We start from the raw sequence: 72,089 nt of genomic DNA, 5'->3' as shown, positions 1-72,089 counted from the left end.
TCGACCCATTTAACCTGTCCCAGGCTGACCTGGCCCTGATTCCGGCTCGTTGATCTGGAGCCGCGGGCATCTAGTGGCGCTCTGCTGGTTACTAAGTGCCTTTAGGGACATTGCCATGCCTTCCAGCCCCTGATCTGCGAAAGTGCAAGAGGGCAGCTTCCCATTGGAGACACTCACGAGGGACCTGGAAAACCGATAATGAAGCTAAGGCCCATTTATAGGAACCAGGCGTCTGCAGGAGCAGTGATGCCTCGGCGGTAACGCCTGAGCAGTTCCTCCTCCAAAATTGCCTAACGGGCAGGCTTTCCTTCATCCCTCTTTGCTCTTCTTCTTTTTTTTTTTTTTAATATTTTATTTATTTATTTGTCAGAGAGAGAGAGAGCACAAGCTGGGGAGCAGCAGATGGAGGGAGAAGCAGGCTCCCCGCTGGGCAAGGAGCCTGATGCAAGACTCAAACCCAGGGCTCTGAGATCATGACCTGAACCGAAGGCAAATGCTTAACCAACTGAGCCACCCAGGCGCCCCCTTCTTTGCTCCTTTGGTTTTTGTACTGTTCTTCCACTTCTGGGGCTCCAGCCCCTCAGACTGTTCAGTGGCTACCCATCCCCAACTTGACCTTGGTGTTAGCTTCTTATCGCTACATTTCCCTCCTTCCCAGAGCTCCCTGTTACGCACAGGGCCATGTCGGAGCCAGGCCCATGGTCGCCCTGATGCTCTTCCCACGGCCTCTCCGTCTCCCACCTCTCCCCACCCCCCTCCCTGTTCCAGCAACACTGCTCAGAACGGGTGGTGCCCTCGCCTTGGGCTTCTGCCTTGGACTAAAGGCTGCCACGCTTGCACTCTCAAGGGCCAGATACTAAATATTAGAGGCTTTGCAGGCCGCACAATTTCTGTGGCAGTTACTCAAGTTATGAAAACAACCACAGCTAATACACAAACAAATGAAAATGGCTGGATTCCAATAAAATTTGATTTATAGACACGGAGAATTAGAATTCCATATCATTTTCTTGTGGTCGTGAATTAGTATTGTTCTGTTGATTTTTTCCAATCATTTAAATACGGAAAGGGGCACCTGGGTGGCTCAGTCGGCTAAGCGTCTGCCTTCAGCTCAGGTTATGATCTCAGGGTCCTGGGAACAAGCCCCATGTCGGGCTCCCTGCTCAGTGGGGAGTCTGCTTCTCCCCTTCCTTCTGCCCACTTCCCCTGCCCCCACTCAAGCGCGCTCTCTCTCTCAAATAAATTTTTTAAAAAAATATTTTTAAAAAATGAAAAACTATTCTTGTCCATGGATTGTATAAAATCTCCAATTGCCTGGATGTGGCCCGTGGGATGAAGTTTGCCAGTTCCCGACCTAGGCTGATCCTAGCTCTTCACAGCCATGTCAGATATTGCCTGCCTCAGGAACCTTCTCCACATGGTGGGCATGTAGGGCAAAAGGCCCTTCATCTGTGTTCCCATGGGACCCATTTCATTCTTCTTTTTCAGCTTGTTTCATAGGATATTGAAATAATCTGCTTCTGTGTCTGACTTCCTACTAACAACTAAGTACCCCTGGGATAGAGCTGGTGTCTCCCTGTTCCCGGGCTCCAGGGCCTGGCCTGGGGCTGCCGGCTGAATCAGAGCCCACAGGCTTTGAGTGGCCCTGAGTGGAGGTGGGTGTTGTCTGAGCTTTCTCCCCTGGTTTGCCTGGGCCCTGAGGAAAAGAGACCACTGTAAGTGAGAAAGGGTGTGAGAATTACACTGTGGGCCAGAGGGCCACGTGATGTGGAGAGAAGGAAGCAGTAATTGTGGCAAGCACGAGAGGTACCTGGAACACGTGAGTGCTCTGGGAAGGAGAGCAGCCCCTCAGAAGATGGGGCATGTGTAAGGGAGGGTGCTTCTCTGCTACAAGGTTCTTCCAGGGCCAGGGATACCCTTGTGCGTCAGAATCACCAGCCTCACCCCAAGCCTATAGCTCAGAATCTCCTGTGGAGCTGGGGAGCTGAATGTTAAACAGGTGCCCCAAGTGATCCGCCCCACCTTGTCGCTGGACCACCATGTCGCTCTGCTTAAACACAGACTCCTTGGTCATCTCTGACGACTGATTCGGGCTGTGTCAAAGTTGGCACGTGCCTGAGTCAGTAGGAGCTGCTGTAACAAAATACCCCAAGCTGGATGGCGTATAAAGAACAGACCTTTATTTCTCAGGGCCTGGGTGCTAACAGTCTAAGATCGGGGATCTGCTGGAGTCAAGTTCCGGTGAGATCCCTCTCTTGGGTTACAGACTGCCAACTTCTCATGGCATCCTCACATGGCAGAGAGCAGACAGGGGAGGCAAGCTCTCTCATGACCCTTAAAAGGTCTCTGTCCTCATGACCTCGTCTAAACCGAATTACTTCCCAAAGGCCCTATACTATCCTAATACTATCACATTGTGAGGGTAAGACTTCAACATGAATTTGGGGGTGGGAGACACATTTGGTCCATAACAGAAACAGTAGGAGAAACAACAGTCTAGAAGCCATAGAGCTCTGGCAAGGAGCATGGCCACCACGTGGGCATCAGCAGCTGGCAGACCACGGGCATGAACACAAGGGAGCTGAGCAACAGGGGCGGTGGCTGGAGTGGGAGTTGACATGGAGAAGAAGACAGAAGAGGGTGTGGCCAGGAGAGCGGAGGCCAGAGGGGGAGAGCGGGGAGGGGTGTTTTAGTTTCCTAGGGCTGACATAACAAAATACCACAGACTCAGTGGCTTCAACTGCAGACATTTATCTTCTCACAGTTCTGGAGCCTGGAAGTCCAAGATCCAGGTGTGGTTTGGTTGGGTTGGGTGCCTTTTGAGGCCTCTCTCCTTGGCTTGCAAATGGCCACCTTCTTGTTGTGTCCTTACATGGTCCTTCCTTGGTGGGCATGTGCCCCTCATGTCTCTTTGTGCATCCAGAATTTCTCTTATGAGGATGCCAGTCAGATTCAATTAGGTCCCACTCTAATGGCTTCCTCGTGACTTCATCACCTCTTTAAAGGCCCTCTCTCCAGTACCATCACATTCTGAAATACTGGGGGTTAGCACCTCAGCACATGAATTTTGGAGAGACACAATTCAGCCCACCACAGGGGGTGAGTAGGCCAGCAGATATAGCACAAGCCTAATCTCATCAATTAAACAGCCTGGAAAGGCACACAGTCCAGTTAAACACACAGACTCTGCAGTCAGCCTCTCGGGCCTGGGGTCCCAGCTCCGCCACTTACTCCACCTCAAGTGACCTTGAGGGGGTTACCTCACCTTTCTTTGCTCATCAGTCAAATAGCATGAACAACAGTTCCTACCATAGGTGGGTTGTGAGGAGAAAATAATGAGTTAGGATAGTGTGTGACATACGGTGAGCACCACGCTGTCATTACCGTCGTTATTATGACCATCAAGAATCCACAGGCCTGTAGGAGCTCAGGGCACAATTTACTAAGTTGGAGCTTAGCAGTTATTGAACTGCTCCAACTGACTTCAGAATGAACCCTCTGTCCCTCACTGCCCAGCAGGTACCATGCCCCAAAACTGACTCTGCCCCCCTGCCCCGGGGTCTCTTTCTCAAGGCCAGATGTCGCTCCTGCCTGACTGGGTGTGGCATGAGTGGCCTGGGTCTGTTGGAGGAGTACATGAAGAAACGAAACATGACATTTCTTACAAATAGTTTTGTATCTCACCAAACTCCATATTGCTGGTGTATAGATGTGGTAAATACCAGAATATTTTATGCCAAATGTCCAGCTTCTCTTCTTCCTGGCGTGGGTTCCTGAGAACAGTGCTCAACAGTGGAGTGCCAGCAGACGTGATGGTTGTCACCTCCAGACTGAAGTGGAGGATGATTCTTCCATTCTTCTCTTCTTTCCCTGGCTGACAGGATGCAAAGCATCGGCGGAGGAAATGAAAGCCCCCGAAGATGGCAGAGCCACCAGCGGGAAAGAGCCTGGATCCCTGAATGAGGGTGTGGATCCCAAGAGACCCATGGCCAACTGTGACAAGTGTGACAAATCAACATGTGTAGTGTCCGAGCCCCTGAAATGTTCAGCGTTTTGTTACTGCGGCCCGCATGTCCTGTTACAACTAATGCCGGCTATAAATCATACGTAAAACTTTGCCATTCCAGAACACAATTTAATTCTCCCAAAGCTGAATCCGGGCCTACTTTCTTTAATATTTGTGCTTTCTCATAGGACATATCGTTTTTTAAATGACAAGAGCACCCAGACTCTAGAGCATGGTTCCAAGTTACAAATGTATAATGCCACATCTTATTCCATGATATCTGGATCCAAAGGACAGGAAGATAGGATTTAAAAAGAAAAAGGAAATAAGGATTATTAAAAATGCAATTGTATATATAAAAATTGACCCGGAGTATTCAAAACTTAGAAGAACTCTACTTCTTAGCAACTGTCAAAGTGCCACAAGGTTCTGTTTATATCCCAAGAACAGAGCCAGTAAAAAAAGAGAAAAATCTTTACTCATATGCTTCTAGAATTGAAGGTCATCCCTGGAGACCTCAGTCACGTACTTATAAATAGGTCCTAAAATCTTGTCGACACAATTGAGAGCTGTTTCTTCTTGCTTTTCTCTTTAAAAAACTAGATCACATCCTTGTTTTGTAATATAGACATTTCTAATTTTATATTTAGAAAATAGAAAATTAAATTTTTATTTTCCTCCTGTGGAAAATGAGCACCATAAGGAAATTGAGGAAAGCATACCAATGTGTGTATTCTTACCCCATACACCTTCCACTATCTTGGGTCGGGTCTGCTGCCCTTTCCTCAACACCTCCTACTCCAGGGGAGCCTCTTCTTCAGATTCCGTGAGATCCCAAACTCAAGAATTTCTCGAGACAGCCACAGGGACGCAGCCAAGAGGTGGAACTCCCAGGCTCCAACCCCAGGCCTGTGGGTTGTTCCGGCTTTGCACTTCTGCATGAGGAGCCTCACGCTGGCCACGTGTGCAACACTGTGACCTTAGACTAAGTAAATCTCATTTCTCTCTTCTTGCCCCTAAGCCTTCTTGCATTAGTTTCCTCTGTTGGCTCTGGACTTGCTCCAAAGGATGCCCTACTTTGCTTTTCCTCTGGGGGCCTGCGTGTGTCTGGCTTTAGAGGGCTTGCTGACTGGGGCCAGCTGGGGACCTGGAGGGGGCCGGTCTCAAGTGATCGCAGGTCGCAGTCTCACTAACATGCCTGGTCTTGCTGGTTCAGCTTCTGACTGTGAATAAAACGTTTCCTCTCATTTTTGTTTTGTTGTGTTTTGTTTTTCAAAAGACAAAGACAAATACAGCCGGGTCTACTTTGTGCCTTGGGTCATTTCTTTTCCCTAACATCATTCCAAAAGCCAGAGCTCCCTAACACAGCGCAAAATCAAATAAGTGACAACTTCAAAAGGGCTAGGAAATTGATGTACTGGAAAAGAATTGCCAGCACATTAAAGATAGTAGTTTCCCTCTCCATCAGTATGTGTACAACAGAAGAGCGATCCAGTCCACTGATGTAACTGTATGAAAGAGGGAGGAATGTGTGGCAAAGGAATTGTCAAAATACTTGAACTGAAAACAAAGGGAAATGCTCAGTTATACAGCGCGGCGTTAGTCACCGAACAGTTGATTTGAATGACTAACTCTAGCACATCTGTATTTACATGATCTGGAACACATAGGAAAATACTAGGGGTGGGTGGAAAAAGAAGTAAACGACAGCTCCTTAAGTATCTGATAAAGTTATCGAGAGATTCATTCTCCCTGCTGAGAGTTGATCACATCCGGCGAGACGGTGCCATCTAGTGGCTGCGCGGGAACTGCCTCCAGCCGGAGTTCCTTCCTGCTCAGAAGTGGGCTTTCAATTTCCCATTAGCTACGATGAAAGGGCTTTGAAGGAGGCTTTCTCTGGCATCCACGTGTAGCTATTTCCAAACTACCTAAGCCAAAGGAATGAAAGCTCATGAACTTCACACAAATGCCTGATTTCCCGCCCCTGATTTCATCATGTAAAAGCATCCACTCAATGCCAAAATGTGCCCCATGTGTGTATCATGGTGTCTTCAATACACCAGCCGGCTCTGTCAGGATTCAGTCACTACCCTCCAGAAGCTTCAGTGTCGAGAAGAGTTACAGACTTCTCTTTCTTTCTGTTTATAAGGTGCTAAGAGGTAGAGATAGTACTAGTAGCAACTAATAAAGATACAGAAAAGGAATTCCCAAACCAGTAGACATCCTTCAAATAACCAAAAGCTGATGCTCTTCACAAAGAAACGACATTGACCTCCCAATTTTTTTTTTGCTCTGAAATTTGATGATCTCTGCTAATTTTAGCTCTAAATGTGAAGCCTAGCCACACCAACCTTTTGGCTCCCTCTTACTTTACCCAGAATCCCTTCCTCCCCGTCCTTTTCTGACAGTACTTGTGTAGGGTTACCTCAGTCCTCAAATTTCCCCACCTGAGGGCAGTTCTGAGCTCGGGCATCTACTCTCTCAATTTGGGGGTGGGGTCAGTGCCCACCATGGTGAGAGAGTCAAAAGAAACTCAGGAAAGAAACACTAGAAAACAATCTTCATAGTTTATTTTACAAGTTGCTTTGAAATGACTGTGCATTTCATGTAGATCTAGAAAAACTTATAAATGTTCAGAATGGTAAACTAGCTGAGCCAAGAAGGGAAAAAAGCTGGGGCAAAAGCCTCCGTGTCGCTTGAAAAAGCTGGAAAAATAGAAAATCTCAGAATTTTAAAAGCATATTCTACGTTTAAAACTAGAACATTCCAAAGAGTTGATATTATTTTTATTGGTATTTTTATTGAGATATAATTCACATAACATAAAATTCACCATTTGAAAGTGTATAGTTCAGTGTTTTTTAGGCCATTCACAACCATCCAAGGCTTACCATTGTGCAATCATCACCTAAAACTAATTTTAGAACATTTTCATTACCTCCCAGAGAAACCCCTTCTCCCTCAGCCATTCCATATTTCCTCTCCGTGCTCCAGTCTCTGGCAACCTATAGTCTCCCTCTTTCTCTATGCATTTGCCTATCCTAAATATTTCATATAAATGGCATCATACAATATGTGGCCATTGGTGTCTGGCTTCTCTCACTGAGCATGTTTTCCAAGTTCATATATCATATAGCATTATAGTACTTTATTCCTTTTTGTGGCTGAATGATATTCCATTTACTAACTATATTTCACTTTATTTATTTGTTCAGTAGTTGATGGACATAGGTTGTTTCTACTTTTTGGCTATAATCAATAGTCCTGCTTTAAACATTAATGCACACTTTTTGTATAAGCGTATGTCTTCAATGTTCTTGGGTCTTTATCTAGGAGTGGAATTGATGGGTCATATGGTAATTGTACGTTTAACTCTTTGAACAACTACCAAGTTGTTTTTCACAGTGGCATTACATTCCCACCAGCAATATATGAGGGTTCTAATTTCTCTATATTCTCACCTGCACTTGGTATTTTCTGTTTAAAAAAATTACTGTTGTTGTCATTATTATATTATTATAGCCATTTTATTTTATTTTATTTATTTTTTTAAAGATTTTATTTATTTATGTGACAGAGAGACAGCCAGCGAGAGAGGGAACACAAGCAGGGGGAGTGGGAGAGGAGGAAGCAGGCTCCCAGCAGAGGAGCCCGATGTGGGACTCGATCCCAGAACGCCGGGATCACGCCCTGAGCCGAAGGCAGATGCTTAATGACTGCGCTACCCAGGCGCCCCAGTTATAGCCATTTTAGTGGGTGTGAAGTAGTCACCAATTTTTAAGAGCAAATATTTAGGCAAATATAGACTGGAAAACAATGCATGCTCTTTGGGCATAGAAAAGACCTTGATATAGTAAAGTCAGCTATGTGCTTTGACCGTACCTAACCCAGAGGAGAATAATCATATGGCTTGTTTACGTACATGTTCTACAACCAGGGCACTTACAGAGTCTCAGAGTCAGAACGGCCATAGAGATTTCTCTAACCGATGCAAGAAAGGGCTCTACAATGTACATGACAGTTTGTTTCAACCAGTTCATCCAATGACAGGGAACTGTTTTCTTCCCAAGTCTTACCATTTTATTTATAATTTCTATGATGGCCTTCCTTACATTTAAAGTTTGTCATCATGTAACTTCCTGTAAAGTTTGAGACCACATGAAAAATCTTTTTTTTAAGATTTTATTTATTTATCTATTTATTTATTTACTTATTTATTTATTTTAGAGAGAGTGCAAGTGGAGGGAGGGGCAGAGGGAGAGAGAGCATCTCAAGCAGACTCCACGCTGAGTGTGGAGCCCGATGCGGGACTCGATCTCACGATCCTGAGATCATGACCTGAGCCAAAACCAGGAGTCGGACGTATCACTGACTGAGCCACCGAGGCACCCCCCCACATGAAAAATCTTCAACTATGTCAAGCCATCTACCATATCCCTGCCCTCAATATATATCCCCACTAAGCTAGCTGTCTTTAGACCTTTACCTTTTCTATAGATTCGTGGATTCCATTCCTCTACCATCTTCCTACCTCTACATATTAAAATATGTCAATATCCTGTAAACACGTATCACTCAAATGTGAACAAGATGTGCTCAGGGCAGTGGGGAATAGAATGAGAGCGTTATTTGGCTGTAATGCTGGCTTTCTCTAATAATGTGGTCTAAGACTATGTGACTTTTTGCAACTATGTAATCTATTAGCTCAAGTTGTGCTTGCACCAATCAGCCAGCATCCCTGAGACTGTTTTCAAGGTCCTGCTGTTGCCCCACTGTTCTTGAGCAGTTGATTTTTACAGTTTGTGGGACTTTATATCTAAACCCTATGAAATCTCATCTTTTAAATTTTAGTTTATAATTCCAGCTTGCTAGAATCTTCTGGACTCATGAATTTGTTTCCACTATACAACCTCTCTCAGCTTTATGTCCATCATGAGTTAGGAAGGCCTGTTTGTTGGTCTTCGACTACTTCATTGTTAGGAACCAGACAGAAAGCGTTCTCTCCCACATAGTCTCTGTTCTCTTGTGCAGCACCAGGATGCAGTTAAAATACCTGTTCGCTTGTCTGTCTCTCTAATAGGACTCTCCTTGTTCTTGAAAGTACTAGTCACTCAATACGTGTCTATTGAATGGAAATGGACTGAATCTCCCTTTCAAATGCCCACTTAGAGCTTAGCGTATGGGACCACACGCCAAACACAGGAGACACCTCCTGCCTTTTGCTAAAGTCCCACTGTTGAGCTGTGTTTAAAGCCACGATCAAGGGAAAAATGAAAAGCTGTGCATTGACACACTCTGCATAGCGAACAGTTAGTTCACTTTCTAGCACATTCTTCTATATCTTCCTAGTTGTCGTAGTAGTAGCTGACATTTTTCAGTCTTTTCCATGTGCTTAGGATGTGTGCTAACATTTTATACATATCACCTCATCCCATCCTTACAAAAAACATATAAGGTACGCAGATTTCTGCTAGTGGCTGATACCTGCCTTTCAAAAATGAATCCCAGGGAGTGGATCCTGGGAGAAAGGCGGGAATGGCTTGAGACCTAGAAGAGACTGGGGAGGTCTTACATATTCATTTCTAATGCTTTCCTTCTTTTATTTCAATAAAAGGCTGCAAGATTACAAAAAGTAAATATTCACTAATTCAAATGCTGGATTCATATGGGTGGTTTTGTTGTTGTTGTTTGTTTTGTTGTTTAAGTAGGCTCCACGCTGGGCATGGAGCCCAATGCAGGGCTTGAACTCAAGATGCTCAGATTAAGGTCTGAGCTGAGATCAAGAGTCTGATGTTTAACTGACTGAGCCACCCATGTGCCCCTCATGTGTGTTTTTATATTCTCAATATTTGCTGGCATTTTTAAAAAAGATTATTTATTCATTTATTTGAAAGAGAGAGAGAGAAGAGTGAGTGAGAGAGAACATAAGCAGACTCCTCGCTGAGCCGGGAGCCCGAAGTGGGGCTCAGTCCCCAGATTCTGGGATCAGGACCTGAGCTGAAGGCAGGTGCTTAACTAACTGAGCCACTCAGGCACCCCTGGCATTTTTTCAAGTTACAAAACTAGTATTTTAAAAAGCAAATCCACGGATGTGTGGACATTTGGATATATGAGAAACTGCTGAAGCCACCATTCTTTTTGAACAATGAAAGTCCCACCTAACAGAGGGACGGACGAGTGAACAGGTATTCTAACTGCATCCTGGTGCTGCATGAGGGAACAGACGCTACCCAGTGGAGGACACTACTCCTGTGGTTCATGACAATGAATTAGTCAAAGACCAACAAAATTGTCCTCAGATTTCACATTGTATCACAACACATTTAACATATGTCAGTAAAAAAGTAGTTTAAAAATCACTTCAGAGTGGCTACAGCATTCTTCATAGTTTCTTCTAGAAGACCAGTTTGGCTCACAACAGGAGGGGAGAGAATATCCAGATTCCCTTTGGCTCTGCGGATTCCTTTCAGAGGCTCCAACAATAAGCTTCTCTATAAAAAGCTAGGCCAAGCCATTAGGAAATGAGCTAATAAAAAAATCTTAGTGCTATGCAAATTTACTGCCCATGTTGACAACTAGGAGGAAATAAAGCAAATGGTTGTCAACGAGTATTTCTAAGTTATAAGATCGTGAGGGAATGTTTTTCATATTCTTCATACATGTTCCAAATTTTCCACAGAAAAAATAAAAATTTGTTTTAGTATATCCTCGTCTGTCTCCCAATGTTTTGATAGTCACCCGGAAGTTACATGCTGTAACACAGTGACACTCCTAAACACTACTAAAGTTGCAAGTACACTAGAGATTTACCTGTCCCCAGCCTGCTACCTGCGAATGCATCTAGGCTTATAGCTGTCTGTTGTTGAGCAGACCATCGTGTCTTTCTTCACGTGGCTTCTTCCTGTTTTTTGTCACCTTCTCTCACCTTCCAAGTGGCAATTTAATTTACTGTATGCTGGGAAGTGAAATAAGTGCTTTTTAGACATGTTTGTACAATAAATAGACTTTGAGTCAAGAGCTGAAGACGTTTGTTGTGGATGGTTCTGGATCTTTAGAATGGGTTTTGTGACAGCTGTTTAGGCTCTGAGGGAAAAAAATGTTCACTTCTGGGTCGGAACTTATGAACCAGAGGGTTGAGATTTTTATAGATCCAAACGTCTGTCAAATAAGTCATTTCTATATTTGATAGAAACTCTACACACGTCACATTTTTTACCTTTAGATGGTCTCTGAAGAAATTATCTGCTTGCTGCTGAAAGTGGTGCCTTGAAAATCAAAACCAATTGTGAAGACATTAAGGTTTTTTTTTCTATTTATGGACTATTAGATGATGAAAGTCAGCCTTCCGATTTTTTTTTTTTTTTTGAGAGAAAGCACACAAGAATGTGAGAGGGGGTGGGGTGTGGGGAGGGGGGAAAGAGGGAGAGAGAGAATCCCAAACAGGCTCCATGCTCAGCAAGGAGCTGGATGCAGGGCTCGATTTCATGACCCTGAGATCATTACCTGAGCCAAAACCAAGAGTCTGTCACCCAACTTTGCCTGGGTAGGCGCCCCAGCCTTCTGATTTTCTAACCCTGCAGTTTTTATTTGGAGCAAACTCACTTAGCAATTTGTGTCCCTTGATCAAGCCAATTTGGACCGGGACATTATAAACTGATTTTTGAAAAGTACTCTTTTTTTTTTTTTTTTAAGATTTTATTTATTTATTCGACAGAGATAGAGACAGCCAGAGAGAGAGGGAACACAAGCAGGAGGAGTGGGAGAGGAAGAAGCAGGCTCCCAGCAGAGGAGCCTGATGTGGGGCTCGATCCCATAACGCCGGGATTACGCCCCGAGCTGAAGGCAGACGCTTAACCGCTGTGCCACCCAGGCGCCCCTGAAAAGTACTCTTTTAATATATTATTAATTATTGAATTAATGTTATTAAATATATAACAATGCAGTTGTTGAGTGTTTAAGATGCATTTTGTATGATTGTTTATATTTTTCCCCAAGAAACCAACGGGTCTATTGTGTTTTGAAGCTGTGGATCATTAGAAAAAGCTGTCTTTTGATTTTCAGATTTGATGGAATTATTTTGGTTCTGCTTTCAAGTGGCTGTCCTTCCCTTGCCGTCCTTCACAACGGAGGGCAATGATACACTGATTCCATTTTACAGGAACACACTTTGGGTTATTTTTTGGAGTAAGAATAGCTTGCATTGAATCTCCAGTATTTCTGTCCCTACTGTGACGATCACATCTAATATATAAATGGTGCTTTATAGCTTCAAAATACAAAAGAGGATATTTGAGTCCTACAGTGAACAGTAGGCATAGACACGGCTGGTGTTAACTCGCTCAAAGAGGAAGAACCCAGCGGTTGTTCTCTGTCTCTGGGGGTGGAAGGCTTTTGACCACTCAAAGTAGCTGACCACATCTGTTCTTGAGATAGAAGATTTTCTGTAATCAAAGGATCCTGGCTGACCCACGTGGGCTCCACAGTTTTTGTCTGTATTTGCTTCTTAATTGTCAGGTATGATAAAGAATCCTCAGCATAAGGGTTCGTTTTATAAATGAATAATTACAGATTAGAACTAGTGAACTGTACACATGATTTGTTACGTAGAAGAACGTCAGCGAGCTGTCGGAATCTCTCCTTTCTCACCTTGGCTTTGGAAAGGATAGATCTTCTTGTAATTGGCTGGCATATATTCCACTTTGCTTTTTATGATCAATCATAGAAATATGGCTTATAAAAAGGAAAAAGGACATTTAAAATCATATCTATTTGGGGCGCCTGGGTGGCACAGCGGTTAAGCGTCTGCCTTCAGCTCAGGGCGTGATCCCAGCGTCCTGGGATCGAGCCCCACATCAGGCTCCTCTGCTATGAGCCTGCTTCTTTCTCTCCCACTCCCCCTGCTTGTGTTCCCTCTCTCGCTGGCTGTCTCTATCTCTATCGAATAAATAAATAAAATCTTTAAAAAAAAAACCATATCTACTTGTATGTAAGGCTTAGAGTTGTTTTAACCCTTCAATATAATCCATCATCTCGAAGTGGGGCATTTATCTCAATGGCTGTGATCGATAGCTTCTTCTATGACGGATCCACCACGTGTCATATTAAAACGCTGCAGTTTTTCGTGACAGAGAGCACACACCGAAGTATTCTTTAGAAAAGGCTTTCCACATTCAGACTATTTTCAAGGGTTCTTATGCTGAGATAACAATGCAATGTCGTCATCTTAAATTCGGTATATTTGCACCCCAGAATGCTGAAAGAGGACAATATCTTATTAGAAGTTGTCTTCCTTATTGTCTTGAACTATTCTATTTTATCTGTTCGTTTTTGTTTAAAAAAATAGGTTTCGATAGTGTCAGCGGTCTTAAATCTTTATTGAAAGGAGTCCTATTAAAACAGTAAGTAAGAGGGATTCCCGCATTTAGCAAATACTCCTGGTTGGATCGAGTGTGGACCTGGCCATGAAAACCAGGGTTTGGACATGATGTCTTAAAGAATTAAGGGCACCATCTATTAGCTTCGATTTTCAGGTCTCGTGTTAGTCTTGATTAGTGGACATCTGCCTCTTTTAAGCTTTATTTTCTCTCCAGCTTCTCCCCCACACCATTTTCCGGTTACAGGTCACTGACAGAGTTCACGCTGGCTCTGGTTTAGTTTCTGCCTCTAAGCTAGGAAATTCTGAGTTTTACTTTCAGCATGGAAAAAAAAAAATCATGCATGGATGGAAACTGGCCTACGTTCAATCACTTCATTTCCTTAGACCTTAATTAAGGGAATTGCCGAAGTGTTCCTTTAATTACATTTAAACGCCTAATTGGAAATCAGAAGTCCCCGAGCTTCTAGGTACACAAAGAGTTTGTGATATAAGTTTCACACGTTTCTCCATTTCCATTTTGTGAACTGGATCATCGATACTTGGGAGGTGTCCTGGGTTTGATACAGTCCTTTCCTGTTTCAGTGGTTGATACGTTGAGAATAAGGCTTATAAACTTCTGGGATCTCTGGCCCGATTCTTACTTTTTTCAGAAATTATACTATCACTTCAAAAGATAAAGAAGCACGAGCACACAGAAACTAGGAAAGCAGCTAATTCAAGAAACCAGTTCGCAGAGGCACAGGCTTTGGGTGAATAGGCCTGGCCTGCCAGCCGAGTGGTGCAGGCGTGGTGGGGGTGGGGTAGTATACTGCTCCGCCCCTGCAGGCCTGCCTGGGACTCTCAGCCCTCTGGCCTGGGGCTGGGGGTGGGGGCGCACTGCAAGCCCGGGGCCCTCATTCCGCAGGTGCAGTGCATTGACCCTGATTTTTGCTGGGGCAGCAGCTGAGCCTGGCAGGCTTTGAAATGCCATCGTGAGACAAAAGAGAGGCTTATTTTGTCTCTCCTCCTTCCTGCTGCTAGTTTAATTGGGTCCTCACCAGTTGACATTTGGCAGGATGCAAAGACAGCAGTCGATGTGCGCTGGTGGAAATAGTGTACGTTTGATTAAAGGCTGAAAATGGATGATATCCGACCTTCAAGTCCAAATATTTCCATAGGAGGAGCTTTGCCACGGCTTTCTATTTTCCAGAGCTTGCCAGGGGACACTGGAGGATTACAGGACCACTTAGGGTGGTCGTGGGATAAGAGCGCTCGTATTGATTGCCAGGCACTGTCCTAAGGCCCTTAAGTGTGTTAACACCATAATCCTTACAGTCACCCTCTAAGGGAAGGACTACTGTGATCGTTTCCAGCTTTCCACAAATGGGAGCACCCCACGACCAGGTGGACACTTGCCCAGGAGCGCCCGGTTAGGAAGTGGAGCTGGAGCCTAGACTAAGGATGTCTGCCCACCAGGCCCGCTGTCCCTCGGGTGAGACGTCAGTGCTCCCCTGCGGTTTACATGGGTGCTTTGAGGTCAGGGGGAGAAAGGCCTCAGTTCCTCACTGCACTCAGAACTACCAGGGGCATTATAGTTTTTACCTTTTAATTTTAAATGTGCTATTTTCTTTTCTAGATGTATCTAGAGAGCTCCAGAAAAGTCTTCCCCGTTCTTAAAAAAAAATTTTTTTTTGGTCTTAAAAATAGGAAAGGAAGGAAGAAGAGAAGAAGGGAGGGAGGGAGAAAGGCTCAGCCGGTTGGAAGCACGGGTGGGAGTTTGGAGGGTGGGAGGATGCACAAAGTCAGAGTGCTCCTCTGCGGCTGCACGGCCCTGGGGCCCCAGCCACTACCTGGCCTGCCATCCATGTGCCCAGCTTCCTCCAGGTGGTCCCCTGCTGAGGCCCCATTCCCCCATCTCCCACCCCGCCAGCACCCGGGGAGGGGGGAGGCGAGAGAGGAGGGTAAGGCCCATCAACCCTTGTCTCACAGTCTCCTTTGGTTTTCCAGTATTCCCAACACCTGTGCCACCAATTTCTTGTCTTAAATCCCCTTTATGGAAATACGCAGACCGGTATCTGTTTGCCTGGCCGGGCCAGTCTAATACACTCTGTCATACCTTTCTCAGAACGCAGCAACTTGGGTGCCATCCATCCCTTCCAAGGGCAGAGGGTGGGCTTAGAAAGAGGTTTTCAATTCCTTTTTTAGTTCAAAAATTGACAGAAACATGCTGTTTAGTCAGCTCGATGTTCCTGGTTTGTGACCAGAAATTAAAATTTGAACTCAGGGGGCCTGGGATTGGGGAGGGTGTGCTTGGTTTAATCCCATCTCCCCTCCAAACGCATGCCCCCACTCTGCCCAAGACTGTGGGTTCTGTTTATCTAGCCACTAAATCTGAGAGGCTTGGGCTCTTCCTTTTTCCTAAGATTTCCCACCAAAAATGCAGAAAAGACTTTGGTGCCATTACCCAACCGTCCAGTGATAGCACCAGACTGCAGGGATTCTCCGTACTGTGAGTCCTGTCGGCCAGCACTTCCCCGACCCCGGCCATGGGCCAGGCCAAGGGGCGAGGGGTGGAGAGGACACGGGGCTGAGTCCAACTCGGCCTCCAAGAGCCAGGAGTCGAGTAGAGGACTTGACCTGAAGAAGAGGATGGCAAGGGCCCCAGGAAGGGGACACTGCGGATGCTCAAAAGAGAGAGATGGGTCCAGCCTTGGTCTTTCCTGGTGAAGTCTGACTGGAGAAGCTGAGGAGACTTCCTTATCAAAGTGACAGGAAGTTGGGAGGATAAAGCCGGAAAAGAATGGAAAGGTATTCTGAGTCTGAACAGGGAGGGTAACCATGAGGGTTGAGTAAGTGGGACCCCCATGGGGGAAGCAGGCCACCTGAGTGATGGTCGGACACCCTGATGCTGGATTCTTGGGCTTGTTCTCTTTCACACGTGCTCTGTCCACAGGCTTAGTCTAGCGCGCTCTGTCTCTCTGTCTCTGTCTCTCTCCCTCCAAGTATCGAGTCTGGCACAGCTGGTCTTCGGGAACTAGGAGACACTCACTACCTTGGTGACTCACAACCCCCGCTCCTCTCTGCACCCCCCTCGCTCCTGTCCTTTCTTCTCTCCCCTTCCTCCAATCGCCCTTTCTTAACCTCACTTTGGGGGTTTTCTTTTCCCTCCCTTTGGTGGCCCTGCTGTTTGCTTGCTTGCTAAGTGATGGATAGTTCCAGGCTGGATCCAAGACTGTGTGGGATGCAAACCAAATGCAAATGAACCAGAAAGAAAGGCCAGAATAAACACAAACTTAATGACCTCAAACTAACAGCTTCCAAGGCTGTGCTCCCACGAGCTGTCCTCACCAAGGACGTGCAGGGACCTGGGAAGAAGGTCCCTTTGTGTTCCATCTTCGGCGTGTAAAGGTTGATGCGATCTCAGGGCCACCAATCTGCTAGATCAGCATTCCCTCTGCTTTCGAAGTGGCCCCCTCCCCCCCCAGCTCCCCCTCCCCTGCGGGGGCTCAGAGCCTCACCTTTTGAAGTCTCTGGGGAAACTAGAACTCCCACCTGCCCTGGGAGTGTGTGTCTGGCCTACCCTGGCTCAGGCACTGTGGGAAGTCCCACGGGTTAATCAGTGTGAACTCATTCTAGACTTTCTTCCTGTCTTCCTGGGGACAGGACCTTTAGACCCGTAGCTCAGGGCATTGTATTAACAATAACTGCTTCCTCTTAATCAGGCTTTACAGAGTCAGCAGCCTGGGCTCAAATCCTGGCTTTGTCACTAAGATAATTTTGTAATTCTGGGCAGGTGGCTGTGCTCCTCTGGGTCCCCGTTTCTTCAGCAATTCAACAAATATTCACGTAGCAGCCTATGTCCTGGGCACTGAGAACATAGAGGTGGACATGATTGATAAGATGACTTAGAATTTAGTCTGGTCCTGAAGATCATCAATAAATGAGCTTAAAACACCAACGTTGGCGGGGGGGGGGGGACCCTTAGGAGAACAATTTATAGTATCCAGTTGAAATATGAATGCCCTTTGACCCACCAATTCTACGCCTAGGTGTACCTTAGGGAAATTCTTAAACATTTGCACAACCAGAAACAATGAACATGAAAGAATTTCAAGGCCAGCTCACAGGAGAATGGATAATGTGTGATGTATCCACAATCGTGTGTAGCCGTGAAAACGAACGGTGTGGCTATCTCACAAACAACACTGGCTTGAAGAAGCGGGTTGCAGAAATACATGTAAAATATGCCATCTATGCAAAGTTAAAGTATGCAAAAGAATATTATATATTACGTGTCAAAGGTATATTTTTAAATTTATGGGAATGAACAATGCCAAATTCAGGGTAGTGCTTTCCCCACGAACAAGGGAGCCTGCCAGTTTTGTGGGTGCTGGCAGAAGACACGAGACCTCTGGGTCAGAGCACAGATTGTATTATTCATGGCAGCGGCAGTGCGAGCTTCGTGTTTACACCGGTTCCCCCTGCTCCCTTCCCAAGGGCACCGTTCAGGGGTAGAGTCTGCAAGTCGTGCTGATGGATTTGGATGTAGGGGATAAGAGAATGATGGGAATTTAGGATGCTTTCTAGATTTGGGGGCTCCACCCAAAGGAGATAAACTGAGGGCCCAGGCAAGCAGTGACAAGGATGCATAAGTGTTACTTGGAGCGTGTAGACGTTGAGATGTCTAAGGAGAGGTGCAGAGCAACCAGTGGGACGTAAGTGTTTAGGGGAGAGGTCATGGCTGGAGGTACAGACTGGGAGGCTCCGGCAGATGGCGGAGGTAGGTGAGCCCATGAGAGAATGCTCTCCGTGTATACCTGACTCACCTGGCCAGCAGAATCACCTGGAGAACTCGTTAAAAACACAGATTCCCAGGTCCTGTTCCAATCTCAGATTCTAAAATTGTATGATATATAGTTTCTATCATATATAAATGTTATACATATATATTTATGATATATATTGCGTAAATTCTGTTTCATCAATATCAGCTGAGTGCCTATTATGTTCCAAGCACTGTGCTGGGTTGTGATGGGTAAAAACTATAACAGCATTGTGTGGTCATGAAGAAAGGCCTGGACAACCACTGAGATTTCGTTGAGCTGATGAGACTGTATCCAAACTTGTCATTATGAGATACGATAACCCCTCTTTATTTAAGCCACTCTAGTTGGGAGAACTAAGGTAATATACACATTTTATTATTATATTTATAGATCTAGCAAGCGTAAATAGAACTAATCACTTTTGGGAAGAGGGGCTTTGATTAATGTTTGATTAGTTCAAGTTGAATAAGCTAAACTCCCTTAAGCCATCAGTCTCATTTACAAGGGGCTTTTTGTTAAAATCTCTTAAGCATTTTAAACTCCTCAGATAGTCTTATCATACTTGATTTTCGGTTTTAGCACTTCAGATAATTGACCTGGCAAGTTGACAACCAATTAAACCAAATGTTCTCATATATTTAAACATCTTCTCTAAATGTGATAAACATAAATATAGTGAATTTGTTCTTTTTTTAATGTATAGATCATTTGTAGAACATTTTTATAAAAGTGTAATTAACATATAGCATTGTTAGTTCCAGGTGTACAATAGAGTGATTCAGCAATTCTGTACATTTCTCAGTGCTCATCAGTAAAGTGTATTCTTAATCCCCTTTATCTTTCTCACCCATCCCACCCACCTCCCCTCTGGCAACCACCAGTTTGTTCTCTATAGTTAAGTGTCTGGGTTTTGTTTTTTTTTTTTAAGATTTAATTTATTTGAGGGGGAAGGGAGAGAGCACCAGTGGTAGAGGCAGAGAGAGACGGAGAGAGAATGTCAAGCAGACTCCACACTGAGCTCAGAGCCTGATGCGGGGCTCGACTTCACAACCCTGAGATCATGACCTGAGCTGAAACCAAGAGTCAGACACTTCACTGACTGAGCCACCCAGGCGCCTCAAGAGTCTGGGGTTTTTTGGTCTCTTTTTATCTTTGCTTTTTGTTTGTTTTTTTCCTTAAATTCCACATATGAGTGAAATCATACGGAATTTGTCTTTCTCTGGCTGATTTTTTTCACTTAGCATGATACCCTCTAGGTCCACCCCTGTTGTTGCAAATGACAAGATCTCATTCTTTTTATGGCTGAGTAATATTCCATTGTGTATACACATCTTCTTTCTCCATTCATCTGTTGATGGACACTTAGCTTGCTTCCATAGTTTGGCTATTGTAAATAATGCTGCAATAAACAAAGGGGTACGTGTATCTTTCTGAATTAGTGTTTTTGTTTTCTTTGGGTAAATACCCAGTAGTGGAATTACTGGATCATATGGTAATTCTATTTTTAATTTTTTGAGGGAACTCTCCTATTGTTTTATAGTGAATCTGTGCTGGGGCATCTGGGTGGCTCAGCCGATTAAACATCCAACTCTTGATTTTTTTCTCAGGTTATGATCTCAGGGTCATGAGATCGAGCCCCACATCGGACTCAATGTTCAGCTCAGAGTCTGCTTGAGATTGTCTCTCTCCCTCTGCCCCTCCATCTGCTCGAGTTCTCTCTCTCTCTCTTTTTTTTTTTTTAAAGATTTTTTATTTATTCAACAGAGACAGAGACAGCCAGCGAGAGAGGGAACACAAGCAGGGGGCGTGGGAGAGGAAGAAGCAGGCTCATAGCAGAGGAGCCTGATGTGGGGCTCGATCCCACAATGCCGGGATCACGCCCTGAGCCGAAGGCAGACGCTTAACCGCTGTGCCACCCAGGCGCCCCTGTTCTCTCTCTCTCTTGAAATAAATCAATAAAATCTTTAAAAATTTTATAGTAAACCTGTGCTAATACTGTTAATGAGCAAAGTCAAATTTCCTTACACCTTTCAACTTAAAAGCACAAGCCTAAAATCAATTTCACATCTTAAATTGGCGCCAAGAATTTTGTAAACATTTAAATCACTTAAATTAGAAACATATACAAGATTATTCCTGAACTTAACATGAAAGTATCACTGTTATGGGTTTGATTTATTTCATCATTTCCATATTTAATTCTAAACATTCCCAGATGTGAAAAGTCACTTAAGAAGAGAACAGATTTTCTACCTCAAGGGAGTCGAAGTTCCCGGGTCAAAAGCTCATGACAACAGCATGGCAGACATCTCAGATAAGCCGAGGTTGCACTGGAACCAGAGTCAGAAGGAAAATGAGCACCTTGACCTTCTGTGGTCCCTGTGACAACAGGGGACCCCCTTTGGAGGGGTTCGAATGTAGAACCTTCATTCCGGTTACCTCTTATTCTTTATTTCTAATTATTAGAGAAGAAGGAAGTCTGCAATTCTGCCTCCGCCCAAGTTAGCGAACTTCCTTTATTACTTCGTTGGCTTCTGTGTTTATTTGGCCCTCTGCAGACATTGCTGGCATATTTTCCGGTTGCTCTAAGGGCATTTTAATGCTGTTGAGTACAATCCTGAGCATTGGCTCTGTGCCATGACTTTAAAGTCATGATAATAATACAAACCATTCCCCTTCCTTGTGACTTTTTAGGAATTCCCAAAATGAGATTATAGCATCTCACATTTCATCAGAGCTACTGCATTTAACTGGACGGGATCTCTGCTTTGAGTTCTGTTCCCCAGCTGGCCGCTGGACATCCTCTAAATTAGCTGAGGCCACCCAAAGGGGACGCAGGTCTGGTCCCAGCCTCACATGCACTGGCGCATTCTCTCCACTTCAGTGCAGGGAGACTACTCACCATCCCCGCCTCTCATTCTCTGCAAAGGTAGACAAGTACCTGTTTTTGAATGTCCAGCCTTTCTGTGTGTGAAACTGTGGGCACCATAGCAACAGACCGGGAGCAACAGTTGTTTGAGACCTTTTATGGTTTGTAGATATGTGTGGATTGACACATTACAACTGTTCCCCTTTCACCAAATTATAATGGAGCAGCCTGCTGATAAATGACATTTCTCATGCCTCTCAGGCAACGTATTTGTTGATAACTAGGTTTTTCTTCAAGTTATAAATATTCCTAAAAGGTATTAACAAAAGTGTTAAAAAATATTGTATCAGTTTGAATGCACTTTTGAAAACTGCAATATTTATAGAAATTCATTGGTAAACCACCCTCCTAAGGTGAATAATGTCCCTTAATTTGTTCATGTGGCTTAAAGTAGAGTGTACTTTGGTCTGAACACGCGCAGTCAGCCATTTCCCCCCCCAATTTCACTGACCGGAAAAGTCCGTTTTCCTTTTATAGGGATGAGCAAATAAGAAGTGAAAATAAGGACTTTCCCTCCGTACTTCTGAGATAGAACTTACCATTTTGTGGGCAGAGGCAGGAACATTAAGGAAAAGAGTATTTTAGTTCCTTTCTCTACATGTTGGTATTGATTTTCTTGGCCCAAATTGACCCCATATTTAAAAGTCGTACGTGACAAATGTCAACCACCTCCATGTTAACCTTTCAGGAGAGAATCTTCATGCCTGTCACCAATTTTTTCCACTTTCCATTCCCACACTTTTGTTGTTACATCCACTTGTATTCCCTAAGATCAAAGTTCCTTGTTCTTGGGGAAGAGACATCTAATGCCTGTCCACATCTGGATCTCCGCCCAACCAGGCAGAGGAGAAGGCTACTTTCCCCACCCTCTGGTGAGACCATGTGACTAGTCCGGCCAGTGGGCTGTGAGAGTGAGGAAGCCACTCCTGGGCCAAGGTATATAATTGTTGGGGTGAGCACCTCCCTGAGTAAGGAGGCGACGTGCTGTGGGCGGTGCGGCCACAGGAGAGCTGAGTCACCTTACGGAGAATGATGGTCTTGGAGAGTTCCCAGGGCCCGCAGGGGACTTGGCTTGCCCAGGAAATACAATTTTATCATGTTGAGTCACTGAAGTGTTGGAGTTGTTAACTGCCACGGCCCCATGGTTCTCAAAGTGTGGCACCCAAGCAACAGCAGCATCACCTGGAACCTGTTCGTCTCGGGCACCACTCAGCCCTACTGAATCAGACACCCAGCCATCTGCGCCTGAACAATTGTTCCAGGGGGTGGGGGTGCAGGCTGGCATTTGAAGACCACGGCTCTGGCCCATTCTGGCTCACGCAGCTCTCCATTACAAATTTCCTCCTGGCAAAGTGGGAGTCCTCAAGTGAGTCCTATCAATGAGACACAAGTCATCTTCTAAGTTTCTTCATTCATTATTCTTTTGCACAGTGATGAAACAATCCAGTGATTCTCCCTATTGCAGGGGCTCAGAACTACAAGGGGACCTGTAAGCCCGCCAGATCACTCTTCGTGCTTTAAACACAGTGGTTTCATGACTGCGTTTCATGAACACATAGACGAAAGATGAAAAAAGCCTGAGGCTGCAGAGAGAAGAAAGAGAATTATCTTCACTTTTCCAGGCACAGCCACTGGCTGGGGGCTGTGCGGATCTGCCTAGATGAAGCAGCAGCAGCAGAAATTAGTGTGGGGTGTGCTTGGGGCCGTGGAATGCAGGATATAAGCGGTGTCCCTGGAAGGCTCCCCATCCCCGGAGCAGGCAAGATGAAATGTATTTTTACATTTTCTTCCCCAGGCTCTCTCCCTTCCTTTACTGTCCAACGGGCTCCCTGCAAGCAAGTTAAACCTCTGGCCTTATTTCTCCTATGATTCCCATCTTCCCACCTTAAATGCATCCCGAGGGGACACTCCAGGATAATCCAATGAGAGAAACTTGATCTCTGGTGCCTTCAGAGAATGTCTAAACTTAACAATGGATGTAGGGGGCATGTTTAGACAAATTGTTTCTATTACCGAAAAAAATGCTTATTTATATGTAGCATTTCCATTCAGATTTCATTCTAAGTGTTTTTGTTCCTTCATTTTTTCACTTTGAAAAATTCCAAGCACACAGAAAAATTAAAATAAAAGTATAATGAGGGAGTGACATCAGCCAGGCAGCCAAGTAAGATGTCTGTCATTGTATCCGTCCCCTCAACAGAAACAATTTGGCTCCCATCCACGGGCACCAGTGCCTTTGTGGGAGCTGTGGGGTCACACTTTGAGTAGCCAAGGTTAGAAAAGTGATCTTCCTGGTTTTTTTCCTTCATGGCATTGACTTGGGAAAAGTCTAGGCCTATTTCTTGTAGAATGATCCGCATTCTTGGTTTTTCTGATGGTGTCATCGTATCAATGAACTAGTCTCTCCAGCCTGTGTATGGACAGGCATCCCTCGTACTATTGCACTTTACTTTTATGCTTTGCTGATACTTCATTTTTTACAAATGGAAGGTTCGTGGCAACCCTAGTCAAGAAAGTCTATCAGCGCCATTTTTTTCCCAACAGCACTGGCTCACTTCGCGTCTCTGTTACATTTTGTTCATTCTCATAGTATTTCAAACATTTTCATCATTATTATATTTGTTATGTTGATCTGTTATCAGTGATAGTGACTCGCTAAAAGCTCAGCTGATGGTTAGCATGTTTTAGTAGAAACTATTTTTAGATTCAGGTATGTACGTTGTTTTTTTAGACATAATACTATTGCACACCTAATAGACTACAGTATAGTGTAAACAACTTTCATGTGCCCTGGGAAACCAAAACATGCATTTGACTTGCCTTATTGCAATAGTCACCTTTTTGCAATGGTCTGGAACCTGACCCGCATTATGTCCGAGGTGTCCTGTGCTGTAAACTGGGAGGTACATGCACTGTCTTAATTAGTTTCCCTCTGGACGGTTTGGTCTAAAATGCAACGCTGAGTCCTTCATGTTATATCCCAACGGGAGGCACTTCATGTCCGTTATCCTTCTATTTGGTGGTAATTGTTGAGATGATTAACAAATGGGTCAAGGTGACAACCACGTCTTCCCTGTAATTTTTAAGTAAAAAGGTGAAAAATACTTGCAAACAGATAACCTAACTAGATATCAAGTTGGTAACATTGATCACAGAAAGAAAAAAAAGCTCCCAGTGGTGAGAGCTGCTGAGGAGCTCTCTGACACGGTAAGGCTCGTGTCCTCTGGGCCAACTTCAAATGGTCCCCCATCTGCCACCTGAGCTACAGCGGGCTTCTCCTCCAAAGAGGGGGGCAGTCTCTCCCCCACCCTTCTTACCTTTGCTCCCCTGGATCCCAAAGTAGGGCTGCCTTACGATGACAGTGGTGTCAGCCACCACCACAGCCACAAGAGAGACACCAGCAGGTAGGAATGCTGTGTAGCAGGCATTGTGCCAAACTCCGCAAAGTAAGTATGAGTACCGCCATTTGACACGTCAGAGAAGAGCCTCTATCAAGCATTTAGCTCCTGGTCACGGGAGAAATAAGAATTTTTTTCTTTAGCTCCCTGGTCGGGCAGGGATGTAAACCCAGGCCGTGTGACTCCTAAGCTCCTGTGCCTTACTGTTACACCCACGGGCACCCTTGTCTCCCGGACACGACTGTGAAGATGATACTGCCATACGAGGCTGCACCATCTCCTTGCTTCAGGGAGCAGCACCAGGAGCTCCCCGGAATGTTCCAGAGAGTCTATGCACTTGGTACCTGAGGGGCAGACTCCAGGCCACATTGAGATGTGCTCTTTGTTCTGACACTGATTGTCGTCATCGGATCTTTATGTGCCCATCTCTCTTCCCTGAAAATAAGGAGTCTTTTGACTCACTAAATAGACCCCTGCAGAGGTTTCCAGAGCCCAGATACAGCTAAGGTCAAGCCTAAATCCCCAAAACAGCCTAGGCGCAAGCTAAGAGAGCAGATAGATTGCTTCTACAGTTTAAGACCATTTAGTGCTTTAAAGATAAGGTTCTTAAAGGGTGTCACTTTATTTTTTTTGCCGAACATGCATAGCACCTCACATGAATCGCAGTGAGATTACCACTACCGCCGCCACCAGGAGCCAACGGTATCAGCTAGCCCGCGGTGCTACCTGCCACGAGGAACTACACAGGACTCGCCACACGCCAGCTAAGTGCAACTTCTACCTTCCTTTTACAAATGAAGAAAATGAGGCTCGGAAAGCTCCCGTTTTCCCTGGCCACCAGCTGGTGAGTACCAGACGTGAAGCCAGGTCATCTATGCCGCACCGTCGAGCCCAAGAATCACCGTGACAGTCGCCCCTCGAACAGCCTGGGGGTTAGGGACGCCGAGCGCCCCCCACCACCTCGCACGCCCCAATCCGCATGTAACTCGTACAACTTCGGATTCCTCCAGAACTTTACTACAGACAGCCGTCTGTTGACAGGAAGCCTTACTGATAGCATAAATACCCGATTGACACGTATTTTGTGCATTCTGTGTTTTACACACCGTAGTCTTCCAATCAAGCAAGCCAGAGAAAAGAAAATGTCATTCGGAAAATCATAAGGAAGAGAAAATACATTGATGGCACTGTCCTCTACTTATCTAAAAAAAAAAAAAAAAAAAATCCGAGTTGTTCAAGGGTCGACTGTAATTCCACCCCCCAAAGAGAAAGCTGGCCTTCATGAATCTACGCCTTTGCACATTTGTTCAGCATCTCTGAGGAACCAGGGCTCTGTTTCTGGGCGCCAGGATCTGGAAGGCAGCAGACCTTGGCAATCTGTTGCCAGAGGGCTCCTAACTCACGTGGCTGGGCTTTCCCTTTCCTCTCAAGTGACTCTGTACTTGAACACCGACTTGGGACTTGGACTCCCACCCCCGGAAGCAAGATTCCCTTGTACATCTCAGCCACCCCTCCCCCCCAGCAGACTGAACTAAAACTGGCACACGGCTCTGGGCTCAACTAGTTTCAAAACATAAGAAACAGAACTTTATCAATACAACTTCAATTTCATTTGAAGTTTGGCGTCATAACGTCAAAATGTGCTTATTATTCTGATACCTGGAACTCAGAATAGCTTTTCCCTACTAAAAATAATCTGAAATACAATGGTTAGGCGCCCATTCCAGCCCACGTAAGTCTAATAAGGCCACAATGTAGTTAAAACAATGCTCGCTTACAATAACGATTACAGGACAAATACTTGTCACAATACTAATGATATTTTTTTTTAGAAAAAAGAATAGAAACAAAATGTAAGAAAGTTTGCATTTATTAAAATGTGTAACCTTGGGGGAAAGCATGTTTAGAGAAAAATGAAACCATCGATGGAAGATTTTGGAGATTCTAAAGGAAACTTCTAGGTCCTTCAAAGGACTTCAGAGGTGGTTGAGGGCAGAGGTTCTTGTAATATCTAATTGTATTTTAAAGGGGGAAAAAAGTCCTCCTTTTCTTTGACATAGATTCATCACCAGCTCTGACTCTTATCAACAATACTAAGGGCTTTTCCTAGGTTGTGGGACCCACAAGAGGAATGAAAAGAAGCGGGAGAGATTTTTCTTGAGGAAGCTCGGTTAAAAAAAAAAAAAAGAAAGAAAAAGAAAAAAAGAAAAAGGGTGCTAGGAGGGATAAAGAGGCCAGTAGGATGCTGGGTGAGAACTGATCTGAGCTAAGAGTGTGCCAGTGCGTGCACTGCCCCGGGGATGGGAAGGGAGATTGATGGGCGAAAGACGAGGTCTGGAATTCCCAACCTAACACCTCCGTACCCCATCAGTCCCAAACCACTTGACTGCCCTCAGGAGAAAAGGGAAAAGTCTTTTGTGGGCTGGAGTAGAAAAGAAGGGAGACACCATCAGTGCTGTGTATGGAAAACAGTTCTCTTTAGGAAAAAGGAACCAAGCCCTGATTTGTAGTATCAATCGATTGCGGTGGTGTAAATACTCCCACCGTGGGCGATTTCCAGCCAGAAATAGTTTAATAACTGGCTCACAAAATTCCTGAATATTTAACAATCCGCTTCCACAAGCTGGGGCGAGCCAGCTCCAACACGCCACTCAGTGGTGCAACTAACCCTTTGTATGTTCAGATGGTTACGGGTCAGAGCCACCTGCTCGAGCATGCGCTGTTCTGTTCTGTGATTATGACATTTTATTAAAAGTGGCAGGATACCCATGAAGTTCAGTAAAAGAGTAAATCCCAAAAGCACATCCTGGCCTAAAAGCCAGCAGAAATCAGGGGGCAGAGGCTATCTGATTAGTCTCAGTTTAAATTCAAGAATGATCACATAGCTGAGTTCTCAGGGCTGTTAAATGTTCTGATGACTCTTTTCTGTCTACCAGCTTTTAAAATGTAAGAGAAAAAAATCACCAGTGACTTTTCTGGAACAATTTTTAAAACTTAAAAACCAGGGCCTCTTCTCAGTGAAAGTTTAATGCATTTCCAGAGTGGATGAGACATGGAAGTACCCATTGCTCTCTTACTGTTCATGTTCACCTAATAACAGTATGGGGAGCAGCGCTTCTCTGACTCCAAGGGCCAGATGACATGGAAAGTTTCTTGAGTGGAGTGGAGTGCTGGACCTAATACCCATGGGAAGAGCAGCCTGCACACCCAAGAGGACAAGAGAGGACCAGGCCACCGTCCGCCAGCATCCCTGCCGGGCTCCTGCCTACACGGTCACCATGATCTGATCCAGAGGTTTCCGTGTTAGATCGGGCACCGTGGCCTCTTCGCTGGGGTACCCCACGGGGAGCAGCATCAGCAGCTTTTCATTTGCAGGGCGGCCCAGGAGAACCCTCAGACGGGGGCCACAGTTGAGTGGAGTGGTAGTGACAGTCACCAGTCCCGCATTCTACAACAGGAGGGGAGAGAATACATTGGCAAGTCAGTGGGCGAAATCACGGCTTTGCCTGTAGCCTGGGGACATCGTGGTCCCTATGAGGCTTGCTTGTCCCATCCTTTCCTTGAAGCTGGGTAGCAAAGAGGCTGCCAGCCTGGGCAACTGTATCTTGAACCTGACTTGCTCTCCTCAATCTCCTAGTCCCTACATTCTTTTGACCAAACGGGGAGAGGCTTCTTGAAGAAGAAAGTACTAGTCTTATTTTTCACTGATGGTTAAGAAATAGGAATGGTTATTTCATGGGAGGAAATGTGGGGAAACCAGAAATACACCAAAGGAACAGCCCAAAACAAGGGAGTTCCTATGCTTCTTTAATCAACAATGCAGGCGAAGCATCATCCCCAGCGGAAAATACCTATGTCCAATCACAGAAGACCCAGTGGCCCAGGGATCCATTCGAGGCGGAGGAATTACTCCATCAACTTCTCCCCAAGCCCCTCCAGGTAATAAACACCTAATAAAAATCATGTGCAGCTTCAAGATGCCTCCCCTGCCGACTATCTCCATCCCCCCCTACTTTCCCAACTGCGTGTTCATTGCTAAGCCTGAGCCAGACAGAAGTTCTGGAACTGACTTTGAGAGTCCTGCAGGAGAGGCTCTTTGGTCCGGTCACTATGTGATCTGTGCAGATGGGGGTTTCAGGAAGATTCCTCTTTCCTCGCTCACAAATAGGACCTACACTCAGAATTATGCCTGAGGTGACGCTAGAGGGCAGCAAACTCAACACTAACGTGACAAAGCTGCTGACTCAGAGCTTGGGAAAACTTCTAACTCTGCACACCTTCCAGCCCTGAGATGAGTGTACGGTGGGGCCATATGGTCCGACCTTGCACATCACTTCCTCTATTGAACCACTCACAGAATCAGGAAGGAAATAAGATGTCACCTCCTCGAGGCCGACTTTTCAAGTAATCTAAAAGCAAATCGGTCTTTTGTGTAACAATGACTGTATTTTGCAAGGTGTTTTCGGCATACACATTTTTCTTGAAGAAGCATATAGGTTTTTGGAATTGATTGTCCCTTGAAAGTATGATCACTCGCTCTTATAATCTTGTTTGCTTCATTTGTTTTATTTGTTTCCTGTCGCTCTCCACCCCTGGACCGCAGTCCCCACCAGAACGTGCACACAGTTCACAAGGCAGCTGTCCCTGGCACCCCCGGGGCCTGTCACATCAAAGGAGCTCACAAACTCTGTGTTGAGTGAATGAACTGAATCACGGAAAAGGCGTACCTCAATCCTGCTCTATTTCATGCTTACCATTGCTCTAGTTACTGCATAGATGGAATTTTTTAAAGCACATAGACATCCTTCTCATGCAATATCATGTCAACTCGACTTTCCAGGAAGAGCTCTACGATAGAGTCCTCCTTATAGGTTTGCAATCGTTCCACCGGCTCAGACAACAGTGAGCACAGCTAGGCAGTGTGTCCGCCGAAATCCTTGAAGCTTCCTATCATTGCAGATGAAGGCAAACACAGTGACCATTTTTCTGAGCCTGAGTGATGTTATAAGTGAATTTCTGGAAGAATTCCAGCTTGTTGCACCATTAGACTCACCTATCCAGGTTTCCAGGGTGACTTTTCAGATCAGGCCCCCTTACGTAGGAATTCAACTTTAAAGAAACAACTTCACATCTCTCTAAACTAGAAGCTGAAATGTGTCAATGAGGCTACTGTTTGGCCATCGAGTACTGCGTCTGTCTTCGGGGCAAGGTGGGAAGGACACATACCTGCAGAGCAGCGAGGAGGATGCCGCAAGAAATGGAAACACTGATCTCATTGTAGTAGTGGACCTTCCTTTTGCCATTTGCAGCAAAACCATGTACTTGTTTGAAAATCAGAATCAGAACGGGAGCTGTGTCCAAGTACTCCTTAATCCAATTGGTTCTGAAGGGGAAAAAAGATAATCCAGAGACTATTTGCGCTCAATGAATTTTTTTTTTCTTTTTCACAATCTTGGCTTATTTACATCTAAAATAAAAGCATTTTCTTGGGGCGCCTGGGTGGCTCATTCAGTTGAGCCTCAACCTTGGTTTCAGCTCAGGTCATGATCTCGGTCGGGGTCCTGAGCTCTGTGCTCAGGGGGGAGTCTGCTTGAGGATTTCTCTCCCTTTCCCTCTGCTCCCCCCCACTCTCTCTCAAATAAATAAATCTTTACAAAAAATAAAATCAAAGCATTTTCTTATCTTTTATATTTCAATTGAGAAAGAGCAGAATTTTTGTTTGTCATATTCATATTTTTCTGTCTAGGGTCATTCAAACCAATAAACACGTGTTAATAAAGGTATAGTATGGTAAGGCACATGAAATGCTGAAAGATACAAAGATGGATCCCAAAACCCAGAGGGCAATATGTAAAATTTGGCAAACTGAAACCTGGTAAGTGGAATGAAAGAAATGTAAGTCAAGTGCATTAGGAGTCCTCCAAATGAAGTGTTGATATTTTTGAATAAGCAGATTAGAAGAACTCATCCAAAGTCCCCTTGAGATGGGGCACTGAAGACCGGCTGGAAAGGGGGCACTGGGGAGGGCATCCTAGTGCGTCGATGAGTAAAGGCAGAGTCGGGACGGAGGATGTTTGGCAGGCCAGGGAGTTTTCAGAAGCCTGGTAGGCTAGAGGATTGGGTACATGGTGAAGCATGCGTGGGCTGCCAGGTTACATGCTTCGTTTCGTAGGTAATGGAAAGTGACCACAAGCTTCTGAGCAGACGCATCGTGTGATCAGGTCTATTCCTAAAAGAGGCAGATTGGTGTGGACGAGGGACCAGGAGAATTTGGGGAGGCATAGAGGCTGGAGCTGATAGGTCTGGTACAGGAGCAAAAGAAAAGACAAAGCTGATGATGAGGTTTAACCAAAACCACAGGTGCAGAGGGTGTAATGTCAGCCCAGGTGTGGAGAAAAGGAAGGGAACTTTGTGGGAGTGGGAGATAATTCATGCGAGGTATAAATATTAAGTTTCAATTTCTGCTTTCCAGCTAAGGAGCATATCTTTCTCTATTCCATTAGCTTATCCCATCCATTTGGCAAAAGTTTTATTCCAGCACAGATACTCAAAGTAGTACTCATGAAATGCTATATATTAGAGTTTCTTTTTTTAGGATACAGATACATTAGGTCATTAATTAACAAGAGATGATTTCATTTTAAGCCTAGTTATACTTCACTGTCTTAAAACATACTAAACTCACTTGTGCAGTTTTCTATGGTCCCTCTAACACTCTTAACTTGTACAGGTTACATTTCCAAGGCTACTCTACCATGCTTCAATCGGCCTGGTCACATTGGGCTATTATCAATCCTTTTCTCCTTACAAACAGAGAGAGTGTTCTTGTTTACAAAGAGGATAAACTCTGGAGCTGCTGGGTTTTGCCACGCTGGGCAACCTCCTGAATTCCCATAGCTCGGTTCCTGCACATGTAAAGGGCACTATTATACCCTCACCTCATACAGCTATTGTGAGGGGGAGACTAGTCAAACAGATAAAGTGCCTAGAAAAGAACCTAACCTTGCCCACACCGCTGTGTGTGTGTTAGTATTATTACTACTACTATTATTTTACAATGGATAATTCAAAAAAATGTTTAATGCAAGATGAAGATTAAGCAGTTTACCTTGGTTCAAAGGCAGATTAGTAATTTTTAATGATTTTTGTACTTTTTTTTGCCTGGACGTACATTAGTATCAAATATTTCTGGTTTGTTCAATTTTACAACAATTTATTATGACATCACATTAAAGCTAATAAAAACACAGCAACAAGACCTATTAAGAGAAGGACAAGTAGCACCTTCTGCCTGGGGTGGGGAGCTTAAACCCACAAACAGAAAAATATAAGGTTCGACAGGTAGGTTGGACCCAGGTTGTGTATTGAGTCTTTAATGACAGCTATTGGTTTCAAAATTGACTCAAACAGGATGTCAAGACATTTGCTCATCTGTGATTCAATTCGACAAACAGTTATTCAATTACCTACTATGCAGCACACTATGCTAGATGGTATAAGACATTTTAAATCTGGACCCCTAGAGTTTTTACGTATATATGTGTGCATACACATTGCCCGCAGAGAAAGTCTATAAGCTTTCTAAAATATGGCCTATAACATGAGAAGAAAAGTAAACCAATAATTAAAAGCTATGTGATAAAATGGCCATTTTAGATGCACAGAAGGTGTATATTTGGTGCTTGGAGCCCAGAGATGAGAGAGTGACTAATTCCGCCTTCGTTGGGAAGAGTGCCAGGGCCTACCAGCATTTTGTAGGCATGGTGCACGGCTAGAGCAGGACATCTGAGGGTAGGAACTCAACTTAAATTTCACCCATCCCAATTTTCCTCATGAATATGCAATAAGATTTTTATATTTATTATTAATATCCTGCACTAGTTTCAGAGCATGGTAATAAGTTACAGCTCCATAAGGCATCCATTTAATTGGGTTTAAATATCTGAGGAAAAACATGTCCTCTGGGGCCAGATAAATGAAACAGGAGCAGAGCCAAGAGGCCCTCTTCCCATCACCCAGTCCCTCCTCCCTAGGGCCTCAATCTCATTGCCCTTTCTTGTCTTACTGGCTTGGGTCACTCTGGGGTGTTGAACAACACCGCAGGACTGGCCACGAAAGGCCCACAGCTGCGAGCCAGAGGTATGAATGCCTCTGTATTCCAAGTGCCAGGGACTAGAGCAATCTTCCTTCCTCAGAAATAAGAGCCAACATCTCTGCCCACTGTCCCTCCTCACACTCAGCCTTGGAGCACACCAGAGGGGAAAGGAAATGGCCGTACGGGGAGGGCAGTGTTTATAAAGAGGACTCGGTGAGTGACAAGGCTGAGTCTAAACAATGAAAGTGAGTCTTTTAATGACAAAAGTGACTGAGAAGTGATGGAATGCATGTGAGGTATTATGAAGGGTGACTGGCCCTCAGTGGGGAGAGAGGACTCCACAAGTCACTCTTAGGGGTCGCTCCTAGAGGAACTGACAACTCACAGGCCCTACCGTACTGCAAGCAGGCAGTGCATTAAATCTAGTTACAGTGAGTTTCACCACACTTCCTTCCGGGAGACAAGGAAGCCCACACAGTTACTAATGCCTAATAGATAGGACACTTGTACTGAATATCTACTCTTACTAACCATGTACTAACACTAGACCCTGCTTACTGAGGTCACTTGGAAGACAGTATCACGTGAGCAAATGTAATTTACTTCAGTCAGGGTCCTGAGAAATGCTGCACAGCCTTACATTCCAGACGGGAGGAAAGTGAAGTAAGTCCTCAACTTTTTATTTACTGTTACTTGGGTCAAAGCCTATTTATTTACCAAAGACACGTATGGCACTTCCTAGGTGCCGTTACCCTTACGCATGTGGGCAAACACACTTACACATTTCGTTTTCATAATGAAGAAAATCCTAGACATTCCCGTTTTTCAGATGAGAAAACCAAGCACAGAGAGGTTAATAATTCCATCAACTTCTGTACCTCAGCTTCTTCAGGTCTGTAACCCATTGGCGCCCCATCCTTTTCAAGTAGTTTATTTCCTCCTCTTCCTCAATGATCTCCCGAATCTTGTGTTTCACGTCCAGGTCCTTCACAACCACAAAGGTCCAGGGCTCCGTGTGGGCCCCACTTGGGGCGGTTCCTATCATCCATTAAATTACAATCAGAAATTAAAACACAGGAAAATGTGAGAATGTTCACATGGCTCACATGCTCGGTCGGTTAAGCGTCTGCCTTCAGCTCAGGTCATGATCCCAGGGTCCTGGGGTCAAGCCCCACTTCCGGTTCCCTGCTTGGTGGGGAGTCTGCTTCTCCCTCTGCCCCTACCTTCCCCTCCCCAGCTTGTGCTCTCTCTCTTACTCGCTCTCTCTCGAATAAATAAAATCTTTAAAAAAAAGAATAAATATAATAACTCATACTTGCTCAAAATGAAGTTAGATCACCTGGTGACCGAAGTGCTTGGCCGCAAAGGCTGGGTGCTGCTGCCACTCCGTTTCGTTCTGCATCACTTTAGGGGCTACCAAGCAGCTAACTGAGGTCAAGACCAGTGGTTCTAGGGCTATAGGAATTTATCATCACTTCTCTAATTATGTGAGGGAAAACGTTCCTAAGTAACTATACCATGACCACTAAGGGAACCCAGGAGGGAAGTTCTGACAGTCCAAATTTTCCAAAACGTTATTTGTTTTGATATTCTTGAAACAGGATAAAGTCATGAAGCTTACTGAAAATGATAAACATTTAAATGGTAAAATGGCTTTTAAACACTTATGAAATGGGGCACCTGGGTGGCTCAGTTGGTTAAGCATCTGACTCTTGATTTCGGCTCAGGTCATGAGCTCAGGGTCATGAGATCAAGTCCCACATCCAGCTCCATGCTAAGCTTGAGGTTCTCTCTCTCCCTCTGCTCCTCTCCCCATTCACTCGCTCTCAAAACAAAAACAAAACTCACCCTAAATAAATAAATAAGTAAGTAAATAAATAAATAAATTACTCTTAAATTTTTGGGTACCTGTCTCAGGACTCTGAGTGTGGCACTGTGGGGTTTGTGGTCCTTCTGGGGACACATGAGATCTCCTGGCCCTGGGTGCTCAGTACACATAAGTCTGTCTTCAGCTTTCATGGGCTATGGAAACCCTCAGCCCACACTTGGGTCAGTCCCAGTGTCCTGGGACAAAGCTTCCTCGTGTATCTCAGTGTCCAAGGAGCTTGAATTCTCTTTCAGATTCCAACCGGGGCCAGCTTCTGATGTGAGTCACCCTGCTGTCCTCGAGATGGCCTGCTGTGCCCAGTGAGAGACCACAGTGACCCATAGGTAGGATATTTCGGAAGGAACTATTCCTTTTTCCCTAGTGAGTAATTTGATGGCATAATCTCTACACCAGGGGGGTTAAAACTGCCTGCTTGATGGGGCTATTGTTGGCCTCCCACCTCCCTGTGGTCGAGAGGGCATGACTGGATTGCGAAATGCAAGTCAAAAGCTAAACACAAAGCCCACATTTCTGAGCAGATTCCAGTTCCCTTTGTACCCATGTAGTTTGTCACATACGAAATAAATTGTTCCCTGTTTTCGATTATGCCAAATTTATCTGCACATCGCACGTATACACACACATATAGAGATACAGGTATATACACGGAAGGAACTTAGGGACTGCTATTGTTAAATAAAAAACTAGCCAGTGCATTCGTACTCTTAACTGAAATGAAATGCTTTATTCTTGCTTCCTTTCTACTTGAGCAATGGATTCACAATTGCCATGTAATACTTTCTGCAAATGAACTAAAATGTGATTTAGATAGGAATAACCCTCCAGTACTCCAATAATACTCAAATAGGGGGAGCTCTCTTACAGCTCCTCCCCGTTTTTCTGCCGTTATTTTATTTTCCTCTGTGGAGATATTAACCTAGGTTGCAAATGGGTTTGCCTTGCTGTGGTTTACTTTGCAAATTCATATAGGTAAATGTTGCTAGTTCATTAGAGGATGGTAGTAGAGCATTATGGTGTGTAATCTAAACAATGTGGTTCCAAAAAGAGAAACACATAAATAAACATGAGTGAGTGTGTGTGTGTGTGTGTGTGTGTGTGTGTGTGTGTGTGTTTCAAGAGGAGGGGAAAGTAAGGGGATGTTTCTCTTCCAGGGTATAATAGTGTGTTCAGAAATTTTAATTTTTAATAAAAGATCATAAGATTCCGTAATTTCACAAGTTTTAAACTGTTGTAACATCTGCTCGCAGGAAGTTTGTACCAGTCAATAGTTCGTAGACAGTGGAAATCATTATGTTTCTGGCAGCCAGTCAACACCTGGCTTGAGAGAGGAATGTTCACTCTGGGCTTTATTCACTGTGTTTGAGCTTTACTGCTCCAGGAGGGTCACTTGCCCCTGACATTCTCAAAGACACAGTGTGCCATTACAGACCTGCCGCTTTGATGACATTATCAATGACTTCCATGGGGACTTGCTCATTACTTATGAATCTGACAGACCGTCTTTTATTGAGAAGTTCATAAAATTCCTGGGATCTCTTAACCATTTCCTTTTCAGGATACCGAGTGTGGGAGAATGGAATATGGTCGACACTTTCCTCTGAGTCTTGCCAGTCGTCAGCATCTGCAAATAAGAACAAGAAAGGCAGAGAGTTTTTTTTTTTAAGATTTTATTTATTTATCTGACAGAGAGAGAGACAGCCAGCGAGAGAAGGAACACAGGCAGGGGGAGTGGGAGAGGAAGAAGCAGGCTCTCAGCAGAAGAGCCTGATGTGGGGCTCGATCCCAGGACTCCGGGATCACGCCCTGAGCCGAAGGCAGACGCTTAACGACTGAGCCACCCAGGCGCCCCAAGAAAGGCAGAGAATTAAACGATCTCTCTTGGTCATGAAGGGGAGCAGAATATGTCACCCCAAAATATGCCTTTTTGGTATAAGGATTACATTGAGCTGATAATTTTTTAAGGAACTACAGACACAAGAGAAGTTCTGAAAACCAGAGTAAAAGTTACCTTTTTATAAGGAACATTTACTTTTATAAAGGATATCTCCATTCATGAGTCTTATCTGTACCAAGAAGAAAAGGATGATTCTCACAAAAAATTCCTATCGATGGAGAAAAAATCTGCACAACAACCTTACCCTTGTTTAAAATACTGTGCTCTTCTTGATAACCTCCTGTTACTGGATCCCCTTCCCCAACATCTTTCTTTTGTTTTTTATTCGAAGATGGTATTTAAGGTGGTGGTTTGGGTCATTTCAAGGACTTACTCGATTTTCCTGGATCTGTCCCATGTATACAAGAGGTATACATATTGTTAAGCTCCTCTTTGTTTTTCTCTTCTTAATCTGTCTCTTATTATGGGGGGGGGGGTGTCTCAGCCAAGAACCTAGAAGGGTAGAGGGAAAATTATTTTTCCTCCTCTATAGTCATAAGGTGGACAATAGAGAGAAGGAAATAAAGTTCTCAAAAATGTCTGCAAAATCATCATTTCATAAGCATCAAGAAAAAAAATGAAAAGAATGGGTCCACAGAATTCCGAACTCTGATCTTGACTATTGGCTGTCCAGATTTCACACTGGTTATAAACCAAGAAGAAGAAAATTTTACCTACACAAAGATGAAGAATGAAAATTTCTATTAATGGTGAACTAGTATATTTGAAACAATATCCCGCTAGCTGAAAACCCCTAAGATCATGAAATAAAGGATCTTTAAAGTCTTTTTAAAAAAATCAGTGAATTGCTGACAACATAGTAAGAAATTCCTAGGCCAAAACTGAAGGGAAATATGAGCCTACAGAGGCAAGTTAGCACAGAAGCCACATTTCCTCTGATAGTACTTGCCAATCTCTATATATTTGAATTTTTATTTTTATAATTTCAGGGATTGTGGGGAATAGGAATCAAAGTCCAGACCCATACACGATGGGAAAGCTAATAAGCTGGGACCCCAAGATTACATCCTTAAAGAAAGCATGAATCATAAATATATCAGGCCCCAAGGGGTTATACCATTTGGTGTGTCCTGCCTCAGACTTGAACTTGGAATTAAGTGGCCCTGCCTGAAAGTACCTCCATTGCCTAAGAGAAGCAGGTGCCAAGATACAAGTAATTTTAACTACAATTACTAGCAACCCACCAAATACAATCAAGCATAAAAAGAACACATTTTGAGCAAGAAACAACAGAATTAATATTTTAAAATGTCTCCAAATATTGGAATTATCAGACTCAAAAGATAAAACAACTATGATTACTAGGTTTAGAGGGAAAAAAACACAAATCTGTAGGGTACAGGAAAAGATAAAAGGTGACATAGAAAATATGAAAAAATAAAATTCCAGAACTGAAAAATAAAGTAATAGAATTAAGAACTTAATGGATGGATTTAAAACAGGATATACATACCTAAAGAAAAAAAAATAGTGAACTGGAAGATAACTCAGAAGAAAATATCTGGACTAGAGCAAGGAGAAACCAACAGATAGAAAACATAAAACAAAGAGTGAGAAAAAACAAAGCAGGGCGAGGTGTATATTGGAAAGAGACAAAAGCGAAAGAGGAAGAGCCATCGAGAAACCACTGCAATAGCCAGGGTGGGATAATGTTGGCCCAGACTAGATGTGCCACAAAAGAATGACAAATTCTTAGAGCATCTTGGAGATACAAATGATGAGACCTGTCAAAGTGTGTGCCTGGGAGTGGTGAGAGAGAGGGACTAAGGATGAGACCCAGGCGTTGGGGCTTTAGCACCTGGGGAGACAGTGGGACCATCTACTGAAATAGAGGATGAGCACTGAACCATCTGGGGGAAGTAGAGGTAGGAGTCACCAGTCCATCACATTTGAGAGGCCTATGAGTTGTTCAAGCAGCAATATCTAGTGTGAAAGTAAAAGTCTGAGTCCAGAAGGTGGGATGTCACTTTGGGTACCCTCACATAAAGATGAGAATGACAACAGGAACAGAAGGAAGAGAGCAAGAGGATCCAGTGCCCGGCCCTGAGGGCCTGGAACATTCCAGGCGGAATTCAGGTAGAGGATTAACTTTCTCCTGCACTTGCATGCATATACTTCACTCCTAGGTCTCTGAGGACCAACCGAGGACGACGGAGGCAAGAGGGAATGACTTCGAACAAAGACAATACCATATCATCAAGTACCTTGGTTTGCTCATCGTTGTTAGTGAGAAAATACCTTATACATTTTACTAGCCAGGGCAGTTTGGGCCCAAACTGTACACATTTAATGAGAAGGCCCAGTTACTCAGTTAAAAGGAAGTGGGGAGTGGCAGCAAACACCGATCAGCTTCCTAGCGATCAATTCTGAACCAAACCCAGGTGTCAGCACTATCAACCCTGAACTTACCCAATGTGTCAATAAAGACTTCCAACACCAGTGATAACTTCTGTATCAATCGTTATGAAGTCTGACAACCTCTGTCCTTAGTAAGCGGTAAATAAGCAAATGCATGAAATGCCTCATTAACTGTTTGAAAGGTAAGTTACCAACTCTTAATATCCATTCAGCATTTGTACAAACTAAAAGCAGCCTAGGTGCATGACCTGGCAGTTTCTGCAGCTTCTAAAGTCCAAGGTAAGCGTTCCCACTGTAGCAGAACGAAGCAGCTGCTGTCTGAACGTTATCAGAGGGCAGGGCAGACAAATGGCCTCATCAACGCTGGGGTGGATTGTCCTGAAAGGCTTGCTCTTCCTGGAGCTTCCCCCAGAGCAGAAGGTCTGCATCTTGTCTGGGGAAAGGGGGGAAGGCAGAGCCAGGCTTGGGGAGAAAGCACTCAGGGAATGGCAGGGCAGTGAACCCATACCAAAGGTACTTTTCTCCTTCCCCTTGACCTCCCGACTGCTCTAAGAGGGAAGAGAACAAGCTCTGTAAACTAGCCGTTGTGCCTCGACACCAGACCAGCCAAACCACTCCGGGGGATTCACTCAAGCATATAACCCATGTATTTCGAAATAAATGCGTGCTATTGCGGTCTACTTTTTGCTACAAATCTGTATTGCCACCCTTGGGGTTTACTGTCGACACCAAGAACAACTCATCTTTATCATTGCTTTAATGCCAGGGAACCCTAAACTGTACATAATTAGGTTTAACAGCCAGAACGTTCTGGGCCACGTGTATCCTCTAATGTTTAACACAAAGGTGGGTTATTGTTTTGGGGGGGTTTTTGGCTGCATCTCCACATAAGTTGCTTTTGTGTTTTTGCAGTTCTACTTCAAAATCTTTGCAAATGAGCCAAATTTTCTAGCTATGAAGCTAAAAGGCCAATTTGTGTCATGTCATCCTTATTCCCTCCTCAGAATTTTGGGGAACGTTAAGGAGTAATATTAATAAGGCTGAGGGTGATACAGCTCTTGCAGGAGACAGATTCTGAAGGTGGGGACAGAGCAAGGTCAGGGCTCAACTCCTGCCCTGAGAACACCTCCTTCCCAACTGCCTAAGCCCTCACTCTGTCTCCACATGGGCCTGTCAGTCATTTGACTCTCTGCAGTATATTTCACTAGCAGCTCCTGAGGTGTGTGGGGTGTGGGGAGTATGGAGGGTGTTCAGATGGAAAGTTCTTGAATAGAGCAATGCTACAGTAGGGGCTCGGGGCAAGCTGCCCCAAAAGGTGCCACCATGGCATATTGATTATTTTGAATTGAAGCTACTTGGGAAATAGCTGGTATAAGAAGGACACTCTGACCCCCCTCTGTCCCCCTGAAAGCAGGAAATAAATCTCTCATGAAAGGTACTCTCCCTGTAGTAGAAAGTAGAGAGAGACCCTTATCACCAGAGACAGGGACTTTAGGGCCAAGAGAGCTGTACAAACAAATCTTGTTACTTTTTACTAATCTACTACCCCAACCCAAGTTCTGTTCAGACTTCCTTCCTAACTGAAGCTCTCAAGCATTTGTTTTCTTTGTCCTATCAATTCCTCACAAATTTATGGTCTCTGTCTAGAATGTATAAAATCTGCCTGCTTTGGTCATTTCTTCGGTGTTCAATTTTATTATTGGGTCTTTGTGCACATGTAATTAATTGTGTTTTTTTCTTCTATTAACCTATCTCTCGTCAATTTAATTCTTAGACCAGCTTGAAGAACCTTGAAGTGTAGAGAGAAATTTTTCTTCCCCTGTGCTATCCTGAATGAATTTGACAGAACTTATTTCTAAGCCCCATCATCTCTTGCGGTATCCAGAGTGCCTTCCCCTTCCCCTCCCCCAACCCTAAGTTGGTCCTTACTCTCCCCTAGGACCCACCCAGACTTGATCTCAAAGACAAGGTCTTCATTCAAGTTCTTTCCCTTTACTGATCTTCTCTCATCTGAGTTTATCCGTCCTTTGCCCGAAAATCTTAAGGCCTTATAAGAGTCTTGGTAAACCAACATTTAAAATTAACCATGTAAAAGTATGAATGGCCGTGGGTGGTGTGTGTGTCAAAGGATAATGAAATGAAAAGACAAAGCCAGATTTATTGCTTCCTGAGAAGCAAAGGAGAGTCTCTGTGAACATAGAAATGCAGCTGACCTTTCATAGTATTTTTGACAGCGGTATGCTGCTAGTAAACCAGCTCTGGGAGAGGGTGGAGAGCGTGATTTACAGCGCTCGCCAAGTTCCACTGTGTAAATACTTTCAGCCAGACCTGACTTCGAGCTGATCATTCAAAATGACCCTCAAAATTCCTGAATATTGAACAATTGGTTCTTGCTTCTCCCATTAGCTAACCATAGCACACCACTTGGTAGGGGAGCTTCCAGTTCAGGGATTGGTGGACTCCCAGAAATGTAATAGGATTAGTATCATCTATAGGGACAGTGTTATTTGTTTGAAACTATTGTTGATTGGTTGGTACTGAAGTGAATTCATCCCTGATTGGCTGGCTTTCAGAAGCAAGGACCTGTCACTGATTGGTCTGCTGGCTAAGCTTTTACTGAGGTGAGTTGTCATTGATCTACTGAACAGATCTGAAACTGGTTCTGACACCTGCTTGTCACCTCAGGTACCTAAAAAACTGTCCTTTCCCAAGTCCGTGGGAACATTTTAATTCTCAGGGGTTACCCACATTAGATAATTTTAACATAAGCCTTTTTTTTTTAATGGCCAGCCACAAACCTTAAGGATGTTTATTAACTCTACATAGATACACACACACACACACACACACACACACACACACACACACAGAGGGATGCATTAATTTATGTGTGAAATTTATAAAAGCATATGTATACACACCCATACATATCTATGTACATATTTCTACCCTTACCACCGAGCATTTTTCTAACACATGGTTTTCCCTTGCTTCTGTTCCCCACTGCCTTTCCTGCTTTCCATTGGTATGATTGAGTTTTCTCCATTTTATCTTTTCTCACCTGGAAGTTACACAGTGTATTAGGTTGAACTATATGAAATTGCTAACACAAGCCTTTCGTGGTACAACTGGGGCCACCAAAATTTCAATTAGGACAATAGTTTTTGGGTGCTCAGTAAAGCTAAGTGAGGACAAATGCTACCAACATTAAAACAAACATATCCTGATGGGATGTGTTCCCTGTATCTTTTTCTCTTATTTCCATTTCCATGAGCTTCCATGAATCAGGCCTGACTAGAATATGTTTGTGCAAGATTTTTGCCTCGTTTTAGGGAGACAATCTAAGGTTTCCTCTTTGTCATTTCTCCTCCTTAGACCACTGCTATAGTTAAACAGGAAACTGAAAAATTAACAGAACACGTGTTTGACCGTCCCCAAAGGAAGTCTGTGCCTGATGTCTAGTAAGCATGGCCACTCTGCACCCCTCCCCCATTCCCCAAGCCACCCCCACACGTGCTGATTCTCTGGCCTACGAACCTGAAGTAGGAATTCTTTGTGAGCCAAAGTTGGAGGAAGTTGGATTGGTACCCATTATTTTCCTTAACTCACACTAGAATGGCCTAAATACTTATTTTATTGATTTGTCTCTTAGAATTAACTTTCAACATGGTTTGAATCTGGTATCCATTTGCTGTCATCAAAAACATCTCCATGATTCTTCAGTAACAGAATCCTTTCTCTTATACCCCTTATGCCCGCGCTCAGTCCCCTCTAAACCTGCAGTACCAGCAGTAAATCCTCTCTTAGACCATGTCCACCCATCCAGGGGTTAGGAGCAGGGACTTGGGTGGCAGAGAAGCCTGGGTTTAAATGTTGTGAGACCTCGGCAGGTATCACTTAAGTGAACAACAAAAACTCCAACGAGAGACGGAACTGTCACATTCAGAGCAGAGGAGGCCATGGCTGCTGAGGAGGCCACTAAATATTCAATTTATTCTTCTGTGTGAAGAACAGAGAATAAAGAGGCAGAGGATTTTGCCAAAATGAATAAGCAGGCAGAGAACAGAACCAGACAGGGCCACATAGCTTTGCTCTGTGTTCCCAACCTTCAGGCCCCGCCACCGGCCCCTAGTTCCCCACCTGCCTTACCAATCCTTCCTGTATCCCCCAAACTCTTCAGATTCAGGGACCTTTCCTCAGTGCACACTACCTCCTATCTCTCGAAGCATTTTTAAGCCTGCTGGTCTTCTCCTGCCCCCTCTGTTCTAAGTTATTCTATTAGAAAGGCAGCCTAGCAACTTGCTGTGTGTCTGGACTCCAGAACAGACTGCCGGGTCCCAGCTCTACCACTACCTGCTTGGGAAGGTCACTTAGCGTAGTTGAGCCCCGGTCTCCTTACCTGTAATGTGGGATCATAACAGCGCCCACCTTGTTGTGTCAACGTGAAGACCGAATGGTTTACTATACATCAAATGTGACTGAGTGGACACAGCCCGTGTCTGTAAGAGCCTGTTGTTGTCATTATCTTGGAACTCCTTCCCCAGGTGGTCTTCTCTGTGGCCCCTTTCTCAGCCCACAAGCCCTCTTCTCTGCAGGTGCCCCAGATCTATCCTCGGTCTTCTTGCCAGCAACTCCCCTTAGGAAATTCATCAGTTTTCCCAGTTTCAATATCACCCTGTGCTGGTGAGCGTCCAGTCAGTATCTGTGGAGCCCTCACCTGGACCGCCTGTCCCTGTCCGCTTAGAAGTGTCACCTTCTCAAGTCCAACACGTCTCTGCGTACGGTCAACATCCTCTCTATGGATCCTCTCCCCTCCCCCACATATGATAGCGTCGTTCCGCCTCTCCCAGCCTCCACCTCTCACCCTCCCCTTCTCCCCATATCCAATGTGTTACCAAACCCTGTTGTTACCAAACACTGTTCTCCTTCAACTTTTCCCCGACTCACTCCTTCCTCTGCGTTCCCACTGCCACTGCCACCCAGGCCATCCTTACCAAGGCAGACCATCACACAGCTTCATAACGGATGTCCCTTCGTTCAAGAAAAGTGCTTCTCGACTGGGCAGAATTGCCATTTGGGTGGGATGTCCTTCAGCAAAAGAGTGAGAGGCAGGGCTGCTGAGAGGCTGCCTGGGCTTGAATCCCATGCGGTTCATTTAGCAGTGCTGGCTCCCAGCAGGAGAGCCAGTCGTATACCCCACCCCCCATCCTGACATCAGGGCAGGTCGGAACAGGCGCGCACAGACGTACACACCAACACACCCACACACGTGTCCGAGGGCGGGTGCATCAGTAGTCCAGCTGAGAATCACGGATCCTCTTCCAAATTGAATCCATCCCACAAACCCACCTCAGACGAACCTCAAACGCAGATCACTCCAGCCTCCTCGAGAACCTCTCCCTTCCTGCTCCCTTACCGCCTCTTCATCCTTGGTCAGCCATGACTGGGCCCATGCTCACCACCCAATTCACTTTCCCCTTTCCCCCCCACACATGTGTCCTCCCATCTTCTCAGCGTCTTTCCCAGGGGTTCCATCCCTGCTCTTATGCTCTTTCTGCTCCTTTTGCCTGAGATGCCTCCTAGCCATAGCTGTCCATGACCTATTAGTCAGCCAGGCATGCCTGTCCTTCCCTGTGGCCCCACCATGCCCTATGCCTCCTTGAAACCCCTGTTGATCAGTTTGGCCCTTCATTCCTTCCTAATTTTGCCTGTTTATTGCCTTGTCCACTAAATTAGACACCCAGCTTTGAGGACACAGCCAACTGGTCTCTAACCCACAGGACCTGGCCCAAGGAAGGGTAGAGAGCCCCTTGACCAATGTCACCTTTTACATTTCCAAGTCCTTGATTCAGACCTGACCACTTCCCCCTTGGCCACCAGCAGCCTGGGATGTCTCCTTCAGAAAGATCTTAACAGCCAGAACAGGACTGGGGCCACAGAAAATGTCAGCCCCTCAACAGTTCTTTGACTCTTTATCCAGAAAACAAGGGGGAGGGGAGTTTGGTGCCAGCAGGTGCCAAACTGACCACCCGAGAGAGATGATCTGTCTCGTTCACACAGTAATTTGCACAGGAGCGGCTGCTGCTGAAACTGGCCCGCATGAGTTTCCTCCTCTCCATAAGCCCTGCTATCAACTGGCGCTCACCGAAACAACACAGAAAGTGGAAGCCAAGCAGCTTTGCCAGCATCCTTACCTTCTTCCACTGGGTGGAGGTCAGAGCTGTCTTTTAGGTCCTCATCCACCCAAGGCTGAGCCTTGGTCCTGGCTCTAGTCTCCCCCTTCCTTCTCTCCATGTTTCCATCAGCATTTTTAAAGATCCAGGCAATCAAAACGCAGACAACTGCTACCAAGACTGGAGTCAGGGAGAACATGGTCCTAAGACTGGCCCCGAACGGTGCGCACTCTTCCCACACGGTATTTAAACAAACAGAGCCGGAATGAGGAATGCTGGGGGTGGGGTGAAGGAAGAGAGAGGTGTGCCGCCGTGGGAGGAACAGGGCGAACTCTCTGACTCTCGGAGGACTTGGCCAATGGGCAAAGATCACAGCGTGTGCACACAGGGTGTGTTGCGGGTTTGGTAATGCACAGCTGGGTCTATTCCTTAAAACTGTGCTCAATCAGTATATTCCTGGGCAATAATCGCCAGGATCTGAGTAAACACTAGAATGTACCAGATCTTGCTAACCGTGGTCCAAGGGGTTTGCTTCCTCCTGTATAACTTTTCTGTGACAGCAATGTGTCTTCAACTTGCCTGAAGCTAGGAATCACCTGGGGAACTCGTTTTTAAAAGACATTTCCAGGCACCAACTCAGATCTAGTGAAAGAAAATGTCTGGGGAAAAGGCCTGGTAATCTGCATTTTAGAAACAGCATCTTTGTGAAACAATGCCTTGAAGTTTTGAATTTTTTTAAATGAAGCCTGAGACAACAGATAGAGCAAAGAAATTATCATATTTTGCCTTAGAGAAAAACTTTTTGCTCTGGGAAAAGTGATCCAAAATCATAAAAAGTGACAGTTTGGTTAATTATGTGATTTAGGTAGGGTTTGTTTGTTTTTGTTTTTAAGCAACTGTCAGCATTTGTTTAGCAAACGTTGGTTTAGGTATCTCTGACAAAAACGCCATAGGCTAAGTGGCTTAAACAGAAATTTTTTTCACCATTCTTGAAGCTGGGAAGTCCAAGATCAAGATGGGGCCCCATTCGGTTCCTGGTCAGGGTATTCTTCCTGGTTTGAAGGTGGATGCTTTCTTCCTGTGACCTCATGTGGTAGAAAAGGGAGACCATCTCTCTCACGTCTCTTTTTACAAGGGCACCAATGTCACTCAGGAGGGCTCCCCTCTCATGACCTCACAGAAACCTGAGTAACTCCCAAAGCCCCCGCCTCCTTACCCTATCACTGGGGGGCGGGGGTTAGAGCTTCAACAACTGAATTTAGGGGGGATACAAACATCCAGTCCATAGCAGCAAGATACCCAACTATGTATAATATGATACTATTGGAATAAAAACAGCAGAAAATACTACACATTTATATGTGCTTGTATATTCATAACATTTCGTGAAGGATTATACCATAAATTTAAAACAGTGGTTATATTGGGACCTCTCTGTACTAGTTTTGCAGTTTCTTCTGAGTCTATATTTACTTCAGAAAAAAAAAAAACGTTAAGGAACAACGTGGCTACTTCTTTCGCACGGGCTGTGGTATTGGTTAGAGGGGGGACAAGGGTGGGAAAGAGAGTTATCATTGTAGACTATTCCATAATTTTAAAACTTTTAACTATTATGATTATGTACTTATTCAAAAAATTAAATAAATGTTATTTTTATTATGTTAGTCACCGTACAGTACATCATTAAAATAAATGTTAAATAAATAGCCCTTTTATGTTTTGTTTTACATTATTATACATTTTAACATTTCTTTTTGTAAGAGACAACTATCCTTTTAATATCTGTTGTACTGGTTCTAACTCCAGAGAGCTGTGTTAAGATTGTGGGCAAGGTTTACGATGGAAAAACCGGACTCCATAGGAGACACTGTAGTTGGGATGGTGCTGCCTGCCATGCCAGCAGCTCTTTGAAGGGAAGTCCCCTCCCGAGCTCCTCTGAAAGGACATCAGAGGTGGCCATGTATAGTCCAGTCGGATCCAACCGCACACCTGACCCAAGGCAGCTGGCCCATGTGAGGTGTGGCAACCCATGCTGTGGCCAGCTCATCTTTTCATCCCACAGAATAAATAAACCACTCAGTAGCGAGAGAGGTGCAGACCAAACATGCAAAGGGAGACATAACCTGGAAAGAAGAGGCACCTTACCGGTCACGAGGAAAGACAGACGGAAGGGCCATTGATGCTGAATGCTTCAGTTCCTGGCAGGTCCCATGTCTAGCTTTGTTTCAGCCCACATGGCTCCTTATCCTCAATGGATACGAGTGATTCTCTGTTTCTGTAATCACAGAGCCGAACTCAGATCACTGCCAGGACAAGATGAAGCCAAGGAGATGGGGGGATGGGAATTTATTATGGCACGGTGGTAGGTACAGGGCACGGGCAGCTCTCACCCCCACCCATCTCAGCATGGAACACCAATAGCTCATGGTGTGCAGGGGCTGGTTGGCTCATTGAGGTGTTGCTTACATCTCTTTGGTTTCAGACCATGTGCCCAGCACAACAGGTCTTTAGGAGAATTCCGAAACCATCGATAACCCTAAAGGGTGAAAAAAAACCAACCATAAGGATAATCAAGCTGGATAGATGTTTTTCATCATCTTTGGCAACTTGCAGTGGGAAAGGAAGACTCTTACCCCGGATTGCTTGGCTTAAGGCAGGGAAGAAAAGTAGAGTGATCATTTGTGCCCTTATTCATTCACTCATTCATTCATTCAACATATTTTTGAGGATCAACATGAAAGGTATTGCATTAGGTGCTCGCAATAAAATGGGGGGCAGAAGGGACAGTACATGCCGTGGTGGAGCCATGGGCTAAGAGCGAGGCAGACAGGATCAAATGTCACAAGTTAATGTCGTATTTCAACTTCCATAAGAACTATTAGGGGCAGAATAGAGCATGGTTTGGCCAAGTCAGTGAGATCAGAGGTTTCCCAGAGAAAGGAACCGTTAAGATTGGAACCATGAGTGGGAGTCGATTAAGTGCTGAGAAGAGGAAAGAACCTTCCTGTTAGAGGGGCATGTGTGGGCAAGACCTGTGCTTTGGAAGGAAATAGCACCTCTGGGGATTGAAATGGTGGTAGACACAGGGGATGCAGGGAGTCAGCTGATGTTAAGAAGTAAGTGCTAGATAATGCTGGATTTTGTGGGTCACATAAACAAGCTGTTTTCTTTACCCTAACTGGAATGGGAAAGGGGGGTGACAAGACAGCTGAAATGTATCAAGTGCTTACCAGGTCCTCTCAGCACTTACAGGCATTAAGTCACACGTGCTTCATCACAACCTTTGCAATAGATCCCATTGTACAAATAGGGAAAACGAAGCACAAGGAGGTCAAATAATATGCCCAAGTTCAGTGTTCTATAAATGGGGCAGGAATACCTCTGTGTGTTGGCCTAAAACCTCTCCATGTCATTTACGTTTCCATAGCTAGCTAGGATCATTAACCCAAAATGCACTGGAGCCAAACTGACTTGACTGGGGAAAGGAAGGTGGGATTTTATGAACTGAATGTTTGTGTCCACCCCCCATTCATCTGCTTAAACCCTGATTCCAATGTGATGGTGTTTGGAGGTAGGACATTTAGAGGTAATGAGGTCATGAACGTGCAGCCCTCATTGTGAGGTTAGCGCTCTTAGAAGAAGAGACCACAGAGCTAGCTAGCTCTCTCTCCACCACGTGAGCACACAGCATGAAAGTGGTCACCTATGAACCAGGAAGCAGGTTCTCACCAGACCCCAAATCTACCAGCTCCTTGATCTTGGACTTCCCAGCCTCCAGAACTGCGAGAAATAAATGTTGTTGAAGATACTCATTCTGTGGTATTTTTGTTACAGCAGCCTGAGCCGACTAAGAAATGACTTCCCATGGCTCATGCTTAGCTTAGGAGGAACACAGATAAGAGGTTTAAAAATATGTACAGCACAGAATAAAGGAATGTAGCAGGTGTTTTCAGGTAAAGAGTGAGAAGAAGAAAGAGTGCAGAGGAGCCGAGGCAGTGAATGGTGGTAACTGGAAGGGAGGCACACAGCTCCCGAGCCTCAGTACCCAAGCCACCTTTTACCCAGAAGCTGCTTGCGGTGCTGGTCTCAGCAAAGGGTAACCTACCTAAGGTTCTTGTTCTTAGATTTCTACATGACTATACCCTTTCACTCTGTGCTAAGCCCTACAATATTCACCTGAGCTAGGCCGAGTGGGTCTTCACAGTTCTTTACAACCAACACAATCCCATGACCAGGCTTCCCATTCATGATAGGACAGTAAAATTCTCATAATCACCACCCAGCTTTATAGTAAAGGTTTCTGATATCACAGTTTCAAATCAGTTTTACTTTAGACACAGAGCTTGGGGTGCTAGGAGACAGAGATATTGCTGATTTTGGGGAGGCCCAATTCACCTCTCAATAATGAATAGTCCTAAAGCATCCTGGGATAATTGCTGTCCCCATGCTTTGCCTTATCAAGTCAGGAGTGGGGAGTGAGTCCTGAGGGTAGATGCCATGCAGTATGGTATGAGACACTTCACACCATTTATGATGATGATTTTTTATTTCTCACTTCAGACTCATTTTCCATTTTAATTATTTCATTTCCACAGAGTGGCGGAAAACTTAATTTTGCTGTCTGGACAACTCAACCTGTATCATTTTAAAGCGGAGACAATTAGAAATGTCTCTTGCCCTTCCTTTCCTTGGATACCCTTGGTATGTCCTGATATTAGAGGAGAGGCACCTGGGCCTTGGTGTGGGCCTTTTTCTTACTGGATTTCACCAAAAGGTACAGTCTCAGGCAACAGTCACTGTATGGGTGGACTCCATATGAAACATCCTGTCTCCCTACTTCTGTCCTCTCTCTTCCAGGCCCAGATCACAGGGCCCTTCTGGTTGGACCATTCTCGACCTATCTCCATGCCCTTTGAGTAGTTCCAAAATCTCCTGGGATAGTCTCCTGTGGTTTTAGGGACTGGGGGAAGGAATACCTCTCTCATTCACTGTTTGCCTTTTATGCGTGTACGTGATCTGAATTTTTTTCAATCATTATGTACTATTTAAAATTTTGATAAAATATAATAATGTAAAACTGACTATTTTCGCCCTTTTTAAGTGTATAGCTCAGTGGCATCAAGTACATTCACAATGTTACACACTCATCACTACTATTTCCAAAACCGTTTCATCATCCCAAACAAAAACCCCCATCTCCCAAACAGAAGCAATTAAGCAATAACCTCCCACTTCTCCTTTCCCGGCCCCTACTAACCTCTACTCGACTTCCCGTCTATGATTCTATTCTAGATACCCCGTACAGGTGGAATGGTACAATATTTGTCCTTTTATGACCATGTCTTTTACTTAGCATAAGGTTCAAGTTTCATCCATGTGTTAACATGGATCAGAATTTCATTCCTTTTTATGGCATACCTGTGCTGTTTTTATAACTAACAGATAGATGCTAAATCGATACTACAGAAATCCTTTGTGAGGTTTTAAAAAGACCATCGGATGAGGGCTGGGATAGCTGTGCACTCAGGGTCCCTCATTCTGACACAGGACAGGATTCACAGAAAACATAAAGCTTTTCCTGAGAAGACTCAAAGTCTTCTGTGACAGTGCTGCTCGGGGAACTTGTGCTAGAATGATGTAATCAACTCGTCCTCTTTCGTTCAGGTCACACTACCAAAAAAAAAAAATCTGTTGGCCCAAACAGTGTGTGTGGTAACTTGGTTTATCAGAATTTATGTTCTAGTGAATGTCATATATTCCCTTTTATGACTGATAATCAAGAGTGGATGCTAAGTGAAATAAGTCAAGCAGAGAAAGACAATTGTCATACGGTTTCACTCATTTATGGAACATAAGAAATAGGAAGATCGGTAGGAGAAGGAAGGGAAGAAGGAAGGGGGGGTAAACAGAAGGGGGAATGAAGCATGAGAGACTATGGACTCTGGGAAACAAACTGAGGGCTTCAGAGGGGAGGGTGTGGGGGAATGGGATAGGCCGGTGATGGGTAGCAAGGAGGGCATGTATTGCATGGAGCACTGGGTGAAATCAGGACATAGAAAAAAAAAAAAAAAAAGAAGAGTGGATGGGCTGCAGACCATACTGTGAATAGCACTATTCTAGAAAACGCATTTTCCCAAGATGTGATTTTTAACTTCCAGCGCTGATGTTAAATCTGATTAATTCTGTCCCCACTTACTTCCTGTTTCCCTAAATCCCACACGTGTGTTTGCAGAAGTCAAATGAGGCGAAAGAGAACTTTCCAGGAAAGCAACTTCTTAGGGCATTGAGTGAGGTAACACGGTTCTAAGGGTTCACACAGCAAACGGTTAGCAAGCATTTCCATCACATGCTCATTTAGCAAGTGTTACAGCAAGTGTTCGAGTGAAAGGCTTAAAATAGGATGTGCCTGTGTCTACACCATAATCGTATCTCAGTTTAAGTGTGAAGTTGGGGGGGGGGAGAGGATTCAAACATGTTTTGTTTACTTATTTGTTATTTTTTAAAGTAAGCTCTGATCTCTTTACAACACCCAGAAGAGCAAATCACTGTAAACATCAAATGTTTATTGAAATTTTTTCCTATATAGTGTCTTAGTAAGGCACAGTATCCGCACATAAGCAGCTCCCAATAAATATAAATTCAAAGTTTTAAGAGTGGAAGGGATGCTTTTAAAATTTTATTAAGGAAGATGAATACGGCCACAAAATCGGGTGCTGATAAAAACTGTTGCCAGGAAGGCCAGGTAAGGAGAGATTGCAGCCTCCCCAGAGGACCGCTCACTGAGCCTCATCCCGGGGACTGTGAGGCTGGGAAGGGGAAACGGAGGCACACAGTCTGGAGGAGGTGGATGTGACAAGGTCCAGACTTGGGGGTTAAAGAATGGGAATCAACATTTACACCCCCCCCCCTTCTTGGAGCAAATCGCATGATCCCACCCATGCTTTGTCTCACTCCTTCCTTGCCCTGAGGGACAGAATGCGGGATTTCATGGGCTTCCTGTGCCATTTAACCCAGTGAGCATTGAAGTGGCGTCACTGATGATCTCCCTGGGAGAGAGACTCTTCACTAGAAAGAGCTCTCAGGAAAAGAGCTTGAAAGAAAAGCTGGGGTGTGTTCTGGAGCGTGATTCGTCAAGTGACACCGTGTCTGCCCCTATCAAAACAGAACTTTGAATTGGGGATTTTCCAAGTGTTTCTTTTCCTCATCCAAGCAGTGTCCACACAGCACTGCCAGGGCATGGATTGGGGTCCACGAAAGAAAATGACAGGAATTCTCCAACTACTGCATCATGTTGTATTTTCAAAACCATGCCTTTATGTGAAGGAAATTAGCCACAAACAAAGTACATCCATTGTAGACAAGATGACGAAAACTTTGTGATATTCACCTGAAATGTTTTTTTAATAGAAAATGGCATGTTCCCGAGCGGTATTATGTCGCAGTTACCAATACTGAATTTGCTTTCCCAATAGAGATTTAGTACCACTTTTCTGAAAAGTAAAAAAGAAAAAGTCAGAACTGGGGATTGTTTCTCAATCTTCCTTCTCCTCTGAGAGTAAATTATGAGGCATTATTGTGACAAAACAGGGTGGCTCTTGATAAAGGCATTGGTTGCTTGGCATTTAAGGTGATGCCTGGCATATTAGTTTCCTAGGACAGTTGTAACAAAGCCCTAAACCAAGGGGCTTAAAACAACAGAAATGTACTGTTTTATAGTTTGGGAGGCTAGAAGTCTGAAATCAGGGCGTCAGCAGGATGGTGCTCCCTCTGAGGGCGCTAGAGGAGAATCTGTTCCAGAACTTTCTCTTTGCTCCTGCCAGCAATCCTTGACGCTCCCTGGTTTGTAGACACCTCATTCCAGTCTCTGCCAATGGATACACCTGGTGTACTGTCTTTACAACTTCCTCCTTCTCTAGATGTCTGTCTCTGTGTTGCTTCTTCTCTTCTTAAAAGGAGACCAGTCATGGGACATCTGGGTGGTTCAGTCAGTTAAGCATCTGCCTTTGATCTCAGGGTCCTGAGATTGAGCCTCAAGTGGGGCTCCCTGCTCAGCAGGGAGTCTGCTTCTCCCTCTCCCTCCCCCTCTCTCTCTACTCATGCTCTCTCTCTCTCTCAAATAAATAAATAAAATAAAATCTTAAAAAAAAAAAAAAAGACACCAGTCCTTTTGGATTAACATCTACCCTAATGACCTCATCTTCACTCGGTTACATCTGCAAAGACCCTATTTCTAAATAAGGTCAATTCACAGTTTCCGGGTAGACATGAACATATCTCTTTTGGGACACATTTCAACCCATAACACCTGGTAAAGTGGAAGTAAAGATACTTCAGCCTGTTTCCTTTGAGGAAACTTCTGTCCCACGCTGTGGCTGTGATGGTTCTGGTGTCTCTTAAAAAGAGCATCCCGGGAAGGGAACCGCTAGGCCACAGAATAGGCAAAGTTCAGCTTTACAAAATAATGTCAAACAAGCTTCCTGCAATCCTAGTAGCAGAGTAGAATGTTAAAAATATATTATTTCAGCATTTGTGGAAGACTTTATTAAGGGACTAATGCAGGGGCGGTTTTGCACAAGGGGAGAGAGACTGGGCTCCACTCTGAAGACAAAAACGACAAGTGGGGATTGATAGCTGAGATGCAGGGTGGGTCAGTGGATAGAAAATTGTTAAGAAGACACATCAAGGCTGGGGGATTCTTGCTAGAGCCAATAGGATTCTTGCTGAAAGCAGGCCAGGGTAGGAAGATACCAGGGGTGGGATGAGGAATTTGATCAGATAGCAAGGGTGCTGGATTTTTGCTAAACTGACCCAGAGGATTCTTGCTAAAAGTTGGACTAGGAGGACCAAGGACAGAGCCCCAGGTCTGGACCTAGCTGAGAAGAGGGCTCAGGGGAGCCTGACTCAGTTTCCGTTAAGGAGAGAGTTTTTGTCAATAAGTTTCTTTTATCCACATCTTCATCAACATGTGACATTGTCCCCATAGGAGACACCCATGGAGCCGCATACACTTGCCTGGATGAGTGAGTTTTTGACGGGTCAGGTAGGAGCCTCAGAAGGGAGGTGGGCTGGAGCCATCTTGCTCCTGGTCAAGAGGCCGCTGGGTAGGGGATGAACCCCAGTGATCAAGAGGCTGTCGAGGGCACCATGGAGGACAGGACCTGGAGGGGACTGAAGGAGGGCAAGTGGGACCTGGTCTCCCGCTTCATGACCTCTCTGTGGGCCCACCTCTCACCAGGGCACCTGGACCAGGAAGCACTTTTTCTGTAAAAGAGTCATAGAATAAATCAAGAGAAGAAAGTTTGATTAAATGGTTATATAGAAATTTAAAACATCTATATATCAAAATAACATATACAAAATTAAAGGACAATCAAATCAAAACACAGGTATCATGAATATGACAAAAAGAAAATATACTTCACATATTAAAAGTGTGAACTGACGTAAGAAAATCATCTAGATTCAAATAGGCAAAAAAACAACAGGAAAGTAGCACAAAAGAAATACATCAGTCTAGAAAAATAAGGAATGTTCAAACTCAATAGTAAAGTCATAAATTAACAGTAAGATATAATATATTAAACAACATATTGTTTAATATAAATTAAACAATGAGGTTAATTTAAACAAGAATGTTTAATATAAATTAATATAATTTATTTAATATAAATTATTATAATTAATTTAATTGTATATCACTTTATTACATAGTATATAATATATATTAATTATATATAATTGATATAAATTAATATAATTAATTTAATAGAAATTAAACAATAAAGTTTAATTTACCAAATCAGTACACCAACCCAGCCACACCTTTTCCCCCTCATTTGAACCATATTAAAATATGATATTCAAGTTTGGCAAGACCAGGGTGAAAAGTCTTTCTTGTTTCATACCCATCTGACATATTTAAATTATACAGCTTTTATGAAAAGAAAATTTCCAATATTTAGTAAATGTCTTTTGAGGAGTCATTTTAAACCAGAAATTTCTCTTTTAGGAATCTATCTTAAAGAATCTGAAACACAGAAATAACTATTTACACAAAATGTTCACTTCACTATTATTTATGATAAAGGATTAAAAACAACAATAAACAGCAAAGACATACAAGTGATTAAGCAAGTCGTGATAGACTACTAAGAAACAAATCAAGGGGCACCTGGGTGGCAGAGTCAGCTGAGCACCTGACTCTTGGTTTCAGCTCAGGTCGTGATCTCAGGGTCGTGAGATCGAGCCCCGCATCTGACTGCGCTGAGGGCAGAGTCTGCTTGAGACTCTCTTGCCCTCTGCGTTTGCCCGTCCCCCATGCACTTTCTCTCTCATAAATAGATAAATAACAAATTAAAAATTATGCTTTATGAGTATTTAATAATATAGGGAAATGAGTGGGAAAATTATATCTGTAAAATAAATTGAAAAGAGCAAGCAAAAAATATTATGTTACAAAAATTTTAAATATAAGCTATAACATAACATAAAATTTTAAATTTCACTCTATGTTAATATTAGAAATACGCACAGAAAAATATAGGACATGCATCAGAATGTTAATACTGACAATCTCTGAGTGGTATAAATTGGTTTTTAATGTTCTTACTTGTATTTTCAACATTTTCCATATTTCCAACCAACAATATGCAATATTCTCATAAATTTTAAAGGCTATATACTCTCTAAAATATAAGCTTAAATACATAAGCATTCCTTTTGTGATGTTCTAGGGTCTAGAATTACTTAGAGAAGAGATGTCACATCATGGGGAGGGCACATACTCCGGGCCAGACTGCCAGACATTCAGGCCTGGCCTCGCCGCCTACCAGCAGTGTGACCTTGAGCAAGTCGCTTAACCTCTTTGCGCCTCAGTTTCTTCCTCTGCAAGACTGGGGCAACAAGAGTCCCCACTTCCCGGGGTTGTGTGAGAGGCGCTTGAGTTAATAAAGGCGAGGTGCATAGCGCACGTCCTAGGAGACACAGCCATTATGATGATACGGGAAAAGAAGGAAGAGTTTGAGCTCGCGCGCTCCTTGAAAGCAAGGCCCATTTCTCTTAGTTCTTTTACATCTTTAATACCCTCTACCCGCTCCCTGAACAAAAACCTTGACGATAGTGCTGAATCCACAGTGAGTTCTCAAGTGATGAAGTCAAGAGTTAGTAACTTCTTGCCATTCCTCTTACTCCTTCCCTTGAGTACTGCAAGCGTCAGAGGTGACCTGCCCGGCGTGGGCGGTCGGTGCACGAGCACAGCTCTATCACCACGATCATCATCATCCTATCATAACGTAGCGCTATTATTCAACTATTCAACAAGATATTAATGAAAGCAAACCCCAAATCAGCCACTTTGCTTTTTATCAGAAAGTTCTGCATTCCTTTTGCCCTTAGATCAGCAACAACAGCGGCTGCCTTCGCAAGGGCTGGAGGTCAAGGGCCTCTCCTTGCTGTTGCGAATGGAGAAGAGCTACTTGACCACGGGTGCCGGGCAAGGAATCCTAGAATGTGACCCAGAGGAGGCAGTAAGAGCGTCTGTTCTGGGTTTTCGAAGTTGGCGAGCAGCACGTGAATGGGATCACATTCAAGGGGAGCCGTTAACGTGTAGGAGAGAATCAAGTTCTCGGGGCAAAGTGACTTGGAGGATGGTGGTGGGAAACTGAGTAGGGAGCTGAACGGGGGGAGAGGAGGCCCGAGAACAACAGCCACCCAATCAGAGACAACTACTGAGCACTGGTACCGGGTACTGCCCTCCATGCTGGGGCTAGGGTCATGACAAACTGGTGGTGTGACATGGGTTTCGCTTTGAGAGTCCTGGGGACGCTACCAGCTCTCAGCCCAGCTATCACCCTGGTGAGTCTTGCCTAACGTCACACAGCCACATCCAATTGTCGGTTGGGCAGAGATCCAAAGTCCAAACCTGGACAGCTTCGAAGAGCCATCCTCCCACCTTGATTCCCTGTAGGGCATCTGCTCAGAAGGCATCACGGCCCCATGGCCCCCTCTGCCCAGGGATGTCTCTCCCCTCCCCCTTCATAGTGCTGATCCTGAGAGCTCCCTGATAAAGGGCCTCGGGAAATCTCCACCTCAGAGTCTATGAAAGTCCCCCCTCCCTTCTCACAGAGTTTACATCCTAGCGGGAGATACAGCATGTGAACAAGCAAGCAAACCAATCGATAACTTCAGAAGAAAATAAGAAAAACTAGAAGAAACATGAAACTGATAAGCAGGGACAGGATAGGGTTAAGGGAACCAGGGAAGGCTTCTGAGGAAAGGACTTTGGGTTGAGACAAAAAGCATTGGAGGAGTCAAAGGTCAGGATTAGCAGGTGTTTGCCAAACAGAAAGAAGGCACTGACCCTGGAGTGGAGGGGTGCAGGGTGAGCTGGGAACACAGAGTTGGAAAGGGCCTTTCCACGTAGGAGCTGACAGGCATGACGAGGAGTGTGGATTTCATCCAGGCTGAATGAAAAGACCCAGGAGGGTTTTAAGTGCTCCAGAGACCTGATCTAATTTAGGTTTTTAAAAGATTATTCTTGCTGCTGGGTGGAAAATAGATTGCAGGGAAGTAAGAATAGAAGCAGGGAGACTATTCAAGAAGTTTCTCCTTAATCCAGGTCACTGCTTCTCAAAATCCATGTTGCAGCCCATTAATGGGTAATGCAATCAATTCGATGGTTATAAACAACATTTTTAAATGAAATAGCCTAGGCTAGATTTGAATAGAATAAAATAGAAGAGAAAATTGAGTGTGTGGCATTTAGTAAGAATAAATATCACTTTGGGATACTTAATGGGGTTAAAAATAGTTTTATACATGTGTATTGGTTCAAGATTAATTGATTGCCATCTACAGGTTGTTGTCAATTAACCAAGACCAGAAAAAATGACTTAAAAAGGAAGAAGAGTTGACAAAGGACCAAGGGAGTGTGATGTCCGAGAGTAGTCAGTGCGTTCAGAGACGCGTGTGAGAAGTAGCAGGGAGAACAGCACATGGCCTAGAGGTACGAAGACCAGAGTAAAGACCAGAACAAGACAAGTTTGTCCGGGAGGGTAGAGAGCAGCTGGACTGAGCGGCTGCCTCTGGTACGTTGGGCTTTGACGCAGTATCAATCCCAGCAGAGGCAACATGCTCTGTTTTATTTGAAAAAAAAAAGTGGGGGGGAGGCGGTCTACTGGGGGAAGGCTGACCCAACCACAAGATGGCAGACACGCACTTAGGGAAGGTCCCAGTTTCAGCCCAGACCCACTGCGCAAGCTCACTCAAAATGCCGGAGCAGCTCCTCTTGGGTGGCAAGTTCCATGGTTCTCCCAGAAACTGAAATGGAAGAACAGTGGTGTCCGAGGCTGCAAGACATGAAAGCAATGTCTCAAGAGCCGCAGTTTACATAATGCCTACTGAAGGCCTATGAAGTCATGGCGGGAGACCCACCAACCTAGAACAATACTTAAAAGAAACTGTTCTTTTTTTTAGTGGTTTAAAACAATTATAAACACTGACTATTTCACACACGTTCTTTGGGTCGGGAACTTAGCAGGGGCTTAGCTGTGTGTGTATGCCCAGGGAAGGGGCTCTCATGAGGCTACAACCACGCTGCTTGCCTGGAGCTCCGTCCATGGCTGTCTCCTGGGGCTGGAGGATCTTTTCATAAGATGGCTCACTCACGGGGCTCAGGGAGCAGGCCTCAGCCCTCCGCCACGTGGATCTCTCCAAAAGGTTGCTGGAGTATTCTTTTTGGCAAAGCCAAAGACTGGGGGTTTTTTTGTTCGTTTGTTTGTAAGGCTCCGGCCCATTTTAAAATTGGATTATTTGTTTTTTGGGTGTTGAGTTTTAGAAGTTCTTTATAGATTTTAGATACTAACCCTTTACCAGAATTGTCATTTGCAAATATCTTTTCCCATCCCATAGATTGCCTTTTAGTTTTATTGTTTCCTTCGCTGTGTAGAAACTTTTTATCTTGATGTAGTCCCAATAGTTCATTTTTGCTTTTGTTTCTCTTGCTTTGGGAGACATGTCTAGAAATAAGTTGCTACAGCTGATGTCGAAAAGGTTACTATCTGTGTTCTCTTCTAGGATTTTTATGGTTTCAGGTCTCACAATTAGGTCTTTAATCCATTTTGAATTTATTTTTGTGCATAGTGTAAGAAAGTGGTCCAGTCTCTTTCATTTGCACGTGGCTGTCCAGTTTTCCCAACACCGTTGGTTGAAGAGACTGTCCTTTTCCCATTGGATATTCTTTCCTGCTTTGTCAAATATTAATTGACCGTGTCGTTGTGGGTTTATTTCTGGGTTTCCTATTCTGTTGCATTGATATATGTGTCTATTTTTGTGCTGTTTTGATCATACTGTTTTGATCACTACAGCTTTGTGATGTAACTTGAAGCCCAGAATTGTGATGCCTCCAGGTTTGCATTTCTTTTTCAAGATTGCTTTGGCTATTCAGGGTCCTTTGTGATTCCATACTAATTATAGGATTGTTTGTTCTAGATGTGTGAAAAGTGCTGTTGGTATTTTGTTAGGGATTGCATTAAATGTGTGGATTGCTTTGGGTGGTATACACATTTAACAATATTCTTCGAATCCATGAGCATGGAATGTCTTCCCATTTCTTTGTGTCATCTTCAGTTTCTTTCATCAGTGTTCTACAGTTTTCAGAGTATAGGTCTTTCACCTCTTTGGTTAGGTTTATTCCTAGGTATCTTATTATTTTTGGTGCAATTGTAAATGGGACTGTTTTCTTAATTTCTCTTTCTGCTGCTTCATTATTTCTGTACATTGATTTTGTATCTGTGACATTACTGAATTTGTTTATCAGTTCTAGAAGTTTTTTTGATGGAGTCTTTTGTGGTTTCTATGTATGTTATCATGTCATCTACAAATAGGAAAGTTTTACTTCTTCCTTACCCACTTGGATGCCTTTTATTTCTTTTTCTTATCTGATTACTATGTCTAGGACTTCCAGTACTATGTTGAATAAAAGTGGTGGGAGTGAACATTGTCTTGTTCCTGACCTTAGGGGAAAAGCTTTCATTTTTTTTCCCCATTGAAGATGATGTTAGCTGTGGGTTTTTCATATACGGCCTTTATTATGTTGAGGTTTTTCCCTCTAACCCTACTTTGTTGAGGGTGTTTATCGTGAATGGATGTATGAATGCAACATTGTCAAACGCTTTTTCTACATCTATTGAAATGACCATATGATTCTTATCTTTTCTCTTATTGATGTGATACATCACACTGATTGATTTGCAAATATTGAACCACCCTTGCAACCTGGGAACAAATCCCACTTGATCATGGTGAATGTTTTTTTTAAATGTATTATTGGATTTAGTTTGCTAGCATTTTGTTGAAGATTTTTTGTATTTATCAGAGATACTGCCCTGTAGTTCTCTTTTTTTTGTGTGTGGTGTCTTTATCTGGTTTTGGTATCAGGGTAATTCTGGCCTCAGAGAATGAATTTAAAAGTTTATCTTCCTTCTCTATTTTTTGGAATAATTTGAGAAGAATTGGTATTAACTCTTCCTAAAATGTTTGGTAGAATTCACCTGTGAAGCCCTCTGGTCCTGGACTTTTGTTGGGAGTTTTTGATTACTGATTCAATTTCATTGCCAGTAATCAGTCTGTTCAGATTTTCTATTTCTTCCTGCTTCAGTGTCAGTAGGTGATATGTTTCTAGGAGTTTATCCATTTCTTCCAGGTGCCCAGGTATATGGTTTTTCATAATACTCTCTTATAATTATTTGTATTTCCGTGGTGTGTTCTCTCTCACTTGTGATTTTATTTTTGGGGGTTCTTTCTCTTTTTTTCTTGGTAAGTCTGGCTACAGGTTTATCAATTTTATTGATTTTTTTCCCCAAAGAAACAGCTCCTGGTTTCATTGATCTGTTCTATTGTTTTTGTAGTTTCTATGTCATTTATCAGCTCTAATTTTTATTATTTTCTTCCTTCTGCTGGTTTTAGGTTTTTTGTTCTTCTTTTTCTAGCTCCTTTAGGTGTGAGGTTAGGTTGTTTTGAGGTTTTTCTTGCTTCTTGAGGTAGGCCTGTATGGCTATAAACTTCCCTCTTAGAACCACTTTTGCTGCATCCCGAAAGTTTTGAACTGTTGTGTTTCATTGTCATTTGTTTCCATGTACTGTTTTATGTCCTGGTTAACTCATTCATCGTTTAGAAGCATGCCATTTAACCTCCATATATTTGTGCTCTTTCCAGATTTTTTTTTGTGGTTGACTTCGACTTTCATAGCATCGTGCTCAGAAAAGATGGATAGTATGACTCCAATCTGTTTAAGTTTGTTGAGGTTTGTTTTGTGGCCTAATATATGATCTATTCTGGAGAATACTCCATGTGCACTTGAAAAGAATGTGTATTCTGCTGTTTCAGGATGGAATGTTCTGACTATATCTGTTACATCCATCTAGTCCCGTGTGTCATTCAAAGCCATTGTTCCCTTGTTGATTATCTGTTGAGAGGATCTGTCCATTGATATAGTGAGATGTTAAAGTCCCTAACTATTATTATATTATTATCAATTAGTTCCTTTATGTTTGTTATTAACTGTCTTATGTATTTAGGTACCCCCATGCTGGGTGCAAAAATATTTACAATTGTTATATCTTCTTGTTGGATTGTTCCCTTTATTATTATTATATAGTGTCCTTAAAAGAAACTATTCTTTATAAATACATTCTAATCCTGGTCTTTATCTTCTTTTCAGTTGGAATACTTTCTTTGGTACACCACTTCTATGAGTCTACATCCAGGTACTTAACCAGAAGGGAAGAAGTTAAACACTCAGATCGTATGTCAGAGACAATCCTGTAAAACTCATAGGTTTGGATTCATGGCTTCAGACCAAGCTTCCAGACCATTTCAAGGTTCACTGGGCAGTAACGATTTCTTCCCTTCTCCCTTCTCCCTTGCCAACGAGGCTGTCTGCCCCATTTGCCTGCTGGCAGCAGAGAACTCACAAGAGAAGGCCCTTCAATGGATGTGTTTATGTCTTCACTTCACACCCTCAATCTGGGTGGGAAGAAGGGCAGAAAAGAGATCTTTTTCTTGAGTGTGCACATGTGAATGACAGCAGTGGGCACCAGGAGCTGTCACCCAGCGAATCCCAGTAGAATAAAATTAAATCAGAGGGCAAAGTGTTTCAACAGCCTGACAGAATCGAGCTGTCTTTTAACTAAGACGCTTCCGGCTCATTCCTCCATCTGTTTAATAGAGCGTTTACATCAATTACCACTGCACCGCAGTAAAACAAGACGCTAAGAGCGGGACTGCCCAGGAGGTGGGGACAGTGCTGCTGAGCCGGCGGGCGGGACCAGGACTCCCAGGAGCTGATGGTGGTGGCTGCCTCCCCCAAGCACATCCGTTTCCTCTCAGGGATTCGAGATGGAGCTCATAATGTGAACTTATTTCTTTGTTTGTTTCTCCCTTCTGGGGGAGGGAGGGTGGTTACCAGAGAAATCAAGACTATTTAGGAACGGGGCACCTGGGTGGCTCAGTTGACCAAGTATCTGCCTTCGGCTCAGGTCGTAATCTCAGGGTCCTGGGATCAAGCCCCACGTCGGGCTCCCTGCTCAGCGGGAAGCCTGCTTCTCCCTCCACCCGCCACTCCCCCTGCTTGTACACTCCCTCTCTCTCTCTCATTCTCTCTCTCTCATGTGTACACTCTCTCTCTCAAATAAATAAGTGAATAAAATCTTTAAAAAAAAACCTGTAATCTCTGTACCCAGTGTGGGGCTTGAACCCAGAACCCTGAGGTCAAGAGTCGCATGCTCCACATTGGGTGTAGAGCTTACTTCAATAAATAAAACTTCAAACAAACAAACAAGCAAAAGACTATTCAGGACCTGAAACTCATTACGGACCACACACAAAACAAAAGGTTAGCTTTTAGGGTCAGACACAACACTGGCAGGAAGGTAACTGAAGGAAATGTAGAGGTGACATTTCAGCGGGTGATATAAAGTCCAAAGTAACCACACATCCGGAATCCAAACTCTAGCACCATGCTATCGCTCACACTCTAAGATGACAGCTTTCCTAAGGAAGAATTCCGGGGAAAGTTAATCGTAGCTCCACGGACCGTCGCCAGCTTCCTGCCCTGTTGCAATTAGGCAGCCTGCCAGCAGCTCACGACAGAGCCAGAGCTTAACTTGGGATTTGGCAGCGCAAATTACTTAAAGAGGTTTGGGGCGCTGAGGGGTTTTGCTCATTCCCCGGAGATTTTTCAGCAAATCTGTACTATAGGAAAAAAATGAAATCTCACTGGGATGCATCACCTGTATTCCTCATTTCCATACCTGACACTTACCGGGCATCAGTGGGAGGGAAAAGTGGATGGATCCGCTTCCCACCACCACAGAGTCACAGAATCTTGGATATCCCAGGTAAACCTAGCCTCTCACTTTACCCTTGACGAGTGGCTTACAAGGGTTGCACCGCTCTGGCCTGTAGACCCAACACCTTAATCAGGTCTCCCGAATGTTCTCCCCACTCAGCCCTGGAGTCAGATGATCTGAGATGAAATTCCTGCTCAGCCACTTACAGGCTGTATGCTTTCAGGCAGTTTACCTAACTGCTCCAATCTTCTTTTTCTTAACCATGAAATGAGGTCAACGAAACCTGTTCTTTCTTCTTATCTCACAGATGACTATGAAGCTCAAATGACACGTGGAAAGAAAATGCTCCTAACTGGCAGACATATTTAGGAAGGGAAGACATTATCAGGACTTCCCATCTGTGCATGGGACTTCCCGTCTTGGGGGGGGGGGGGTTCTTCTCATCTCTGATGATGAATAAGGGGATGACAGGCCCCAGGGCCTTTGAATTCCTGTCAGGTAGATGCTAAGGAAAATACTCAAAACACTCTGGTCCTTTCTTTCTTTCTTTTTTTTTTAAATACCTTAATGCGCAGGGTTTGCTTTGAGTTAAGAATGTTAGGCTGGGGGGACAACAGACATATCAGAGTTCGTTCCAACGGATTTGTTGTCAACCCTCCTGAAAAGAAACATGGAGCCACTTCCCTTTTCCTACTTCCTCCAAGCTCCACAGGCTCTTCTCATCAGCGTCCCCCTCCCCCACTAGCACCTGCCAAAGGGTAAAAGAGAAAGGGGGCAGGACACATCTCCTGAACCATCATTCCTGTTGCTTATCCTTTTACCCACACCTGCTCCTTCACCTGAAATGAAAGAGAAAGGACAGTTACTATAAGACATTCACAATCTTCCTTTGATTTCCATGTGTTCTCTGTAAAATAGTGCCAAGAGTATATCCATTTTTAAAAACACCTTGAGAAATAATAAGGAAGCATTGTTATCTTTGTCATTTTTTATGCCAATATCTGAGTAAATATACATTCAAAGGTAGAGGTAGGAGGTCATCTAGTGTAATGCCCGCCATAATAGGCACTCAATAAATATTTATTCAAGGAATACATGAATGAATGGAGAATATTCATGACTTTAACAATATTTAGTGGTGAAACTATTCATTTTAAACAATTTTATCTGAAACTCCAACATTTTGTTCAGCCAATTCAGCCTCTCTTTTCCCTACAGAAATTNCTCAGGCCACTCCTAGGTGCCTCAGAACTGATAGAAAACCTAGAACTTTGTAGAATCATGAACATTTTTATTTTTATATTTTGGCCTTCCCTCCATGAAGAGATACCTATTTTTAGATTTAAAAATTTGTTAATTGGACTTGTTCAAAGAATATTATTTTGTTTGTACCTCACACATTTTCATCAAATTAGACTCTGAACTCCCCAATAACAAGTATCATGTAATTACACACAAATTACATGTTCTGTTTAACATTCCTTGAAGCCATTCCATTTCATTGAACTTGTTAGTAGAAACGATTGTCAGAAAAACCAAAAAGCAAAAGAATCCTGTCATGTGTCCAGTTTCACCAAGATCCTACAATCCTGTTCTGATCTAAACAAGAAGGAACCCCGATTTTCCCTTGGATTCCAGATGCAGCTGGGACACTTGAGTAGTTTCTGAAACTGGATGGAAGTGTTTATATTTTTTGTGTGTCTTGGTAGGAAGCTGAAATGTATTCTCGTGCTATTCACTGCAATGAGGATTTATACAATAAAAGAATTTTTTGCTGGAAGAGAGCTCAAGGGGGTCCTTCAGCCATTTCTCATTCAAAGGCACAACAGTAGACCCTTGGCATTTGAGGAATTCCAAATAACAAATTCCACTACTGACCATGATTTTCCTCACAAAAATATGTTAGTTCAACGGAAAAGAGCACAGTGATCTCTTTGGACCCTTCCAGATGGCTGTTGCAAACGAGGCAATATACACAGAACGGTGAAGTCCAGTAGAAACGGAGATGCTGGCATTGGCTAGGCTCACTTGCTAGCTATGAGATTTGTTCCTACACCCCAGCTTTAAGGCACACCAACTCCTATCTCAGCCAATCTAAAATTTACTACTTACCCTGGGCTTTTCAGATCACTTGAGAATCATTTAAACTCTGGAGGTTATATCTGAGATAGAGGTCCACTTTATTCTAAAAAAATCATCTGAGATCGCATCCAAGGGGAGTCAGTCCTACGAATCTCCTCATGAGACACCATCAGTCAGTCAGTCAGTAACTATCTACTTAGCCGTTCCAACATCACTGTTGCTAACTCCAGAGCAAGTAGAGTCCCTTCCGGAATGTGGTTCCAAAGTTCTGGCACCTTTTTTAAAGGTCAATGGCACAAAATTCTGCTCCCGATGCCACAGATGTTTGTTGGTATTTTCCATCAATGTTTGCTTTTTTGTGTTCTATTTTAACTGAGTCATTTGAAAATTACACAATTAAATAACTATAAAAAACATACACCATAGACAAAGAGGTCTCAATTAAGAAATAGAATCTCTAACCGCTTTCTAAGGATTTGAGGCAAGCTCTGACATCAGATGAGAAAATACCATCACAATTGGAGTAGGAATTATTCGCAAGCCAATAAGTCTCCCACATCCCGACATCATTACCAGGAATATAAACACGTTCACTCATCTGAAGTGATTCAGGAAAACCTCTGTTTTTGAATTTTTTTAATAAAATGTTTAAATGATATTTCTTAAGTTTTGTACCACACGTTTTACTGAAAGAATTGGAGACAATTTATACATCAACGTAAGTCAAGACACAAGATATTGAACACAGAAAAACCCAGATTGTACGTAGGTAACGTGCACTTGTGGTCACCAGAATAGAGCCACTTGGTGACCAAAAAATACCAGGTTTCTTCTCTGCTAAAGCAAATTAAAAAGCCCACAAACAATAAGCCAGCCCACGAAACATAAGCAAATCCATTATTATCTAGAGGTGGGATTTGCACCTTCATCACATTTTTGAAAATAGGTAAGAGAATTTATTTTTTTTGAAAATTCAAAAGAACGAAGAGTCAAGTGAAGAATGTCTCCTTCCCAAAGACAACCACAGCCAACCAGTTTCGCGTAGTTTCCCCAAGGCATCCTGGGCTGATGCAAGCATGTGAATAACAGTTCCCCCTCCCCAGCCTTCTTTCCTCTCTATTTTAGTAGCATTTGTAGCAAACCAGTTAATTTGCAGATTTCACACACCCCACTCTGCCGGCCCTGGAACTGGGTCCGGAGTCCAGGGCCTCCCACAGTACATGTGGGGAGGGGTCCAGACAGCAGCGGAGATCGCCACTGGTCCCCCCAGGTCAGGGGTGGGCAGTCCATCCCCTTGCCCACGTGGGACCACACAGGGCCCGCAGGCCTTGTTGCCAGACTGCTCGAGGCCCTACCTGCCCAATTCCCAAGGGCTCCCTACCTCCCATTCCTGGCTTCTGCAGGAAAATTGTGTCCCTCTGTCCCTCTAGCAGAGCCCTCAATGCCCATCATCCTGTCCCTTTCTTTATCTAAAAAATTCTTTTCTAGTTTGAGGGAAGGAGACCTTCTTCATCCTTTGATATTTCTCTAAACATTTAACCTGAGCTCAGAGTCCCTTGCATCCACCTACATTTTTAAGGAAAGCAAAGCCAGGGAGTCTTGCCAGCTACTTCCTGTTTTCTTCCTTGTCCCACTCCTCTCCTGAAGGACGAGCAAGAGATCTCCTTGACAACTGGAAGGGGGCAGGGGAGCACAGCAAATTATTCATTCCCTCTCCAATGGTCTTCAGGACCTCGCATCCTCCGGCTTTTCCCCACCTCCACCAGCGGCACCACCTGCCCCCTCCCTGCACTGCAGCCACGGAGCTCTTCCCATGGTCCTTTGTACTCGCTGTGCTCTTGATACTGTAGGGCCTTTCACATGCTGTTCACACTGTCTGAAAGACTCTTTCCCTCTTCTCTAGTAATTAACCCTTTCCAGCTCAGATGCCACTTCTTCGGGAGCCTTTCTGTGCCTGTGTGTCCCTTTTTAAATTATTCCATAGCACAGCATTCCCCTCCTAGTAGCCATTATCCCACTTGGTACTTAATATTTACGTGCCCACCTCTCCTTCTAGGCTGTAAGCTCCATAAGCTCAGACTATCTGGCTTTGAGATCACTCTTGCTTTGCATAGAATCTGGCACTTAAATAAATGCTGAACCAAAGGACTAAACGAGAAAGGAAAGGAAAGGAAAGGAAAGGAAAGGAAAGGAAAGGAAAGGAAAGGAAAGGAAAGGAAAAGAAGGAGGAAGGAAGGAAGGAAGGAAGGAAGGAAGGAAGGAAGGAAGGAATTCAATAAGTAAACTCAATAAATAAATGCTGATTAAGTGAACGAATGTGCCCACTGCCTCCTTTCTCCTTGGCTCTCTGCTCTTCTGTGAGCCCCTGTGATTTAGCTTTTGTATGTATCACCTGTCAAGGAGATACATACTTTCCACTAAGTGGCAAGCTAGCCTTCTGTATCTGTTGTCTGGGTGGCTCAGTCAAGCCTCTTACTTTTGATTTCAGCTCAGATCATCTCAGAGACGTGAGATTAAGCCCCACATTGGGCTCCACACTCAGTGGGAGTCCTCTTGAGATTCTCTCCCTCCTTCTGCCCCCGCCCCTCAGATAGATGGACAAATCTTTAAAAAAAAAAAAAACACCTTCTGTATTGTATTCCTTTAAACCTCTCCTCTTGGCTACTGGTAGATGGTTGCACTCAGGGGTTCTTGCTAAATTTTGGATTTACCATTGAACGCATTTGTGGGTGCTATAGTTAGCCCAACCCCTTTAAAATAATTTCCTTCTTTTCTTTTTATTAAGCTTTTGTAAGCATGAATTATGCATTCCCACCTGAAAGCTTGAATACGTTTTGGCCTTGCTTTAGCCTGCTGTCTTAAGGGTCATGGGAATAAGAAATTTGAATTGCATTCAATTTTCAGCTAAAGGAAGCTAACTTTTGAATTGAGTCTTGCAGACCATGCAGTTAAGCACAATGAATGGCCTATTTTGTTTAATGACTGGCAAATCTGTGAGTCACACCAGTATAATTACCTAATTCACACACCCAGTTGATGTGCACCTCATCAGAGTCATAGCTGTACTCACCTGCCAGAAAGTTCTGCAGTCCTCCAATCAGATAACTGATCTATACACATCAACACTCTTCAAAGACCAAAATTACGTCAATGAACTAGAATTTAGGAGACCTTTGGCTAACTTCTGGAAGTAGTATGAGGCCGGATGTAAGAGACGGTGACCCCAAAATTTATATGGGAGAGAATTCGGAGCAGCAGTCTGGTTGGAAAATGAGGATAGAAGCTGCTTTTGTGTAGAAAATGTCAAGCATCCGCATCATACAATAGGGAGCTGGGTTGACGAAGATTATGAGAGAAGAAGGAAGGCTAAAGAGTCCCATTCCTCACCTCTTGGCTCCAACTGGCATTTGACTTCCTGAAAACAAACTGCTGGTTTTTTCTGCCCCCCCCCAGCCCCTTCCTGGAATAATGGTAGCTTTTAATAATGGTATTGTCACTTTAAACCTTCAATCAGAGCCCACAATCTGCTTAACTCACTTTACAGTGACTAGCACCAGAAACAAAAGGTGCTTAGTAAATACATCTTGATCGGGAGAAATAGAGTAATGCACAGTGGTTAAAAATAGGGTGCCCATATGTATCTCTTCCATGCATATCGAGAAATACATTTTACTCTTGGCGCCATTTAAGATTTAACACTTGCAGAAATAGTTCTCCTTTTTGTTGTTTATATTTTAGTAGGTTCTGCCTGTCTGGCTGGCTCTCTTTCTCTCTCTCTGGTTATTTCCGTGCACCAAAAATTATTGGAAAATATTTTTAAAAGATTCTCCTCTCCTCTTTAGAAATCAACTCTAAAACCTCTAAAGCCAAAAGGTAGTACTTTTCACAGATTCAAAAGGAGCTGCAGGCACCATACTAGTGATAAGTTACCAGGGTTCCAAAGTGGCAGAGATTTTTTTCATTCAACAGTGAAGAGATCATTCTCTGAGACATTTCCTGACGTTTCAGGAAGCGCAGTTTGGGTTTCTAGGAGGAGCAAGGAACTGACCCTGCAATTCAGGAAATAGCCAGTAGGTGGCGTAAGCGGTGCAATCAAGCCCAAATCAAGGCCGCAATCAAGTTTCCACGAAATGTTGAAAAGCACTTTTTATTTTTCCACTGTGGAGTTTCGCCTTAAGACAATCGACCCTGTCTGATTTTATTAGATGCTATGTGATGACACTTCACATCCCAAAGTTTTACGTAGAATAAAATAAAATATAAACCTTGAAAGCATGATTATTTGTGTATCCATTCCCCCAGGGTCCCTGGATATGGACCATCTCTTGTCATCTTTCCGTTCCCAATGGCATCGAGGGCACTGAAAGGACTGTCTGCTCTGGAAGTCTCTCTGTACATGCTTGTCGAATCGAGGTCTTCATCATCAAGAGGGATCGCATCGTGATCATCAAATCCTGACTTGATCACGTCTCACCTGTGTACCTTTTCTTCTGGGTCCTTCTCTAGGACCCTGCCTTTCTGGAATGATGAGTGGGGCACTTCAGACATGCAGAAGAAAATGCGGTGTTTTTCTGAATTTAGTCTGCAATCTCGCTCACCTCCTGAGGCTCCGCCATTACTTTCTTGGACAAAGAAGAAACCACTAAACCTCCAGCTCAGTTCAAGGATCTGATCTTTGACATAGAGCCTTGCTATTCAGGGTATGGTCTGAGCCCAGTGATACTGGCTCCAGCTGGGAGCTTGCTCAAGTCTCAGACCCCACCCCAGGCCTCCTGAGTCACAATCTGCATTTCATAGGATCCTAGGCAATCTTCCTGCCCATTACCTTTTGAGAGGCCCTGAGACAGGCCCTTAGGGCACAGAGCTCAGCCTCTCCTAGATACAAATGCTAGTCACCTGGGTAGCCTTCCCCTCCCCTGCCTCTCTCCCTTGGGTGCATCTGGCCAATGAGTCTTCAGGGATGAATGAAGTCTGTCACAGGAGTGCCCCCGGCCTACTAGGCCTCACCTCACATCACACTATTGTAGACCGCTCAGAGGCCCGGCAAGACTCCCACTTGGTCCCATTCATGGCTACCCCCAGCCCTAACAGAGGCCTCCTTGCTTCACCTATAGAGCCTCCCTCTGGCAGGACCAACAGGTGACTCCCAGAGACTTTTGGGTCCTGCCTGGACCACTTCAGAACCTCAGGGCAGCTTGGTAAAACCCTTCCTGAGAACCTTCACCCACCTGACTATATCTGGCTACTACTCTGGCTTCCCTCCACCTGGTATCGAGCAAGTCACTGACCCTGCAAGTCAACCTCCCCTGGAACCCCAAATTAGTCAGAGGGCAGGCTCATCTGACTTCCACACGCTCCTCAGTTGGTCCAGAATATCTTCCCCATGGCCAAAGCACAGAGAAGGGAAATCAGGAGACAGACATGGAAGGCTTCCTGTTTGCCATCTTGCAATCCTCCCAGATAAGATATACATTAGGCAAGAGGCAAATGGATGCCTCAGGAAGATGAGGGTCCTGCTCAGGTGTTCCGGAAGTTTCAGAGGCACGCACATTCATCATTTTATTTGGGCTCGCACAGAGCCCCACACAATGGATGCTCGCTGCCTCCCAGCTGAGTGGGGGCACCTCATTTCTCCTGGCTCTACTTCCTTGTATTAGGAACATGAACAGCAACGAGCACGACAGACCTTGTATCACAGGGAGGTGGGGGGCATGAGCTGAGGTCACAGACATCCGGAAACTTTGGATACTGTTAATGCGGAAAAAGCGTGACCACCTCTCACTGTTTGGAGCTTGTAGTGTAGAAAGCACTGTTACATGTAGTATCTCATTTTACCTTTACAACTCTTCTGAGTTGGGTAGAACGAGTACGATGGATTCTCACTATCGGTGGTCGTTAAGTTCTATAGAGTCTCTACAAACACCGAATTAGCAAACGCGGAACCATGGCTCCTAGCGGAAAGACTGGCTTAGGTTCCTGCCAGTCCCTGGTCACGTCGTTTTCATCGGTTGATCATTACATAAACATGCTTCCTATATGCTTCTGTTTAGAGACACCTTGTTTAACACATACTGCTGGTTTATTAGCATCGAGCTCCTGGCCAACAGCACTGGAACTCGTGCTTGGATGAAGCTCAGCTAAGACGTGTTTTTCCATAAAGCGCGTCACAGCCTTCTTGCGCAAAACCCAAATGCACAAAATTTTTTTAGATGTAGCACTAAGTAAACGCTGCAGAAAGGACACTTGGTCACAGTATGGGGGCAGGAACAAGAAGGCAGCGTGCTGCCTTGTCTGACACCATGTAAGAACGGGTGGGTGCATCAGACGACTCAAGTGTTTCTCAGCTCTGCGTGAAGCCTCACTTGATCGCAAAAGTGCCGTGAGCAATGATGCGGGGGATTCAAATACGTTTTGGAAGGAGGCAAACTCACAATACATAATCCATGAGTAACGAGGTTCCACTGAAGTGTAATCCCCATTTCACAGGAACAAAAGCTAAAGTGTTAAGTCACTTGTCCCAGGCCACGCTACCAGTGAGCATCGCGACCAGGGTGCGAACCGAGGCTCCTGGTCCAGCTGCAGCTTTTCTCTGGTGACCACTGGACTCGTCTTCCCTTCAGCAGCCAGCAGCCACTCACCAGGTCAGCTGCCGTACGTTCAAATCCCCATGCAAGCTTC

General features: G+C 44.2%; 1 protein-coding gene across 1 annotated transcript; it reads right to left on the bottom strand.

Annotated features, from left to right (window-relative positions):
- Nucleotides 1-27,744: 27,744 nt before the first annotated feature.
- IYD (iodotyrosine deiodinase) lies at nt 27,745-45,181 on the bottom strand. Its single transcript, XM_008695003.1, has 5 exons — nt 45,004-45,181; nt 35,927-36,118; nt 33,488-33,647; nt 29,741-29,897; nt 27,745-27,962 (listed from the first exon to the last, which is right to left on the bottom strand). Exons 1-5 carry the CDS (start codon nt 45,179-45,181, stop codon nt 27,780-27,782), a joined length of 870 nt encoding a protein of 289 aa, XP_008693225.1. The 3' UTR covers nt 27,745-27,779.
- Between the last annotated feature and the right edge of the window lie 26,908 nt (nt 45,182-72,089).

The sequence above is a fragment of the Ursus maritimus genome, unplaced genomic scaffold, assembly GCF_017311325.1.
Source record: "Ursus maritimus isolate PB19 unplaced genomic scaffold, ASM1731132v1 scaffold_13, whole genome shotgun sequence".
In the NCBI taxonomy this organism is placed as follows: Eukaryota; Metazoa; Chordata; class Mammalia; order Carnivora; family Ursidae; genus Ursus; species Ursus maritimus.
Note: the sequence above shows the minus strand (reverse complement) of the source record. Positions and strands in the feature narration are given on the sequence as shown.

Coding starts and splice junctions, on each gene's coding strand:
- IYD (XM_008695003.1), bottom strand. CDS start 45,181: ATGTTCTCCCTGACTCCAGTCTTGGTAGCAGTTGTCTGCGTTTTGATT. Junction 29,898..33,487: donor ACAGACCTGAAGAAGCTGAG/GTACAGAAGTTG, acceptor TTTCCCCTTCAG/AACCAATTGGATTAAGGAGT. Junction 27,963..29,740: donor TCCTCCTCGCTGCTCTGCAG/GTATGTGTCCTT, acceptor CTCCTGTTGTAG/AATGCGGGACTGGTGACTGT.